This window comes from Dromiciops gliroides, chromosome 4 (genome assembly GCF_019393635.1).
Source record: "Dromiciops gliroides isolate mDroGli1 chromosome 4, mDroGli1.pri, whole genome shotgun sequence".
In the NCBI taxonomy this organism is placed as follows: Eukaryota; Metazoa; Chordata; class Mammalia; order Microbiotheria; family Microbiotheriidae; genus Dromiciops; species Dromiciops gliroides.
Window position 1 is genome coordinate 181,464,014 of NC_057864.1, and position 71,477 is coordinate 181,535,490.

The 71,477-nt window shown below is 41.4% G+C and overlaps 3 protein-coding genes across 3 annotated transcripts; all 3 read left to right on the plus strand.

Annotated features, from left to right (window-relative positions):
• Window positions 1-6,865: 6,865 nt before the first annotated feature.
• Window positions 6,866-16,021, plus strand: LOC122754389 (keratin, type I cuticular Ha2-like). The gene is made up of 7 exons (XM_044002781.1): window positions 6,866-7,369; window positions 9,329-9,411; window positions 9,577-9,733; window positions 12,083-12,244; window positions 12,327-12,452; window positions 13,833-14,053; window positions 15,901-16,021. The coding sequence occupies exons 1-7, from the start codon at window positions 6,866-6,868 to the stop codon at window positions 16,019-16,021; spliced, it is 1,374 nt and encodes a 457-aa protein (XP_043858716.1).
• Window positions 16,022-37,728: 21,707 nt separating this feature from the next.
• On the plus strand, window positions 37,729-50,153 carry LOC122754484 (keratin, type I cuticular Ha4-like). The gene is made up of 7 exons (XM_044002985.1): window positions 37,729-38,250; window positions 42,535-42,617; window positions 45,358-45,514; window positions 46,870-47,031; window positions 47,126-47,251; window positions 48,551-48,771; window positions 49,798-50,153. The coding sequence occupies exons 1-7, from the start codon at window positions 37,729-37,731 to the stop codon at window positions 49,934-49,936; spliced, it is 1,410 nt and encodes a 469-aa protein (XP_043858920.1). The 3' UTR covers window positions 49,937-50,153.
• A 12,894-nt stretch (window positions 50,154-63,047) lies between these two features.
• LOC122754452 (keratin, type I cuticular Ha8-like) lies at window positions 63,048-69,352 on the plus strand. The gene is made up of 7 exons (XM_044002886.1): window positions 63,048-63,542; window positions 64,224-64,306; window positions 65,448-65,604; window positions 66,071-66,232; window positions 66,326-66,451; window positions 67,383-67,603; window positions 68,914-69,352. The coding sequence occupies exons 1-7, from the start codon at window positions 63,048-63,050 to the stop codon at window positions 69,047-69,049; spliced, it is 1,380 nt and encodes a 459-aa protein (XP_043858821.1). The 3' UTR covers window positions 69,050-69,352.
• Window positions 69,353-71,477: the final 2,125 nt, after the last annotated feature.

The window sequence follows — 71,477 nt, forward strand, 5'->3', positions numbered from 1 at the left end:
TACCCATGGAGAATGACCTTCCTCAAACGAATTACTCCCTCCCTATAAGCATCCTCCTTTCATCCTGGTCAAGGGTGAATTAGAGTTGCAGTTCTTAAACTAGATGAAACAGAGACTTTTCCATTCCTAGTTCAGTCATCACAAACAAGAGAAAGTCTCTTAGCTTTATGGAATTCTTTTTGAACTTGATTGGTTTTGATTCAAGGAAATATATTAGATCTTTTTCATTCATGTAGACCAAGAATTTCAGACCAGGACTGTGACATAATGTTATTTTAAAAAATCATTTCCTATATAAAAAAGGTGCTCTGGTAGATGTGTTTCCATAATAGGTGTTGTGGGGGAAATAGGGTAGGAGATTTAGGGTTTGATATAGGGGTTTGGGTTTGGCTTCCTTAGGAATTCCTCTTTAAAGAATTATACATTCTTGCACACAAATCCAGCAGAATAAGATAATAGTTTACTTAGGGGCTGGGGAAGGGAAACCAAGAGAGAAATCCTTGGACTTCTCATGGGGAGAAGGCATGGCACAGAGCATAGCTCTGAGATACCAGTCTCCTTGAGCAGAAGACAGGCAGATACTTTTATAGAGGACTGATGGGGGTGATCATCTGACTGTGGAAAATTCCCTTATTGAGGGAGGACCATCCACCATTGGTGGTGGCTGTGGATCTCTCAAGCCATCTTTCTCCTCCTCCTGGCACAAAAGCAGCAGCCACACCCAAACTTATCTCCCCAGGGGTGAGGGAGACTGGAATGAAGGGTGATGGTCCCAGAGCTAGCTCAGTCCTGATCCAGTTCCACTTATTTCTTTAGGTGTGTCTGTCCTTTGGTTTAGTTTCTCAAGGAGAAGGTTCTTTGATGTACCCCAGAGAACTTCTGAGGTGACCTGAGACCATAACATAGGGAAAGACTGAAGAGAAGAGAAAGAGAGAGGATTACAGAGAGGGAAATCTATTGGAGAAGAAGGCAATGTGGAGATGATCAAGAGCACCTGTGGGGGAGTAGCCTTGATAGTCTTCATTGGAGACTACAGAGTGGAGGAAACAGCGGGGGATGAGAAATGATAATAGAAGATGGAAGTGAATGGCCTCAATTTTTTTGGGGGGGATATATGAGGCAAGGTCGTCAGTTGAGAGGGTGAGAGAAGGGAATAACACGTGAAACTGGAGTAGAGAAGATAATGTTTGGGGCAGTATCTGCTGTGGCCAGTGGGATAGAGAAGCAATTAGGAGAGTAGAATTGCCTTCCTCCTATAAGGGCCCAGTTGAGACTAGATAACATACATTAGCAGTGGATTGGCTCAACTCAGTTCCATTACTTCCTCCTTTTTAATTCAGCAGCACAGGAGTAGGAACAAAGGAGGTTAATGATGGGGATAATCTAAGCTGAGTTTGGCAAGGCTGATTGGTGATTATTGAGAGGAGAGGATGGAGAAGACATAAATTGGTTTAAGAGCTCAGTCTTCTCATTTGTAAAATGAAGGGGTGGGACTCAGTTCTTTAAGGTCCCTTCTGAGTTTAAATGAGAAGAAATGAAACAAATGGGAAGGGAGAAGAGTAGCTAGAGAAGGGGTCAAATTGTTGTTTATCCTTCCTTTTCCAAGAGGCTCATGACATTGGGGTGATGTCATGACTTGCACTGAATTGGATTTAAGTGAGGGAGGGCTGCACAAGGTCACCAAGCTCACTTACTCCTCCAGTGGCAAGATATACATCAAGACAACTGGAAATGGACCTGGATGGTTAAAGCAATGGGGGTTAAGTGACTTGCCCAGGGTCACACAGCTAGTAAGTGTCAAGTATCTGAGGCCGGATTTGAACTCAGGTCCTTCTGAATCCAGGGCCAGTGCTTTATCCACTTCACCACCTAGCTGCCCCTGAGGTGAGATTTGAACTCAGGTCCTTCTGAGCTCAGGGCCAGTATTCTATTCACTGCACCACCTAGCTGTCCCTAGGGGTCAAATGGTAGCCTTGGAGAGTTGCTTAGAGCAGTGAGTTGTTGGATGACTTACGCAGGGTTACACGGCAAGTGTCAGAGGGGAACTGGAATCTAGGTTTTCTTGGGTTCGAGGACATACCTTATTTTGTAGAAAACTTTCCCAAATCAAGAATAGGGCAATCAAAGGCTGTCCAATGATGTATAGATTGAACATTTGACAAGATGAATTGAATACAAGCAACATGTATAGAGATGATATGAAAACCGATGGAGGCGTTCTGTCTGGTAGACCACTTAGTTTCCTTCAAAGCTCAAATCATATGTGACTTCTTGCACAAGGCTCCCTGCCTCTTTCCCAGGTATTAATTACTACTCTCTCATTCTTGAAATTACTTTGCATCTAGGTGGCAGTGAATAGAGTGCCAGGCATGGAGTCAGAAGGACCTGAATTTAAACCCAGCCCCAAACACTTACTAGCTGTGTGACGCTGGGCAAGTCACTTAACCTTGTTTGCCCCAGTTTCCTCACCTGTAAAATGAGCTGGAGAAGGAAATAGCAAAACCACTCCAGTATCTTTTCCAAGAAAACCCCAAATGGGAACACAAAGAGTTGGTCACAATTAAAATGACTGAATAACAAATTTTGTATAAATTTTGTATTTACTTAACCTTTGTATGTGTTATATAGGCTCCCATTTATACTCCACCCCCTACCCCCTGATTATAAACTCCTAGAGGGGAGAATCTCTTTTATCTTTGTATCCCTACCACTTAATACAGTGCCTAGAACATAGTGGGCACTTGATAAATGTATATTGAAATAGCATAGTAGTTTACATAGTAGATGCTTAATAAATGGTCATTGATTGTTGATTGAATTAAAGATGGGTGAACACAAAGTGAATAAGTGGCCAAATCAGAGCCCTGGAGGAAAACTCAGACTTTGTTAGTTGCTAGGGTCTCTGAAAATCTTATCTCCTCTGAACCTAGGAGAGGATGGGGGAGGAATAGACAGAGACATGGACTGCAGAATTTACCCTAAGAGAGAAAACAGTGAATTAATCCCAAAAGGTGAGTCTGACAGTAACAGTAATAATGGCTCATTTCACAAGAAAGCCTCAGTATTTTTTCCCCCTCTCAGATCATTGACCCAGCTGGATGCCAGTTTCCAGATACTATCGACATTCTTATTCTTTAACCTTGTTGTTGTTTAGTCATTTTCCGTCATGTCCTCTTCTTTGTGACCCCATTTGGGGTTTTCTTGGCAAAGATACTGGAGTGGTTTGCCATTTCATTCTCCAGCTCATTTTACAGATGAAGAAATTGAGGCAAACAGGGTGAAGTCACTTGCCCAGGGTCATCCAGCTAGCAAGTGTCTAAGGCCAGATTTGAACTCAGATCTTCCTGACTCCAGTATTCTATCCACTATGCAACCTAACCACTGAGCTACTAGTTACTCATTCCTTAACCTAATGAGAACCAATATAGTACAGTGGTAAGAGTAGTGGTTCTGGAGATAGGAAAGCTGGTTTCAAATTGAACCAAATTATTACCTGTTTGGCTTTGGGCAAGTCATTCCCTGGGCTTTCATTTTATCAGCTAGAAAATGAGATGGGTCAGACGAAATGATATTTTCTATCATAGATGGGACCTCAAAAGCCCTGTTTCAACCCTATCATTTAACAGATGAAGAAACCGAGGCCCAGGAAAGTCATTCAAGGTCACACAGGTGGGATACAAAATTAGATTATCCAATTTGAAAATAAGTGCCTCTTCCATTGTGTTGTGTTGCCTTCCCAAACTAGAAGTCTCAGGCCCTTTCCAGCTACAGATCTATGATGGGGACCCATTTACCCATGTTCTCAGATTTTCGCCAGCGTTTCTTCCCAATGTGGTAAAAAGTTTTAACAGTTGGTTAGATAATGGAGAGATACCAGTTTTTTTTAGGACCACCCTTTTGGGGAGGAGACCAACGGCATGAGCTATGCACACCAGTCCGCCTGTGACGCACGCCAGATTGCCTGCGGAGCACTCGACTTCCGGGGTGCGAGCTTAAAAGGCAAGGAGAGAATGGAAGTGGGACCTTTTTCCTGCTGGTCTCCTGGCTGTGCTGCACAGACAGACACTGACTAGAGTTCAACTTGGCCCGGCTCGCGGTTAGCAGCAGCACGAGCTTGACACGGTCTCTCTCTCTCTCCCCAAAGGTGGCCTTGGGTTTTGGTGAGTTTTATACGGATTATAGACTAAGCTTAGATTTAAGACGATTTGTATTGTATTTCTACTTTCCTATCCTTCTAATCAACATCACCTTGTGACTACCATACAATAAAAGCTCTAACTAGAAAACCAGAAGCTTCTTCCATTTACTGGTCTGGGAGATAAATTAAGGGAAAGGTTAAGTAGGGGAGATTTATGATCTAATATCCAATTTTAAATCTCACACCAAGGTATTTTTTTTTAATAATCTGCATTCTTTGACTTCCTTTCCCTCACTCTACTTTCTCCAACAAATGAACTAAACTGGTATTTTGCTTCCAAAGAGTTGTTTCACATTCATTTGGGGTGAGGAATGTTCAGAGGGTGGCCCAACCATTTCCCATGAGTGCAATTTTCCCATCTCTCTCTATGTGGTCTTTGATCTACCTTGTATTTCCATTTTTTTTTTCTAAATCAGCTTGGTTTAGTCACAAAATGTTTTGAAACAAAGAGTAAATGGAACTTTTCTTTCTAGGAGTAGCCTCCCTTCTACCCTAATGAATCCAGACAGGTATCTCTGGCATTTGATTTCCTTCTCATTGTTCTCTGTTCCCCTCCCCTCTTCCCCCAAAGGCTCCTTCAGCACCCTCAGCAACTTTTGCTTATCTGGGTCTATTAGGAGTTCCTAGGTTGGACATATTGGCCATTAGATCAGACTTAGCTTTTCATGAATCTTCTTCTTCAGATAGTGACCCCACTGCTATTCCTGGTGTTAGGGCCAAATTAGCATTTTGATTGTCAATCCAGAATTCTTTCCATTTTTGTAATTAGAAACACCTATTCTCTGACAGCTAGGTCACTGTGGCTCAGTGGATAGGACACTGGGCCTGGAGTCAGGAAGACCTGGTTCAAGTCTGTTCTCAGACAGTTACTAGCTTTGTGACCCTGGGCAAGTCACTTAACTTCTGTTTGCCTTAATCCACTGGAGAAGGAAATGGCAAATCACTCTGGTATTTTTGCCAAGAAAGTTCTATGGACTGAACTGGTATGCTATGGTCCACAGGGCCATGAAGACTCAGACATGACCAAATAATAATAATTCTCTGACATCATTCCTTGAGTAACATTATATCACAGAAAGCTGTCTGCACTGAAGGTGTCTATTCACACTATTTGCATGTTAAAAGCTTGAACTCTGATCTGGAGGGAAACTTCCTGATAAATGGATTTCTCATATGATATCTCTATGTGTTTATCATGCTTCTGCTTGAGCACATTTAGTGATGGGGAACTCACTATCTTATGAGGCATCTCATTTCATTTTTATAGAGCTCTAATTGGTAGGAAATTCATCCTCAGATTGACCTGAAATTTAACTGCAATTTCTTCTTTTTTTTTTTTTTTTGCGGGGCAATGGGGATTAAGTGACTTGCCCAGGGTCACACAGCCAGTAAGTGTCAAGTGTCTGAGGCCGGATTTGAACTCAGGAACTCCTGAATCTAGGGCTGGTGCTTTATCCACTGAGCCACCTAGCTGCCCCCCTAACTGCAATTTCTACCTTGTTACTTCCATTCCAATTCTATCCTCTGGGGCCAAGGAGAGTAAGTCTAATCTCTTTTTCATGTGATAGATAGCTCTTCACATATTTGAAGATTGCTCTCTTAAGGTAGAAGGAGGTTCTTTTTGGATCTGTCTTTCTTTCTTCCTGAAGTGACCTCTATCCAGGGCTGTGTTGGAGTCAACTTGAACCAGTTAGCAAGAGCCAATTGTTAAATTATCAGTGTAATCAATTATACCTTAGAACTGGGCAAATGTTATAATCAAGATTTGATTTATTATTTTTTGATTGTCTAGACTTAAGAAAGTGATGGAAGAAATGTTAATTAATGCAGATCAAACCTGGGTCCATTCTTTCTTTCTAGAAAGGCACTTTTAAATGTTTGCCAGCACATCTTTGCCTTTATCTTCTTCATCACAGGAAAGCAAAGGCAGATGATCTGCCAACAAGTTCTTTCCCATAATATTCACCTGCTTCTCCAAGCCTGAAGCCTCAGCTCTTCCCATTCCCAATAGGATCCTACTGGACATGTTTCCCTACTATTCCCATAAATTTGTGTTTCTGTACTGCCTAATATAGTTCTTTATCTACAGAGAAGGAGGTTGTAAAGAGGCCCTTCCATCCTCAGCTGGTCCATTCTATTTTGTCTTCTGCCTCATTGTAAGTTTCCCATTCCCAGTATCATTGGAACTTCTTCCTCCCACATTGTTCTGTCTTAAAGAGGTCTTCAGCATGCCCTCATTATAGGCAGTGATCAGTGTGCCCCATAACTGCAAACTTTCCCAGGGCCCTGAGCAGTGGGGGCTAGGCCTGCTACTGCCAGGGGGCTGGGAAGGTGGGTGATGCTCCACCCCAGTAATGAGGGTCAAAGAAACCCATTTGGGCCTTTGAAGATGTGTCCTGAAGCTTTTCCTCTGACTATCAATAAAAGGAGCTCTGAGTCCTCTCTGCTTAAATGACAAGCCTGGGATGGTTTATGAGCAATGGAACCTCCTTATTGGAAATTAAATAACAAATTAATTACTAGCTTCCTTGGATGCTGAGTGTAAACACAAACAATATCATCCAGGACCTTTCTTGACTGATGCTCCCTCTCTGACATCCTCCACAGTATAAAAGGCTTTTAGAAGATTAAGTACCGAAGACACCAGCAGCACAAGCCCCTCACACCATGACATCCAACTGCTGCGTCACAACCACTGGCTCTCTGGGGACAGCCAAGGGCTGCACTAGGGCTGCCTCAGTCTGTTCCACCAGCATGAGCTGCCGACCTGAGGTCTGCATGTCCTACATCTGCCAGCCTGTGGGCTACGTGCCCAGCATCTGCCTGCCCACCACCTACCGGCCAACCAGCTGCCTCCCTAAGACCTACTTGTCATCCTCCTGTCGGCCAAGCAGCTGTCGTCCATCCTGCTCCTTACCGGGAAGCTGCGGCATCCCTTGCTCTGTGGGGGGCTGCAGCTGGTACTGTGATAGTGTCTTCAATGGCAATGAAAAAGAGACCATGCAGTTCCTCAATGACCGCCTGGCCAACTACCTGGAGAAGGTGCGGCAGCTGGAGCAAGAGAATGCTAACCTGGAGAACAAGATTCAGGAAGCCTGCCAGTCCCAAATGCCCACCATGTGTCCTGATTATCAGTCTTATTTCAGGATTATCGAGGAACTCCAACAGAAGGTAATGGCTGATTCTTGGTCAACCATCATCAACTAATTGCATAAAAGCATGTGTAATATCACCATAGAGGTACTATGGTACAGTAGAAAGGACATTTCATTTGGATTCAGACATGGGTTTAATTCACAGAGCTGACATACATTAACTGGGTGAGCTTGGGTAGTTTACTTTAGCTTGGAGGCAGCAGATAGAGTTCTATCCTTGGAACTAAGAAGATTTGAGTTAAAATCTGGCCTTAGATACTTACTAGCTGTGTGATCCTGGACAAGTCACTTAACCTCTGTCTGCCTCAATTTTTTCATAGTAGTGGTAGTGGTAGTAGTAGTAGTAGTAGTAGTAGTAGTAGTAGTGGCAACTAGATGTCTTACTGGATAGATTACTAGGCCTGGAATCAGGAAGACCTGAATTCAAATCTGACCTCATACTCTTACAAGCTATGTGACCTTGTGCAAGTCACTTAATTTCTGCCTTGGAGGCAGCTAGGTGGCTAAATGGATAGAGTACTGGGCCTGGAGTAAGGAAGACCTGAGTTCAAATCTGGTCTCAGACATTTACTAGTTTGTGACCCTGGGCAAGTCACTTAACTTCTATTTGCCTTAATCTACTGGAGAAGTCTTTACCAAGAAAACCCCATGGCCAGTATTGGTGTGCTGTGGTCCATGGGATCACAAAAAGTTGGACATGATTGAACCACAGCTATGAGTATTATTATTATCATTGTTATCATCTCTCTGGGCCCACATTTCTTATAAGTAAAATGAAGGGGTTGGACCAAATGACCTCTAAAATATCCTCCAACTCCAAAGTTAGGGTTCTATAATTTTGTGAACCAAAAGGACATCCTGGATGCTGTCTCCCAGTAGTTTAACATATGAAGAGGAAAGATGTGTGCCTAGAGAATGGTATTGTCTCCTATTCTGGGACATTTTCCTTATTTGTAGTACATTGTACTTGAACAGAAGTTTGGAGACCTTGATTCTTGTCCTGTCTTTGTTGCTGCATGGCTATATGACCCTGGGCAAACCACTTCTCCTTTCTGTGCCTCAGTTTCCTCCTTTGTAAAGTGAGGGGGTGGGGTTGGATGAGATAGAGTCCTAATCTTGTAGAAAGTTAAAGCTGGAAGGGATCCTGGGGATTATCTTTGGCAATGCCACACTCCCATTCAGTGAGAGGCACTGTTGTGTAGTGTAAAGACCATTAGGCTTTCAGAAAAGAGCATCAGCACAATTATTAGATGTGTGACCTTGAGCAAGTAACTTAACCTCTTTGAGACTCAGTTTCCTTATTTGTAAAATGTGGGTAGTAATATCTGAACTATCTACCACACAGGAGTATTGTGGAACGTAAAAGTATTATAGAAACATGAGTTACTGCTACTACCAGTAAGTCCCATTATAAATATGGAGATTGAGGTCCTAAGAGGTCATACAACATGTTAGGGACATTTCTACGACCTCTAAACTTTTCTCTAATTCTAAAATTCTATGAATTTCTCTTTTACTGACACTTGACCAACTGTGTTAAAAATGAGGAGCAGTCTTTTTTTTCTTTGTCTGCAGCTATGAAGTAAAAATTATGGGAAACTTCTAGTGTGGGAACTCCCTTCACTGGTATAGGGCAACTCTTCTGCCCAGGTCAATGTGAGGTTGGGACAGCCAATGTGTGTCAAGAGTCACAGCTCAAACCTAGGTCTTTCTGACTCTAAGGTTGGCCTTCTATAACCACATGGCTTCTTATAAAGTTATGAAATAGAAATCTGGCATTCTCCAGTAATCTGAGACTCATGAAGTGTCCTGAAGTTCTTCAAGGTGGTTTTCCTGCTCTTCCTCCCTTTGGGAAATTTTCTATCAGAGGGAATGAACTTTTGCTGAGTCTTGGCCTTTTTCTGATACTCAGTCTGATAACTTTTATTTTTATTCTCTTTCCAAGCCAATTATTATTTGTGCCCTTCCTCCTCAGGTTCTGTGCACCAAGGCAGAGAATGCCAGGATGGTTGTGCAGATTGACAATGCCAAGCTGGCTTCTGATGATTTCAGAACCAAGTGAGTAGGGATAGGTTAAGATCCAGACCGATGGCCACCTTTCCTGCCATGTTGGCTTGGCTTGCTATTCTACAGGGGCTGGGAAAATGCTGGGTGGTTCATTCCTTCTGGGGAGTGAAATTCAGCTTCATCTGTTCAGTCTCTGGGTCTGTTCTGTGCATGTAGGTATGAGACAGAAGTGTCCCTGCGCCAGTTGGTAGAGGCTGACATCAATGGCCTGCGTAGGATCCTCGATGAACTGACCCTGTGCAAGGCTGATCTGGAGGCCCAGGTGGAGTCCCTGAAGGAGGAGCTGCTCTGTCTCAAGAAGAATCATGAAGAGGTAAGACCTTTGGACAATCCCAGGTAAAGCAGGAAAGGTGCCTTTGGGCAGGCGTCCCATCTTTCCAACCCTTAAAGATAAGGGCATTGAGCTTGGTGATCTTTAATCAGAGTACCCTAGACTCAGAGCTATGGTGGTCATTCAGTTCAACCTTGTTATTTTACAGATGAAAAAACTTACACTCAGAGAGGGTTTGCCCATGATCATACAAGCAGTAAGAGATAATAATAAGGGGGCAGCTAGGTGGCACAGTGGATAGAGCACTGGTCCTGGAGTCAGGAGGAACTGAGTTCGAATCTGACCTCAGACACTTAGCACTTACTAGCTGTGTGACCTTGTGCAAGTCACTTAACCTCAATTACCCTGCAAAAAAAAAGATAATAATAATAATAATAGCTAACATTTATATAGTGTTTGCTATGGCCAAGCTGTGTGCTAAGCCCTGGGGGCTACAAAGAAAGGCAAAACCAGCAACCATTCTTTTTTTTTTTTTTTCCGGGGCAATGGGGGTTAAGTGACTTGCCCAGGGTCACACAGCTAGTAAGTGTCAAGTGTCTGAGGTCAGATGTGAATTCAGGTCCTCCTGAATCTAGGGCCGGTGCTTTATCCACTGCGCCACCTAGCCACCCCCAAACATTCTAATGATACCATGAGCAGATAGATTGTTCAGCATACACCAGATACCTGTCAGGTAGATAGAGGGTAATCTGAGGGCTCTATCAGCCTGAGCACCAAGAAAGCCCCAATGCCACTGAGATTTTTGTTTCCTTCATGAGGTTAAATGCCTTTCCATCCCCTGCTCAGGGCAGAAGAAATCAGGGCAAAAATCTAACAAGTCACTACTAATTCTGGCCAGTCTTTACTACAGGTTTGCTTGAGAAATAACAGTCAGTCATCAAGAGTTTATTGAGCCCTCCCAGGGAGCATAATATTAACATGAATCATTCTGGTCTAATAGGGGAGAGCAGGGAAACTCATCCTAAAGACCCATGTTAAGTACCTGGGCTTCCTCTGAAGACTCTATCAGAAGCAACTTTCTTTTGAAGCGAAGTCTGGGAGCAGGCTTGTATTTGGCCCACAGAATACTGAAATCTCAGGCTTGAAGTAGACCTCCCACCTAGTGTGGAAATCATCCTGAGACATGGTCATCTGGTCTCTGTTTGAGTATAGGTGGTACTCTCCAACCTCAGTCCTTGTGAAATAAGTATAACCTGGTGCCTCCCTTCTTTGAGTCATTTTTTTCAGTCATTCTGACTCTTTATGACCCCATTTGGGGTTTTCCCTCATTGCGAGGGGGAAAGGGTGTAATAAGGTCAGACCTCCACTTTAGCAGTTTTTTGGGGGGTGGGGCAATGAGGGTTAAGTGACTTGCCCAGGGTCACACAACTAGTAAGTGTCAAGGGTCTGAGGCTGGATTTGAACTCAGGTCCTCCTGAATCCAGGGCCGGTGCTTTCTCCACTGTGCCACCTAGCTGCCCCCCCACCCCAGGCTTTCACTTTAGAACAATCATCTTAGCAGCTGAATGGACATGGATTGGAATGGGGAGGGATGAGGTTATGAGACCAATTAGAAAGCCCTTACTATTTTGTTCAGGGGAGAGATAAGGGTCTGAACTAGGGTGGTGGCTATGAGAACAGAGAGAAGGGGGTGTGTATAAGCGATGCTGTGAAGGTAGATGTGACAATATCTGGACAAAGTGAGTGAGAATGAGGATTTGAGGGTGACATAATGGTTGTAGGCCTAGGTGACTGGGAAAGTTGTAGTGCCTTTGCCAGAAATATGAAACATTGGAAAAGAGAACAGTCTAGGGGAGTGGAAGGGAAGATAATGAGTTTTGTTCTGGACATGTTGAATTTTAGGTGTATATGGGACATCCAGTTCAAGATATACAAAAAGCATTTGGTGATTAAGAGCTTAGCATGGAGATGATGACTGAACCCATGGAAACTAATGAAATTGCATTATTGCTCCATAATGGGAATTCTCTATAAAATGAAATCACAGATGCAGGGGATATAAAAACAAAAGGAAACAGTCCCTGCCCCTCACAGAGTTTACATTATACTTCTTTGTTTTGGGCATAGAACACCTTCCCCTCCCCCCCTTTTTTTTGCAGGGCAATGAGGGTTAAGTGACTTGCCCAAGGTCACACAACTAGTAAGTGTCAAGTGTCTGAAGTCAAATTTGAACTCAGGTCCTCCTGAATTCAGGGCTGTTGCTTTATCCACTGTGCCACCTAGCTGCCCCTAGAGCACCTTTCCTTAAGCTTCTTTGTATCTCCTTGAGGGAGGAGAGGCAGTATTTTGTGGGATTGCATACTTGGCCTTGGAACTCTTGTGCCTTTGCAGGAAGTCAATGCCCTTCGCTGTCAGCTTGGGGACCGGCTCAACATTGCAGTGGATGCTGCTCCTCCGGTTGACCTGAACAGGATGCTGGAAGAGATGAGGTGCCAGTATGAGACCGTGGTGGAGAACAACCGCAGAGATGTGGAGGAGTGGTTCAATGCTCAGGTGGGTTTCTCCCAGGGATTCCAGTGTCCTTGAGAAGAGAATGATGGCATTTTCAAATATCTTGTGTCTACTTGGGTTTCAGATGGAGGAACTCAACCAGCAAGTGAACACAAGCTCAGAGCAGCTCCAAGGCTACCAGTCAGACATCATTGATCTGAGGCGTGCCATTAATGCTCTGGAGATTGAGCTGCAGGCCCAGCATAGCATGGTGAGTACAGCTGGGGCTCTCGCCTCTTGAGAAATGCAGAAAACAACATGTCACCAGGCAACAGACAAGTGTATGCACATCCCATTACCTATTTCAATTAAGTTCTCTGTTCTTACAGATGATATCCATCACTGAACAGTGGTTTAGTTCCCCATGTCAAAAAAAAAAGAGATAGAAATCAATCCTCAGCCTTTAAGGGGACCTTCAGACAACTGAGATGTTAATCTAGCCCAGGAGTTCTTAATTATTTGTGTGTGTGTGTGTGTGTGTGTGTGTGTGTGTGTGCGCGCGTGTGTATCATGTACCCCTTTGGCAGACTGATAAAGCCTCTGGACCTCTCCTCAGAATAAAATTTTTAAGTGCATAAAAATAAAATACACAGAATTAAAAAGAAAACCAATCATGTTGAAATATAGTCATCAAAATATATATTTTTAAAATAACTTCATGGACCTCAGGTTAAGAATCCCTAGTCTAGGAGGCAGCTAGGTGGCACAGTAGATAAAGCACTGGCCCTGGATTCAGGAGGACCTGAGTTCAAATCTGGCCTCAGACACTTGACACTTACTAACTGTGTGACCCTGGGCAAGTCACTTAACCCTCATTGCCCCCGCCAAAAAAAAAAAAAAGAATCCCTAATATAACAACTTTTAGCTTCTGGACACATTGTTTAGTCCTTTTCAGTTGCATCTGACTCTTTGTGACCCACTTTGGGGTTTTCTTGGCAAAGATACTAGAGTAGTTTGCTGTTTCCTTCTTCAGTTCATTTGATAGATGAGGAAACTGAAGCAAACAGGATTAAATAACTTGCCCAGGGTCACATGATTAGTGTCTGAGGCCAAATTTGAACTCAGGTCTTCCTATCTCTAGGCCTGGCATGCTATCCATTGTGCTACCTGCTCTGGACACATAGTAGGCACTTAATAAATGCTAGTTGACTGATTGTGTTCTCTAAAGATGCATCATAGGACATTAGAGTTGGAAGAGCTTTCAGAGACCATACATTCCTAAGTGACATTTATACACAACTGTGTATTCCACTCACATTAGCCTACTTGGATCTCACAGTGATCCTGAGAGGTCAGTATTGCACATAGTAGTAACTCAATTTTTCAGATGTGTTAGTTCATACAAGTTTTCCCAAGTTTCTCTGAATCCTTAGTTGTAATTTCCTGAACCACAGTGGTTCAGCCATCCCCCAGTTGATGGGCACCCACCCACTTGGTTTCCCATTTCTCATCACCACAAGTGTTGCTATTTTGCTATTTCTAGGGCCTTTGAGGGATCATTTTCCTTGATAGGAGATCTGGACTTCTGGGTTTGATTTACAATACGGAGATGGCCCTACCCCTCACAGTTATATCTCTTCTTTTTTTACAGAGAGATTCTCTGGAAAACACTCTAAATGAAACAGAAGCTCGCTACAGCTCCCAATTGACTCAGATGCAGTGCATGATCACTAATGTGGAGTCCCAGTTGGCTGACATTCGCTGTGACCTGGAGAGGCAGAACCAGGAGTATAAGGTCCTCTTGGATGTCAAGGCCCGTCTGGAGTGTGAGATTGCCACATACCACAGCCTTCTGGAGAGTGAAGACTGCAAGTAAGTGGGACAACCATCCTTAGTGGGCAGAGGGGAGGAAATAACCTGGAAAGCAATCAGGGTTTGAATACCTAGTGAACCAACAGCTTTAACTTCCTCAGAGAAGATATTTCATTGAGTCATAGGAATACAGGACTGAGCTGAAAAGGACATTAGAGGACATCTCTTTCAACCCTGCCATTTTATAATTGAGGAAACTGATACCTGGAAAAGTTTAAGTAACTTGTCCAGGTAGTAAGTGGCAGAGTCAGGATTTGAACCCAGTTCTTCTGACTCTAAATTCAGTGTACTTTCCAATTCTACACATAATGCTGGTATGCTCTGGGAGAGAAGAAACGTCATGTTTTTCATGTGGATGTTCCAAACCTAGAGTCCTAACTTCCTAACCATTGGCTGGCATGATGCCATTGAGTTAATGTAGTCCCTGAGAAGAACAGGCAAAAGATCTTGGTTTCAGTTCTGGCTCTACCATTCACTGGTTGTGTGACCTTGGGTGACTTTCTTTAAGCTCTGAGCCTCAGTTTCCTCACCTGTAAATGGCCTGGGGACTTCTCTTCTAGAAGTATCATGAGTCATAAATAAACTATGCAAAATCATCCTATGACATTGTAAAGTGCTAGATGAGGAAATAGAAAGTATTATTATTGGAGACCCTCGCTGAAAACACAACTGATTCCTCTGGCTTCTTTGATGTACTAGATGTGGTTCTGCTTCTCTGTAGTTCAGCATAAACTCTAGTTTTACTAGGTGCAATTTAATCCCCAGATATCTTGTGTAATGATTCCGTTTATTTTGCCCTCTCCATCTATACAGCTCAAGAACTATTGTATTGAAATATTTTACTCACCCCATAAGAAGTAGCATAGTACAGTAGATAGCAGACAGGGCAGCTAGATGGTCTAGTGGATAGAGCTCAGAGCCTGGAGTCAGGAAGACTAATTTTCCAGAGTTCAAATCCAGCTTCAGACCCTTACTAGCTGTGCGACCCTGGACAAGTCACTTCACCCTGTTTGCCTCAGTTTTCTGTTTCCTCACCTGTCAAGTGAGCTGGAGAAAGAAATGACAAACCACTCCAGGATCTCTGTCAAGAAAGCCCCAAATGGGGTCATGAAGAGTCAGACACGACTGAACAACAAAAACAGTAGATTAAACCTGGGCCTGGGGTCAGCAGGACCTATAATTGTCAGGGAAATTTCACATGCCAGTGGTGCAGAGTGATGAACAGTAAGGAGGAAGAGGGGATTCTATTAGAAACAATATTTCACTCCATACATTGTTCAGAGCCAGAAAAAAAACAGATTCTCTCACTGATTAAAGGAGCATAGGCTGTTTTTATAAGGAAACAGTTACAGCCATACGCAAGAGAAAACTAATAATTAAAAATAGATATGCATCATTAAATAATTGCCAGCTAGCTAAGAACACAGCTAACGAGGCTTCTTGGAATGTCTATGGTTTGCTCTGGATGTCCTGTTTAGTTTCAGTTATGCAGTCAAACATAGGGAAAAAAAATTAACTCAGTCAAGTTGAAAGTTTGCCTCCAGCACATATTGACTGTGTGACCCCGGGCAAGTCACGGAACTGCTCCTTGTCAGACCATTGTCTAAGACTCTAAAGTGGGAACTTCCTAATGAAATTACTGTCTCAAACCACCAACATTATCCAATCTCTCCTTTTAGTGGAACGTAAGCTCCCTAAAGACCAGGATTGTTTTTCATTTTGTCTCTGGATTAGAGGCATCGAGCAGAGACACTGGTGTGTAGTAAATACTTCATAAAAGCTTATTGAGTTGAAATCACTCTTACATACCATTCTAAATCTACTCCAAATGTTGTTTTCTCCTGCAGACTGCCCTGCAATCCATGTACTACTTCCTCTTCCTGTACGCCATGTGTATCCCGTGCTGTCTGTGTACCCCGCACTGTCTGTGTACCATGCACACCTTGTGCTCCCATGGGCCGGTACTGAAGTCTTTGTTTGGAATTGATGGGAATTCAAATGCAGATAAACTTTCTGGTGTCTCCTGAGACCTCTGGCCAATCAAGGTCAATAAAGTAGCCTGCAGATGACTGAAGCTTCCTCTGTACATGGCCATTACATACTAAGACTGTATTTTTCAAATTGTATATTTTGTCTTTTCATTGGTTGATGCATGCCTCTTTCCTGGTGGTTCCCATTTCTCTGCTATTTCAGAACCTCCAGAGAGAAATTAGTTTCAGCTTTTAACTGGCTAATAAACAATGCTATTTTCATGGACCCAGCAGACATCATTTTCTGTCTAAGTCATTTGTGTGACCATATTCCTTGGGTAGGTATGTACCTTTGGATTCACAGGGATGGGCCCCTATAATTCCTGGTTTCAATCAATTTACATGAATTTGTTAAGAATTTACAATGTGTGAGGCACTGTGCTAGGTACTGGGAGGGGGAGGGAGGACAGAACCAGTATGAGTTATGATTTTGGACAGTAATACATCATAATACAGTTGGGAGAATATGAGTACACATGTAAAAAGATCCCAGACAAACTGAAAACCAAAAGCCAATAACCAAAAATAAAACAAAACAAAAAAACCAAATCTTACAACATACAATCATAAATAGTAAGTCTCAAATATATGTGACGCAGTGGAAAAGAATAATCTGTCTCAAGTCAGATTTTCAGCCCTAGTGCTTACTACTTTATCTAAGGACCCCCTAAATCTGATCGAGATAGTAAGTGAGATAGGTGTAACAATTGGAATGACGCCACCTGCTGGAGACTTACTGTAGGAAAGCTCCCCCATGAGGAGAAGGCGCCTGAGGGCAAGGCCATGTGGCTTTTCTTTGGCGTCAGGAAGTGATATTTGCTTGTGGGAGGAAGAGGGAGCGAGGCTGGTGCTCTCACTCTCGACAGGAGGCTGGTGGAGAGTAGAGCTAGAAATGCTCTCTCCCTTTAATAGATAGATGAATCTAGGCCTTTCTCTTTCTCTTCACCAAATTCTTATTCTCCTTAATAAATGCTTAAAAGTCTAAACTCTTGCTAAAGCTTATAATTTATTGGCGACCACTCATTAGATATTTTAGACAGACTAGCTAGAATTTTAGCCCCTTACATAGGAGGGCTGAAGAAGAAGCTAGCACCTCCTATGGGGTATCCAGAAAAGACTTTGGGGCAGCTAAGATCTGAGGAGGGTTGCAAACATGGAAGGTTTGGATTTTGACTTGAAATAGGAGCTGAGTATTCCAGGTAGGCCAATGGTCAGGAAAAAAGGTATGATGGGGGTGCTTGGTGAGTAAATTAGTATTGGTGGAGGAGAGATCTTCTGTAGGCAAATAATCAGACATAAGCCTCGAAAGGTAGATTGGGTCCAGGCTGTTTGAGAGCCTTGAATACTTCCTTGTAGATCTTGGATTTTATCTTATGGGTAATGGAGACCTTTTAAGGGTTTTGAGCTGGGAAGTGATACTATAAAAACAATACTTTTCTAGTGTCACTTAGGGGATATATTGAAGAAGGAAGGGATCAGTTAGGAGGTATCTGCAGTAGTTCTGATGTGAGGTGATGAGGGTGTGGAGTAGGGTGGTGACAGGGAGAAGAGAAAATAAAGAAGGACTTAAGGGACTTGGTGAAAGATGAACCAACACAGCTTTGCACTAATTGATAGGTGGGGTAATGAAAGGAAGAGAAGAATTAACGGACCTCTGGGAGAGGTAGACATCACTAATGCTACTTTGGAACAAGCTATTAAAATATACCACATAATAATCAGGGATCATGTTTCTATTCAGAGTTGCCTTCCGGCCTTTCCAATTAATTGTGAAAAATGGATAATATCTTATGCTGCTTGAGGTGTTCCAAGAGAGAATTTACACGCAATGGTTGGCAGTCCAAGGCATGCACCTAAAAGATGGGAACGGGGGCGTGCTTTGCTTGGCAAATCTACATATATTCATTAGCTTTATGGTAGGGTGAAACTGATTACTTGGAGTAGAGGTTGGGAGTAGCTGTGGTTATAGAAGAGAAGAGCAGCAAGTCTGGATTTAAGAGACATTGGTGTAATGGAAAGAGTCCTAGAGCGGTAGTCAGAGGTTGTTCTTGTTCAGTTGTTTCAGTCATGTCCAACTCTTTGTGACCCTATTTGGGGTATTCTTGGCAAAGATACTGGAGTGGTTTGACACTTCCTTCTCCAGTTCATTTTACAGATGAGAAAACTGAGGCACACAGGGTTAAGTGACTTATCCAGGGTCACACAGCTAGTAAGTGTCTGAGGCCAGATTTTAACTCAGATCTTCCTGACTCTAGGCCTGGGACTATCCACTGTTCCAACTGTCTAGACAGAGAACCTGAGTTCAAATCCCTCTATGGGCTTTACTATCTCTATAACCTTAGGCAAGTTACTTAACCTCTCTTAGCCTCAGTTTCCTCATGTGTAAAATAAGGGAGTTGAATGAGATGGCCTTTGAGGTCCTTTCCAGATTTAGGCTGATGATTCAGTGACCCGTGTGTGAATCCAAGAATGAACACCACTAACTTAGAGACATTGGATAAGTCATCTAACCTCTAAGGACTTTGTTTTCACCATTAGTAAAGTGAAGGGATTAAAAAAGGATGAGCTCTGAGATCTCTGGCAGCTCTGAATCTTTGTTCTAATGATCCTGGTTAACTGAGCATGAACTTTTTTGTTCCCTCGTTGAAAAGGCTTTCTAAAATGCCTTCTGCTTAAGTGAGTAGATCTTTTTCCTAAGAGTGAAGTAGTGCAAATTTGAGTCCTATGCTCATTGGCATACCTTTCAGGTTAGCTGAAGTTTTCTTGTATCTGGAAGGTGACAAATGGAAGCTGGCAAGGCTGAGAATCTGAAGCCCAGGGGCTGGATAGATTCCATGTCAGGCCAGGGAGCCTGACAGGAGATGAGAGGCAGGACATGGGTGGGCCCCTTCTCTTGGATCTCATCCCCTGGCCCTCTGGCGCACGCTTCTCACACTTTCCTTACCTCCATTCTCCACCCAGTGCTCATGCCTCTCAGGTCTTCTACATTGCTTAGAGATTACCTAAGTGATCTGTCTCATAGATTCATAGCATCCTGCTGTTGTAAGGGGCCTCAAAGGTCATGTAGTTCAAGCTGTATCCAAGCAAGAATATTCTCTTCATTATCCCCTGTATCCAGCATTGACTTGAAGATGTCTAGTGAGTGGGAAGTTTGCTACTCCTTCACATGATGGATAGTTCTAATTGTTAAGAAGCTATTCCTTTGGTCAAACCTAAATCTTCCTCTTGACAACTTCCTCTCATTATTACCTTGTTCTGCCCACTGGGGCCAAGATGAACTAGTCAAATTCTCTTTCATAGCATAGTCCTTTAAATGCGTTAATATAATTATCACGCCACTCCTGAATTTCCAGGTTAAGTATTCTCAGTTCCTTCAACCCATTCTCATGCAGCTTATCTCAAGGTCCTCCAGCTTCACTTTGGATGTTCCTCAACTTTCCTAAAATGTGACACTCAGAACTGAAAATGATACTCCAAATGTGGTCTGATCAGGGCGCAATGCGCTATTACCTTCCATTTTTAGAAATTGCACTTCTCTAGCAGCCACTAGGTGGTGCAGTAGACAGAATACTAGGCCTGGAGTCAAAATTCTCGAGTCTTCAGTCCAATAACCCTGTCAAAGAGGAAAATGAGCTTTTATGACACAAATATGGTGTTGATACCAAAACAGAGAAAGAAAATCATAGACTAATTTCCCTAATGAATATTGATGCAAAAATCTTAAATAAGATATTAGCAAGGAGATTACAGCAAGTGACCACCAGGATAATATACTATGACCAGGTGGCATTTATACCAGGAATGCAGGGCTGGTTCAACATTAGGAAAACTATTAACGTAATCAACCACATCAATAAGAAAACTAACCAAAATCATATGATTATCTCAATAAATGCAGAGAAAGCTTCTGACAAAATACAGCACCCATTCCTAATAGAAACACTAGAGAGCTTAGGAATAGGTGGAGCTTTCCTTAAAATAATAAGCAGTATCTATCTAAAACCATCAGCAAGCATTATATGTAATGGAGAAAAGTTAGAGGCCTTCCCAATAAGATCAGGGGTGAAACAGGGATGTCCATTATCACCTCTATTACTTAATATTGTACTAGAAATGTTATCTATAGCAATAAGAGAAGAAAAAGGAATTAAAGGAATTAGAATAGGCAAGGAGGAAATAAAACTATTATTCTTTGTAGATGATATGATGGTATACTTAGAGAATCCAAGAGAATCAACTAAAAATTACTTGAAACAATTAACAACTTTAGCAAAGTAGCAGGATATAAAATAAATCCACATAAATCATCAGCATTTCTATACATGACCAACATAGTCCAGCAGCAAGAGATAGAAAGAGAAATTCCATTTAAAGTAACAGAAGACAATATAAAATACTTGGGAGTCTACTTGCCAAGACAAACCCAGGAACTCTATGAACACGATTACAAAGTACTTTTTACACAAAGCAAATTGGATCTAAATAATTGGAAAAACATAAATTGGTCATGGATAAGCCAAGCTAATATAATAAAAATGACAATTCTACCTAAATTAATTTACATATTCAGTGCCATACCAATCAGACTACCTAAAAATTATTTTATAGAGCTAGAAAAAATAATAACAATTCACCTGGAAAAACAAAAGGTCAAGAATATCAAGGGAACTAATGAAAAAAATGCACAGGAAGGTGGGCTAGCTGTACCAAATCTGAAGCTTTACTATAAAGCGGCAGTCATCAGAACTATTTGGTACTGGCTAAGAAATAGAGTGGAGGATCAATGGAATAGGTTAGGCACAGGAGACACAGTAGTAAATGACTTTAGTAATGTACTGTTTGATAAACCCAAAGACTCCAGCTTCTGGGATAGGAACTCAGTATTTGACAAAAACTGCTGGGAAAACTGGAAGATAGTATGGCAGAAACTAGGCATAGACCAACATCTTACACCTTATACTAAAATAAGGTCAAAATGGGTACATGATTTAGACATAAAAGGTGATACCATAGGTAAATTAGGAGAGGAAAGAATAGTTTACCTCTCAGATCTTTGGAAAGGAGAACAGTTTATGACCAAACAAGAAGAGATAGAGAATATTATGAGATGCAAAATGAATGATTTTGATTACATTAAATTAAAAAGTTTTTGTACAAACAGAAGCAATGCACCTAAAATTAGAAGGGAGACAGAAAGCTAGGAAACAATTTTTATAGCTAGTATTTCTGATAAAGGCCTCATTTCTAAAATATATCGGGAACTAAATCAAATTTATAAGAATCCAAGTCATTCCCCAATTGAGAAATGGTCAAAGGATAAGAACAGGCAGTTTTCTGATGAAGAAATCAAAGCTATCTATTGCCATATGAAAAAAATGCTCTAAATCACTATTGATTAGAGAAATGCAAATTAAAACCACTCTGAGGTACCACCTGACACCTATCAGATTGGCTAATATGACAAAAAAGGAAAATAATAAATGTTGGAGAAGTTGTGGAAAAATTGAAACACTAATGCATTGTCGGTGGAGCTGTGAACTGATTCAACTATTCTGGAGAGCAGTTTGGAACTATGCCCAAAGGACTATAAAGCTGTGCATGCCCTTTGACCCAGCAATACCATTATTAGGTCTTTTTCCCAAAGAGATCATAAAAAGGGGAAAAGAACCCACATGTACAAAAATATTTATAGCTGCTCTTTTTGTGGTGGAAAGGAATTGGAAATTGAGGGGTTTCCCATCAAATGGGGAATGGCTGAATAAGTTGTGGTATATGAATGTAATGGAATACTATTGTGCTGTAAGAAATGATGAGTAGGTGGATTTCAGAGAAACCTGGAAGGACTTGCATGAACTGATGATGAGTGAGATGAGCAGAACCAGGAGAACATAGTACACAGTATCAACAACATTATGTGTTGATCAATTGTGATAGACTTGATTCCTCTCTGGTCCAAGATAGTTCCAAAGGACTCATGATGGAAAATGCTTTCCAAATCCAGAAAAAAAAAAAAGAACTGTGGAATCTAGATGCAGAATGAACCCATACTACTTCTATTGTTTTTTGTTGTTGTTTTTCTTTTTTGAGGTTTTTCCTTTTTTCTCTGATTCTTTTCTCATAACATGACTAATGCAGAAATATGTTTAATGTGATTGTACATATATAAACTATATCAGATTATCTGCTGTGTTGGGGAGGAGGTAGGGAGGGGAGGGAGGGAGAAAAATTTTAAACTAGAAATCTTATAAAAACAAATGTTGAAAACTATCTCTAAATGTAACTGGAAAATAATAAAATATTTATATGGAAAAAATAAAGACAAAGGGAAGAAAAAAATTAAAAAAAAAAAGGAAAATGAGGTCAGCGTGGCATAGCTTGTGCTTGCTGCCCTTCTGGGATCTCCATTTCATTTTTGATTGTTCACCATTTGTTCCTTTCATAATACATTGTAACCTTCTTCTGAGAATCAAAATTGAGCTCAGTAGCCTATAGCTTAAAGAGTCCATTCTCTCCCCACTTTTTAAAATATTGGGGCAATATTTTCCCTTCTCTGGATAATGCAGCTTTCCTGTTCACCATGATGCTATAGAGATCACTGATGGGCTCAGCAACCACACTAGCCAGTTCTTTTAGGACCCTTTTAGGGCCTGGTGACTTGAACTCATTGAGGGCAGATAAATTCTTTCTTCCTGTAATGATTGGAATGATGCCACCTACTGGAGACTTACTATAGGAAAGCTCCACCATGAGGAGAATGCCTCAGAGGGCAAGGCCATGTGGCTTTTCCTTGGCATCAGGAAGTGACTTTTGCTCATGGGTGCTGTCTATCAAGGCTACCAGCCAATCAACTTGAGGAGCCTCCTATTTTCTGGGAGGGGACAGGAAGGAGGAAAGAGGGCCTGCGCAGGGAGCTCTGTCTCTTTTTGGTTTATGACTTGATGGTGGTGGTGGCGGCAGAGGACTTCACAGGAAAATTGAGGAAAGATAGGAATGCCAGGCTGTTGGAATTCTGTTCTCAATCTTTCTCTTTATATCTTTCAATAAGCTCTTAAAAACTCAAACTTGTTTTATCAGTGATTTTAGTCAGTTTCCCCCAAAACTGGGGGAACAGATTAGAACCCACATTTAGAATCTTAAATGACACATTCCCGACTCCCTATTAATTTTGGCTTTATTTCCCCATTTGTCATATTTGCTCTGTTCTTTCTAGTGTGAAGGGTATTTGGCAAAAGCTAAAGCTTCCTGTCCACTGTCCATTATCATCCTCTCATCTATCCTGAGTAAAAATTAGTTATTTCTTCAATGCTCCTCTTTCCTTCAATATAGCTAAAAACCTCTATAATCCTTCTCATTCTAGTGCCTTCCCTCTGTTGATTATCTCCAATTTATCCTGTTTTGTACATAGCTATTTGCATGTTGTCTCTCCCATTAGACTGTGATGTCAAATCTTTTGCCTTTCTTTATATCACCAGCTTTTAGCATGATGCCTGACATACAGTAGTAGATGCATAATAAATGCTAATTGATTAACTATCTTTGGTGTTATTTTTTCTCACTAGCCTTCACTGGTCCTTCCCCCACATCCATTACTCTCACACATCTATTGTTTGACAGCCCTACCTTCAGGACCTACCTTCTGTCCAAGGTAATAAGTGTCCCCTTCACCCACAAAATGATCTCTGCTTCCTAAAATGTCACATGCCACTTTGCTCTGGACCTTTCTCTTTTGGACTTAGGCTCTTAGCATCATGGTCAGAGCTAGAAGGGACTTTAGAAGTCACTGGGTACAAACTCTTCATTTAAAGAGGTGACTGACCCATTTAAGATCAAAAGGTAGTGTGAGAAATGATTATTTGTAACCAATGTCTTTGAGATTCAGCCCTGACTTCTCCCACATTCTTTCATAGTCCTGACTTCCCCCCTCCCCAAATTCTTCTTGATAAGATTCAATTGACTCTCTTTTATTCTGGTGGGGCTGTAAACCTCTCAGAATTTGGTCTGGGGTGGAGATTCCCATTGTGTTCTGCTAAGGTGACAGATCTTTTGTTTAGAAAAGAAGGCCTCTCCTCCAGGAAGAGTTCATTAAGAATCACTTACTGAAGAAGCTATGTATTCTTTTTTTTTTAAAGCTATATATTCTTTGAATAGTTAGCCCAAAGTTGGGAGTGGTCTGGTGTAGCCCTTCATTTTAATAGAGCCTACCTCCAAATTAAGTTGACCAATCAGATTTGATTGCTGATCAATGGACCACCTCTTATCCCAAACAGCATAAAAACCTGAAGAAACAGCCGTGTGGTCTCTTTTTTTCTTTTTGAACTATGAGAAGTTAAAAAGCCATCTTTGTTCATCTCTTACTGGTCATGATTCATAAACATGATTATAATAATATACTCAGAATTTTGTCTTTTGTAATTATTTTATTTGTCACCATAGTAGTAAGTGGCAGAGGTGGGATTTGAACCCAGGACCCCTGAGTCCAACTCTAGCAGTCTTTACATTGCACAACATTATCCCATTCTTTCTTGCATCATAGTTATTTAACAGAGTAAAGACAGGAAGGAACTTATAAGTCATTCTGTCCATCCTCCTCCTATTACAGATGAGGCAACTGAGTTTCAGAGAAGTTAAATGGCTTGCTTATTGTCCCTCAGGGAGCTAGTTAGCAAACCTGGGATTTGAACCCAGTGCTCTTTCTTCTATAACATCTATTACAAGTGACTTGTATGATCACCCTTTAGAGTACCTTTAGAGCAGAGCCTACTCTCATAACTTTGTATCCTATGCCTTACAAAGAGCTCTGCAAACAGTAGGTGCTTAATAAATGTTTGAATTGTCAAGATGATGTGGCTTGAACAACAACAATTTATTTCTCTGACCTTTTCAATTTTCTTAACTATTTCATACTTCACTTTCTCTCATCCACCTTCCAGGACTCTCAAGTTTTATTTTTTGTTTTGTTTTGTTTTGAAATTTCATGGTAACAAGAATTACCAGTTTCTTTTATCTTTCATTCCCCAAAGCCAGGACACACTACCCAGTTTCTTCCTTTCCCCCCAGATCTCACTGCCTCCCAGGGGCTTCCAATTTAGATCTCAGATGTGAGGGAAAAATCCGTCCTCTTCTCAATAATTCTCAGGAATTTAGCAGCGAAGTGACTAAGGCCTTATTTTCTTCTCATGAGAAGGAGGAATCCTGGTGTGCAGCTAGTGGTGCCCAGAAAGGGGGCTCACAGGCCCTGTTTTATACTCTAGTCCCTAACGTGAATGGACCCTCCCCTTTTTCATTACTGGTGGGATTACAATCTACGTGCAAAAACTAGCTAATCGGAACGCAGTATTCTCACCCCTCTTACTTGTATGGGCATAACTCAGGAGTAGACCTTATACTTCCTTATATGGACAGAACTCTGGAGAGGACCTTATTGAGACCAGGGCTCCTTGAACCATGTGACCTTGCTAACCTGAGGGGCAAGGAAGGGATCTGAGACCTTTGTCCTACAAACAGGTCAGGGGGAGTATGACTGACTGTTATATCCACACTGAAAGGAGACAACTAACCATTTCTCACATCAGAATAAAATGCCTTGTTCTTAAGATACACAACTTCTTTTCTGGGGAACTGTCCAGCTAAATTGAACATTAATTAAATGTGCACTATGTGCCAGGCATAAAGCAAACCTTCGGGGATACAAATGCAGGCAAGACAGTCCCTACCCTCAAGGAGCTTATATTCTAATAGTGAAGACAGCACATAAAGGGGATCTAGAAGATGGAGAGAGGCAGGGGAAGGGTACTCAAGTTGGGGCCTGTTAGCAAGGAGGAGAGGAAAGAAAAGAAGGCTGGACAATTGAGTTGTGAGTGAGGCAGAGCAGGGAATCCTAGTTTGGCAAGCAAGGTGGGAGGTCTTAGAGCATTCAAAAAAATGTACTGAAAACCTTAGTTGCCTTAATTATCTCCCCTTCCTCCAGGCAATGGAGGGAGTTTCTAGGCTTTTCTGAGGTAATTAACAAGTTGAGAAGTAGCTCGTCCACTCATAGCAGGAAGTTGGCCAGAGGCTGAATGCACAGCACAGCAGAGCAGTGTTTTAGTCCAAGACTTCTCCCCTACCTCTGGGCAGCAGGGCTTTCACATTTCTTCCTGGTCTGCAGGCTCTTAAAGTTCAGGCTGTATCACCACTTTGTGGCCTGCTGACTTGCTGAGACTTGCCTAATGGCTAAAACACCAGTAATATCTTACAAGAAAATCAAGCAAGGTCATCCTAGGGATGTGGTGCCTCCTGCCCTCTGCTGGAAGGCAGTGGTGACCTGGGCAGTGAAAGTCAGATAAGGTTGAAGACTATTAGAGGTTGGGAGGGTCTTTGGGCACCATCCAGTCCCATTAGCTCATTTTACAGCTGAGGAAACCAAGGCATATTAACTTGCTAATGGTCACATATTGAATTACTCAGAGAGGTGGTTTTAACAGGACACTAAGTCCAGAGGCAGCTTGATGTGGCAGAAGTAGCACTGACTCTGGAATCAGAGGTCAGTAAGTATTTACTAAGTACAGAAACTCTGAGGGTCTTCCCCTCCCATATTGATATTTTTTTGTGATGGTGCAATCACACCAAACATATTTCTGCATTAGTCATATTGTGACAGAAGAGTCAGAGCAGAAGGGAAAAACCTAAAAAAAAAAAAAGAAAAGAAAAGAAAAGAAAAGAAAAGAAAAGAAAAACAACCCCAAATTAGAAACAGTATGGCTCAATCTGCATTCATAAACCACAGTTCTTTTTTTCTGGATGTTGAGAACATTTTCTATTATGAAGTTCTTTGAAATTGTTTCAAACCATTACCTTGCTAAAAAGAGCCAAGTCTATCACCATTGTTCATCACACCATATTGCTGTTACTGTATACAGTGTTCTCCTGGTTCTGCTCCTCTCAGTCAGCATCAGTTCATGTAAGTCCTTCCTTGCTTCAATTCTTACCTAGTCCTCAGTCACCAAATGGCTTATGTCTCCAACAAACTGAGACCTGGGGAAGATGTTAATTTAGAAAGGCCAAAGTCACCTATTGCATCTCGGACCATCACCAGTCTTCTTGACTTTTGTCTTGCCACTGGACTTTGATGACTCTGGAGGAGAGAGTGAGACTGATGACTTTGTAAAACTCTACCTCAGTTAAATCCAGGTCAGGACATCACCCTCCTGATGTCATCAGTCCTCTTTGAGAAGAAGGACTAACAAAAACTGTGTGTCAGGCACCATACTAAATTCTGTTGATTCAGAAAAAGGTAAAAAAAAAAAAGGACACTGCCAGCCCTCAAGAAGCTCACAATCTAATCACCAGGGTTCAAATTGCAGCTGGCTTAGTGGTTGGAGTTCTGTGTTGTTTGTTGTTGGTCCTTCCTTCTTGAGGACAACCATTGACCTCAGGAGGGTGATGTCTTGACTTGCAAGGGATTTGGATTTAAGTGAGACAGAATTGTGCAAAGTCAGCAGCCTCACTCTCTCTTCTACAGTTATCAGCTCCAGGGGTAAGATAGTTCAGGATGACTTGGAGTCAGGAAGATCTGAGTTCAAACCCTGGCTCAGGTGCTTCTTAGATGTGTGTCTCTGAACAAGTCATTTATTCTCTTTCTCAGTCTTAGTTTTCTTATTTGAAAAATGAGGGGGTTGGACTAGTTGGTTTCTGATGTCCTATCCAGCTCTAAATCCATGATCCATTTCTTCTAGACAGAAGTTGAGAGCGTCAGTGCACCTTTAGGGATGATCTAGCCCAACTTTGGTTTTTTCCAGATGAAGAAACAGAGTCCTCCAAGATGGGAAGTGACTTGTTCGAGGTTAACTGTCTAGCCAGCAGCTCAAAGTTTTGACACCGGGGCATTGACAAATAAGTTTGACTGCCCAGCAACACTGGGTGTGTAGACCAAGAGCCTCCTTGAAGACAGCCAGCCAGCCCTTACTACAGCTATAGTTCTGGAGAAATCCTTTCCTCATGTGACCAATAATATGGCAGACTAGACATTAGCTCTAACTCTCAGAATGTCTCCAAAGTGGAATTGTGCTCCAGCAATTACAGCTATCTTCCTGGGCCAAATAACTAAAAAGTCTAACAAGGTACTTTTGTTGTTGTTCAGTTATATCTGATTCTCTGTGACCCCATTCCGGGTTTTCTTGGCAGAGATACTTGAGTGGTTTGCCATTTCCTTCTCCAGCCCATGTTACAGATGAGGAAACTGAGGCCAATAGGATTAAGTGACTTGCCCAGGGTCACACAGCTTGTAAAGTGTCTGAGGCCAAAATAGTGGAGAGTGCTAATCCTAGTGCCTACTCAATACCCTCCTAAACCAGCCTCCACACTCTAGCAGAGCACATGACCTGATGGACCAGCCCCCTTGTATTTCCTCTGGGACCCACTCAGGAATTTCTCTACTCTTGCTGCCACATAGGACATTTGCCCTTACTGGAGCATTGTGTTGGAATAAGTGAAAGAAGGAAGGGATAAGTGCTCTGTTCAGTGTCACCCTTAAATTAGGAAACACCAAGGAGGCAGAAACTCATCCTCAATCATCTATTCCACCCTTCTCAAAAAACCCCCCCAAAAAACAAAACAAAATTGTAGATACTGACTGAGCTCAGCCAGAGAATTAAAGAATGAAGGAAATTAGGGAAGGGAATCTAGCATGTGGGGATGCAATTGGCCGGAAGCAAAGGGGACTAGAATCTAGGTGGGGCCAATCCTATTACCCTAGAAGATACTTGGGGTTGAGACTAAAGCTGGTGAAAAATGAATTCCCCAAGGAGACTGAGATTGTTTTGAGGTTCTTTCCCAGGGATAAATCTGTCATCAAAAAAGAAGTAGGGTATTGAGTGACAGGGGAATATAAGAAATAAAAACAAAACTACCAAAGACCTTGGGAAGAAGAAAATTCACTTAAAAATCTATAGTACAAGCAGAAAAATCAACAGGGAATATATTAAAATTTGAAGTAAAGATGACTACTGAGACATCTAAAATATTACAAATATGTCTAGGTAAATATTGCAAGACAAATGAAAGAAAGCCAGCACTTGATGAAACATAAAAATCTGTGAATTCCCAAGAGAGAATGGACCTGGGGGCAGCTAGATGGCACAGTGGTTAAAGTGTTGACCCTGGATTCAGGAGTACCTGAGTTCAAATCTGGCCTCAGACACTTGACACTTACTAGCTGTGTGACCCTGGGCAAGTCACTCAACCCTCATCACCCCGCAAAAAAAAAAAAAAAAAGAGAGAGAGAGAGAGAATGGACCTGTATCAAGATATTCCAGAATGGTCCAAGAGACAAACTGGAACCTTACAAAAAGCATCAAACACTTAGCACAGTTCTTGGCACATAGTAGGTACTTTAAATATTGCTTGATGGATCAATTGAATCCAGATGAGAACAAATGGCAAAAAAATATGGCTTGCATAGCAGAAAAATTAGCAGAATAGAATCCCTTGAATCCATGGTGGCAAGCCACTGCAAAGAAGTAAAAGAGAGAACAGATGAATAGGGATACAAATATTGTGAAATGACAATTTTGGAATGACAAATAAGTGAAGGACAATCTAGAAAAAGAGAAGCAAAAAACAATAATGTTATAAAACATGTGATCTCAATAGAAGAAAAACAGATTAATATTAAAGATTAAAAGCAAGTCATGTAGCAACAACTTAAGGATCATAGACTTCCCAGAGGAACTTGACAGATCACATAACCTGAATATTATAATGTAAGAAATGATACAAGAAAACTGCCCAGAACTTCTGAATACATGTTGTTGTTCAATTGTTTCAGTTGTGTTCAGCTCTTCATGACTCCATTTTTTCTTGGTAAAGATACTGGAGTAGTTTGTCATTTCTTTCTTCATTTCATTTTTTCAGATGAAGAAGCTAACGCAAACAGGGTAAAATGATTTGCCCAGGGTCACACAGCTTGTAAGTGTCTGAGACCAGATTTGAACTCATGAAGAGAAATCCTGGCCTGGCATTTTATCCACTGTGACACCTCACTGCCCTCCTGTATACAGAAAACAACATAAAAATAAAAAAAAAACCCCTACAAATGAATCTCCCCCAGAAAAAAAAACCCCAAACCAAACTATACTTAAAACTCATAGTCTTGGGATGTAACAATTTTAATGTCAAACAAAAAATTCTGTAAGCAGTCAGGAGAAAGAACTTTAAGTTTAAAGAAAAGGAAACTCAAATAACACAAGACTACTCTGCATACATCAGAAACCTTAGAAGAAGGTGGAATAACATTCTAAAAAGCAAAGGAGATTAAGATGAGACCTCAAAAGACATACCCTGCAAACCTAAGCCTAGCCATCAATGAAAAAGAAAATCACTCCTTTCAATCTCCCGCATCTCTTCTCAGCAAAATTTATTATATATTTTTTCATTTCCATTTAGATATATTCCCCTCTACCTTACATTTCTTCTCTGTGTGGTGCTTATTTCAATACTTCTTAGATTGGAAAACTTCCCTAATAGTCACAGTTCATTGCAACCCTTCACTGATCTGGGAGACTGCCTTTGAGAGTTGCTGCAGCCAGATGTTTGACACCCTGTAGCTACCTTAGGTTGAGCCTCTCTGTACGTTGCTGGGCTGGTCCCCAGTTGACAGATGCACAGGCCATCTCAGGGCCCATTCCCAAAGCCTCTCTAGCTTGGGAGGACATGCTGGAGCCTGCATTCCTCTGGCATTGCTCAGGGTCACCTCCACCCTATGATGAGGCATGATTAGAGGGCTTTATTTCTGTGTAGTACAATCTAGAAAGACTCTCCAATTGCCAGGCTTAGGGTGATCAGGATCGGCTCAAATTGCTTGAATTAATTTATAGCTCGTATTTTACGCTAGATAAAATATTTGTGGTAAAGACAAGAGAAGCAGTTTTTTTCTTCACCAAAAGCTGGCTATAGGAGGTACATGGGGAAGAAAAAGAAGTTTGGATAGGATCCTAGAAGACATGGATTCAAATTCTATTTCATATGCTTACTAGCTATGTGACCTTGGGCAAGTCATTTAACCTAACTAAGCCTCAGTTTGTTCATCAGTAAAGTAATGACCTCTAAGTTCTTCTTTTTTTTATTTTTAAAAACTTTTTGGTGGGGCAATTGGGATTAAGTGACTTACCCAGGGTCACACAGCTAGTAATTGTTAAATTTGTTAGTAATTGTCTGAGGTCGTATTTGAACTCAGGTCCTCCTGAATCCAGGGCTGGTGCCTTATCCACTGTGCCACCTAGCTGCCCCCTCTAAGTTCTTCTTTAACTATAATCATAATCTTAGGATCCCACATTCTCCAAGACTGCTGAGATCTTCTTGACAGGGCCCTTGGCTCTAAAACTCCTGAGATCTTAAATAATCGGGTCACGACCTGGGGACTATCTTGCCCTTATTCCTATCACACTTTTAGCGACCCTTAAAAGGACTTCTTCTCTCCAGGGGAAAGAAGGTGATTACTGAATTGACCATCTCCCCTAAAGAGCAGGCACATGGGCTTATTTAATGATTAGAGGGGACACACAGGTAGGGGAGCTCACAAGTATTTATAAAACACCTACTGTAAGCCAGGCATTGCTCCTTGGTGCTAGAGATAAAAATAAAAAGTTCCCAACATAGCCTCTGCCCTTGCGGAGCTAATATTTTACTGGAGTGTCCTGGAATGCCCTGAGAAAAGTTTATCAGCACTCCTCTGACCATCATGCCCTCTCAGACTCCTGAAGGCAGTCCAGATCTCTGTACCTAAGCATCCCATACATAGGCTGACTTCTTCAAAATTAAGCAAGTCTGTCTTGGAACAAGGCTAGGTGATAAAGCCTAGATAGAGAACCGAACCTGGAGTCATGAAGACAAAAGTTCAAAATACCTCCCTCAGACATTTGCTAGCTGTGTGACCTTGGACAAGTCACTTAATCTCAATTTCATGAGGCCTTTCAGGGTTGTTGTGAGGATTAAATGGGAAAATATTTGTAAAGCGCTTAGCACACTGCCTAGTAGTATTATAGAAATAGTAGTAGTGTTATATAAATGCTTATTTTCTAATAATCTTTTTCTTTCCTCATACCTATGGTTCTGCTTTGAGTCTGACCCCTTCAATAGTCAAAAAACATTTCTTCATCCCTTATCATGTGTCATTATATATCTCAGCCATTATTAAGGGAAATAGTCCTCGTGATGACTTGATAACTGACTCTGTAGGTTCTAGGGTTCTTACCTCCTTAGGAGCTACAGCTACTGACAACCCCCAAAGCCCTTGACACCAAAATTCTTGGCCCTGTCAGATGGTTCAACAGTGGAAACAGATCTGGTTTTGTCAGTGAAAATAATACCAAAAAAAGATGCATCACCATTTATTTGACCTTGCTCTGCAAGGATTGTGGCGATTTTCCATCTGATTAATTGCTAAAATCTCCTATATATGCTGTCCCCCACCTCTTCCCCCCACAATTTGAATGTGAGTTCACTGAGAGCTAGAGCTGGCTTAGATTTTCTATTTGAGCACATAGTCAACATTTAATAAATAGCCATTCATTCATTCATTCATTCATTCATTCACTCATTCATTCATTCATTCATTTACTCATTCATTTCTAAAGACCCAGCCAGCAATTTGCCAAACTCTTTCCAACTATTTTCCTGAGTTCAAGCTTGGCCTAACAAAGGCAGTGCCCTGGAAGCACTGACACCTAAGGATGACTCCCCAGCAACATAGGGTGTGAAGTCCAGGAGCTTTCTTGAGCCAGCCCCAACTCCAGCAGGTGTTGCGGAGCAATCCTTTCACCATATGAAAAGGCACAGATGTAATTGCTCAGGATTTATAAGAAAACTTACTCTCTAGGGCTGGGTCATGTTGGGTAATAAATCTCCTAGGGTGTTTGAAGTTTGAGGGAACACCCTCAGTTAAGAAGGACCCTCCCTGAGTGGGAGATTAGGAAAGGACATACATTTCAAAGGCAGAACTTTCTCCCAAGGAGATCAAAGTCTGGGGCATTTATTCCTCTCACCCAAAGGGAGGAAGGCTAGGGTTCTTTCTGATAGGTGAGACCAACAGGGCTTGTCTGCCTTCTGAGGAAACTCAGACCCAGAGACATGGCTTCTAAGGTAGGAAACTGCTGACCACCAGTCACTGTGGCTGTGGAAGTGGTTTTTTAGGTGTATCAGAGGATGATAGGATTTGAGCCACAGGGAACCTGAGAGATCATCTATTTACATTGGAATCTCTTCTAGCTCACCTGGATTGATGAAGTTCTGGATACTAGAATTGACGATTCCCCCATGTTGGCTATTTCTGTTTTTAGTCCATTTAGATCTAAGATTTCCAACTTGGGGTCCATGAAAATTCCCAGGCATCCAGAACTTGGATAGGGGGAAATATATATATATATGTATATGTATATATATATGTATGTATGTATATATTCACACATACATACATATATATATACACATACATATATATACATACATACATACATACACACACACATATATATATATATATATTTCAATAACATCTAACTGAAATTTGACATTTACTTCAATTATTTAAAAACATTATTTTAAAAAAGAGGTGCCCAGATATTCCCAGATTGTTAAAGGACTCCAAGACACTATAAAGGTTCATAACTTTATTGGTTCTGAATTCTTAAACCACAGTGGTATACAGTTCCAGAGCTGGAATTGTGCTACATCAATCCTTTACTCTTCTTTGGATGGGAATTCCTTCCTTCCTTCCTTCCTTCCTTCCTTCCTTCCTTCCTTCCTTCCTTCCTTCCTTCCTTCCTTCCTTCCTTCCCTCCCTCCTTCTTTCCTTTCTTCTTTCATTATTTATTTATCTACCTATTTATTTATACATTCATTTATTTATTTTACAAAGTATACAGAAAGAAGCACACTCATTTCAGTTTAATAAACATTTATTAAGTGGGTAGGAACAGGTCGCTATGTAACATATAATCAATGAAGAACATAGAAGAATGGGAGTAAAATGTCATCAGGAAAGTGAACAATAGGAAGATGGGATAGGCTGGCCGTATTTTGAGGGTGAGAGATGATAGCTGGGTTTCTGGTACCCCAAGATGTCAGTGGAAAGTGAGGAAAGCCTCCTCATTGCACATTGAGGGTATGTCCCTTCCTCTTCTTCCCTTAGGCCAACTTGATGAGAGAAAGGAAGGAAACAAACATTTTAAAATGCCTACTTTGTGCTCAACACTTTACAATTATTATCTCATTTGATCCTCACAACAACCCTGGGAGGTAGGTGGTATTATTATCCCCATTTTACAGATCAGGAAACTGAGACAAACAGGGGTTAAGTGACTTGCCCGAGATCACATAACTGGTAAGTCTAAGATTGAATTTGACCTCAGGTCTTCCTGGTTCCAGTCCTGGGTGTTCTATTCACTGATTCACCTAGCTACAGACCTCTCTAGAGGTGGGGATACAAAGACAAAAATAAATAGTGGTCCCTGTTAAGGAGTTTACTGGGGCTGCAGTATTCAAATGAATTGAATTGAATAGAATAATTCAATTATTGTGTCCTCCACTGTGTTAGGTGCCAGGGATACAAAACCAAAATGAAACAGTCAGCCCTCAAAGAGCTCACATTCTCCCTCTTTGGATGAAGGTTGCAGTGGGAATCTTGCTCTGGTTATTGTAAGGATCACTACTTTACTAAATACTATGATTCTCTGACTGTATATTTCTTAGCCATTTGGCGAAGATGTGTACCACTTCTGGGTAGCAATCTTCTTGATCTATTTTTTGGACCCAGATAATTTTGGCAGTCTGTGCTCCTCACTGTTCTCCTGCTTTTCCTTTATAAAAATGTCACAGAGAAAGAAAAGTGGATTTTTATGGGCATGGTGGGAGATATTTAAATTTAGCATCTTCTCTGCAGGCAGAAAAGCACCTTTAAGAAGAAAGCACATAGCAATCTGTAATTCCTGGGGTTTTGTGCTTATAGAAGAAGCATGGTAGAGTGGAAAGAGGATTCCAAATCCACCTTTCCGACTTATTGGATGTGTGACCCTATGCAAGTCACTTAACTGTCTCCATGTTCTAGGCAGGTCTTTAAAATGATAAGATGCTGTGATCTGCATTTTTGGGAGTTTCCTCATCTGGCAGTTCCCTAGATCAACAAAATCACAGCTCTAGTAGCTTTTCAGACTCCAAAGAGCTAGGAGGAGAGCCCATACCCACCACAGCTCTTGATGGAGCTGAAGGCTTGAAGGGCTAATTAATGGTGATGGCCTGGGCTGTGCCTGGGTTCATCAGCTAAGCTTCTCCTCAAGCTTTTGGAATTCTGAGTAAAGGTGCTTCCTAGGATCATATATGTAAAACCTATCAGCCACAGGCAGACACACTGTACCAAGGTACTCCGCATAGTGATATCGTTTTGTCCTCTTCAAGAATGAAGGACAACAACCAACCAATATTTAAGTCTACAGTTATCCCTTCCCCTTTGAGACTTTCCCCATCACGATTTTGATATATCACGGGTAAGCATGAGAAATTACATGGGCATTTGGGGGGAGTTTAGTGGAGGCTGCAATGACAAAGCCTATGACCAAATACTTCACCCAAATTTTTACAATAAGGTACTGTAAACACCCCAAAAAAGAAAAAGAGAAAAAGAAAAAATTCAGCCAAGAAATTTTATGAAGATTTTCCAGATTGCAGGGGTGTTGTACCCTTAACCCTAATGGAGGGGTTAACTCTATAAGGGATCTTCATGGGCATGGGGTGGGGACAGGAGGAATCACCTAGCCCACCTCTCATTTTACAGATAAAGAAACTGAGGCCTCGAGAAGTCTGATGACTTGTCTGAAATCACATAGTGGTAGAGGTGAGATTCAAACCCAGGTCCTCTGAATTCAATTTCAGCAATCTTTCTACTTACTGCACCATCTTGTCTCTTTGTTCTTTGAATTCAGTTTTCAGTCGTTAGGTTTTTTATGTGATGTGGAGGAAGATGGGTAGGACTGTGAGTCATTCAATCAATGAGCATTTATTAAACACTTACTATGTGTTAAGTATTGTTGCTAAGCACTGTGCTGCAGTTCCAGACTCTGTGACACTTGTTTACCACTTGGACAAATTGCTTCACTTCTCTGAGAGGCAATTTCTTCATCTATCAGATGAGGTAGGTAGGCTGTTCTTTATGTGATCTCCAAAGTCCCTTTCAGCTCTGGTAGCTTATGATTCAGCCAGGATAACTCACTACATAAAAGGAGAGTTTGTCTGTTCCCAGGTTTTGTGTATGGTTGACTTATGTTATATGTGGGCTCATTGGTTCCTATCTGCTTATTTATTTGCAGTGTTTGATTTATTTCTCCTTTTGTATCTTTCCCAATCTTCATTTCTCCAATCTGACATAGTCAATCATTTTCCTCATTGTCCCTCTGTGCAGAAACCTTCCACATCATATAATTGAGTTTTATTTGAATTTCATCTTTATGCATCTCCCAGTTGGATTTCATTGATGCCTTGTAAGACTGAATTTCTCTATAGATCTGTGTGACCACAAGTGATACCTACACCTTTTTCTTTGTCCTATGCCTGGTACACTGCTATTCTATTCTATTCTATTCTATTCTATTCTATTCTATTCTATTCTATTCTATTCTATTCTATTCTATTCTATTCTATTCTATTCCATTCTATTCTTCCTTCTCTCCTCCCTTCCTCCCTTCCTTCTTTCTTCCTTCCTTCCTTCCTTCCTTCCTTCCTTCCTTCCTTCCTTCCTTCCTTCCTTCCTTCCTTCCTTCCTTCCTTCCTTCCTTCCTTCCTTCCTTCCTTCCTTCCTTCCTTCCTTCCTTTCTTTCTTTCTTTCTTTCTTTCTTTCTTTCTTTCTTTCTTTCTTTCTTTCTTTCTTTCTTTCTTTCTTTCTTTCTTTCTTTCTTTCTTTCTTTCTCCAATGGGTCTTGGAGCTCTATGTAAATTCAGCCCTGCAGGGGATAGATTCATTCCTAGGGCGTGTCTCTTTTGAGACTAAGTTAGGAACCTTTGTTTCTAACCTCTTTAGATCTTTCCTTGACCAGTAGGTTGCACAGGATGCTGGAGAACTGAGAATGAAGTTCAGATTTTGGGGGGGGGGCTTCCAACTCCTCTTTGGAGCCCCCTTTCCTTCCTGTTTCTCTTTTTTTCATTGCCCAGCTTTTTTCTTCCCAAGGATCCCAATGCAAGAAGAACAGATCATCATCCCATGGGAATACATGCCACCTTCTCTGGGAGTCTAGAAAGACAGGTGAGTGGGTTGTTTAATCTGAAGGCAATGCCACACCCAGATAGACACTGGACAGTCATGCAGGGAAGCGGAGCTCATCTTTGGGCTTGGGTGATAGGTCTTTGAAGAGATAACATGAAACATTTCTTTCAGCAACAAATGCCAGTAATAGGGAGTCCCCAGACAGTTAAATGGCCCTTTTATGATATAGGGAACTGCTCATGGGAAATTAAAAACTGACTAATAGGATGTTCTAATGATAATAGAAATGAGGATTAATAAGGGGAAACCTATTGTATTGCATCGACACCCACAGTGTATAAAAAGGTCTGAGAGGGAAGTCCACACTTCACACTTGGGTAGCTTGACCTTGGCCTCCAATAGAACTACCACTCTCTAGGATCATGACTTCTAGCAGCCGTGGAAACAGCTCCTCTTCTCGGGCTTCTCTGAAGAGCTGTTTGAAGCCTTCTAGCCAAAAGGCTGTTTCTCTAGCTGGTCATCCTGGGAACTCTGTGTCTAAAAGCTACCGCCCTTCACCTAGCACTAGATCCAGTCCCCGCCTCTCAAATAGCTATCGATCCAGTGACAGTCTACCCCAGACAGTTGGGTCACCTTCAGACCAGCCAAATCTCCGAACCCTGCCTAGATGCCACTCGATGAGTTCTCTTCCGGGAGCCTATAACGTCCCTGCCAATGTTGGCACCTGTAGCTGGTTTGGTGATGTCGCTCTCAACGGCAGTGAGAAGGAGACCATGCGGTACTTGAATGATCGTCTGGCCAACTACCTGGAGAAGGTGCGGCGGCTGGAGCGGGAGAATGCTGAGCTACAGGGCAAAATCCAGGAATGGAGCCACTGCCAAGTCCCCAACATGTGCTCCAACTATACCTCCTATTTCAAGACCATTGAAGAGCTTCAACGCAAGGTAAGGAAGGTGAGGCCTTTGGGCTTCAGAATCAAGTGGGAGAAAGAAAAGGTGTTGCTGACAGCAGAATTTGAGGATGGGCCCGGGGCCCTCTGGTCTGCTAGAGAAAGGAGAAAGCCGCATTATCTATGATGCTAAAGTAATGTTTCTTTACCCTTTCTTACCTCAGGCTGGTGAAGTCTACGGACTCCTCAGAATCATGTTTTTAAATTTATAGAATAAAATATAGAGGACTGCAAAGGAAACCAATTATACAGGGTATCCCCAAAGTTTGAGTACAGTCCTTTGCACTAAGGAAGACCTTTGGGACATCTGATATTGACAAGATGACAGCTATGTATACTTAGATGTATATATGTGTATATACACATATGGCCTCTGTTGTTTGGTCATTTCAGTTGTGTCTGACTCTTAATGGCCCGATTTGGGGTTTTCTTGGCAGGGATACTAGAGAGGTATGCCATTTTCTTCTCCAGCTCATTTTACAAATGAGGGGACTGAGGCAAACAGGGTTAAGTGACTTATCCAGGGTCACACAACTAGTAAGTGTCTAAAGCTGGATTTGAACTCATAAATATGGGTCTTCCTGACTTCAGGGCCAGCATTCTATCCACTGTGCCACCTAGCTGTTTTATGTATACCTATGTGAATATATATATACATGTAAATATATGTTTATATATGTACATATAAACATATACATTTATACAATACACACATACATATGCATGAATTTATACACAAACATACACATATTTGTACACACACAATCTACCCATAAACAAACATGCAACACACATGCATACAGCATGCACACATATGTGTAATACACACATGTACAATACATACATACATATCCCCAAAGTTCATGATCTTCAAATTAAGAATCCATGCTCTAGAGTGATAACCACCCTTGGATACAATTCAAAATTCAACTCCATCAAACAAGCTTTTCACTGTTCCTTTCTTAACTTCCGACCACAGGATCATTGTTACAGTTAGAAGAGACCTTTGAGATCATCTGGTCAAACACTCTGCCTCTCTTCTCAATTTAGTCATTGCCTCTCTAGTTACTGCTGTGCCTTTTTAATGAGAAGAAATCACTCTGATGCACATATTTATTTGGTTAATTGGAATCTCACATTATTTAAGGCTACCACATCCATTCAATCAACAGATAATTCCTGGGCACTTACTAGATGCAAGCCATTTTGGGGAATCCAAAGACAAGTTCTCTCCATCCTCAAATTTTCCTTGTGTATGCTATCTGGATCTTTGCTTTTCTGTACCACAGCTTACAATCTTGTAGTGTATTTATTTGTATGCATACTGTATTTTGTTTTCCCATCTACATTAGAAAATAAGTTCCTCTAGGATTAAAAAACAGGTAACTTTTTATCTTTACATCCACAGTGGCTAGAGTGGTGCTTGGTATGGAGAAGGTACAACTAGGGGGTGCCATAGTGCACAGATTACTGGGCTTGGAAACATCTTTCTGGGTTCAAATCCAGCCTCAGACACTTACTAGCTGTGTGACCCTGGATAAGTCACTTAACCTTGTTTGCCTCAGTTCCCTCATCTGTAAAATGAGCTGGAGAAGGAAATGACAAAACATTCCAGTATCTCTGCCAAGAAAACCCCAAAATGATATCACTAAAATTAGGACACAACTGAAATGATTGAGTTAAGGTATTTAATAAATGCTATTGTATTGGGGGAAAAAATGACACTTGCTTCTTCAAAGCAAGTAATGTAATGATTATTTGTAATGATTAACTTTTTTTTCTTTATCTATTTGGCCAGGATATATACACACACACACACACACACACACACACACACACACACACACATATACACACACACATATATATACATACACACATATATATACATACACATATACACACACATATACATACATGCATGCATGCACACATACATACATATATATGGAAGGGAGGAAGGAAGAATATTCTGAATAATAATAAATATTGACATTGATATCACTTTTGGGGGGGCAGGGCAATAAGGGTTAAGTGACTTGCCCAGGGTCACACAGCTAGTGGCAAGTGTCTGAGGCCGGATTTGAACTCAGGTCCTCCAGAATCTAGGGCCGGAGCTTTATCCACTGTACCACCTAGCTGCCCCATTGATATCATTTAAAAAAGATTTCCATCTCATCTCAGCCTCATATCGACCCTATAAAGTAGGTATGTGTATACACATATACATATATATACATATATACATATATATATATACATATATATATATATACATATATATATATATGTACACACACACACACCATATCAATGCCTCCATTTTACAGATGAGGAAGTCGAAGTATAAAAGAATTAAGTGAATTGTACAGGGTTGCAAAGCTAGTAAGTTTATGAATTGAAATTTGAACTTTTGACTCTATATTGAGCACTCTATCCACTATATAACTGTGCACCTAATGAAATAATCTCCTCCACTTAAAAGCCAGAATGAGACATGCATCTATGGACATGCCCAATGGGGAAATTTGCTTTGCTGGATTCTGCATATTTGCTGTGAGGGTTTTGTTTTTTGTTTTGTTTTTGTTCAATTTAGGGGGTGGTAGTGGGAAAGAGAGATATATAATTTCTTTTTAAAAAGCAGTCTTGTCTTTTTTTGCATGGAAACTATATTGGAATAATTGTTTTTAATCCAAGAATCTTTTTATTATGTTTTGTAGTCATTTATACCATTTGTTTCAACAGCTCAGGTGCTTTGCCATTGGTCCTCACAAAGTGTGCTTCTCTGGGTGGAGCAGGCTGATGTTTCAGTTGAACCCAGGTGCCTTTTTCTTTGGCTTCCTTCTTCTGGTCATTTTCTTTGACCCTCTTCAGGAAGCTATCTCTGCTCTTAGAATGCTCAATATGCTCAATACTCACATTAATTCTCTTGGCTAGAATCTTGCCCTTAACCTGTTTGTTTACAACAATGCCTACAGCATATTGAGTAACATTATAGACCTGTCCAGTCTTGCCATGGTAACATTTGTGGGGCATTCCTTGCTGACCTGTGCCCACACCCTTGATATCTACACTATCACCTTTCTTGTATATTCACATATACGTAGCCAAAGGGACAACACCATGTTTTCTAAAGGGCCTAAAAAACATGTATCATGTCCCTCTCCTTTTTCCTTTTGTGTTCGTCATTTTGGCAACTCACTCAAACACTCTTTCCTGAACTTGTCTTGAAAGGAAATAACAGGCTTTGAAGCTGAGGAGAAGGAGAAAAGTGCAGAGCCGCAGGAGCCCCACGTACCTGGAATCTATGTTGGGATAATTAAAAACAAACAAACAAAACAAAACCTCCATCCATTAACTTATACTTTAATTTTGTCATTTTATTGGGCAGCTCAGTGGCTTAGTAGATAGAGCACTGAACTTGGAATCTGGAAGGCCTGAGTTAAAAGCCTGCCACAGACACTTACTAGCTATGTGATGGGGGCAGCCAGGTGGAGCAGCGCATAGAGTGCTGGAGTTAGGAAGACTCACCTTCCTGAGTTAAATATGGCCTCAGATACTTCCTAGCTATGTGACCCTGGGCAAGTCACCTCTATCTCTGTTTCCCCATCCATAAAATGGGGATAATAATGGCATTTACTTTCCAGGGTTGTTGTGAGGATCACAAGAGATGATATTTGTAAAATACTTTGCAAACCTTAAAACACTATATAAATGGTAGCTATTATTATTATATGATTCCTTTCCTCCTCTCTCAGCATTTCATAATACAGATGTAGGGAGAATCTTTGGGCCTGATTCATGATTAATTTTATTCATTTATTTATTTATCTATCTATCTATCTATCTATCTATCTATCTATCTATCTATCTATCTATCTATCCATTCATTCATTTATCTATCTATCTATCTATCTATCTATCTGTCTATCTATCTATCTATCTATCTATCTATCTATCTATCTATCTATCTATCTATCTATCTATTTATTTATTTTGGGTGAGGCAATTGGGGTTGAGTGACTTGCCCAGGGTAACACAGCTAGTAAATGTTAAGTGCCTGAGGCCGGATTTGAACTCAGGTCCTCCTGACTCCAGGGCCAGTACTCTATCCACTGTGCCACCTAGCTGCCCCCTGATTCATGATTAAAAGGAGAAAAGCAAGGAACTATAAAATAATGGGACTGTCTAATTGTACAAGAGATTTTCCTTCATTATGAGGATTGAGATATATTCCCCCAAAAGCTTTATCTTCAGGCGTGAAACCTCTCATTTCTAGATCCTGTGTTCAAAAGCAGAGAACTCCAAGTTGGCTGTGGAGGTCGACAATGCTAAACTGGCTACGGATGACTTCAAGACTAAGTAAGTCCATCTGGAACAAGGCTGAGAATGAATCCCTGGTTGTTGACTTTCCTAGAGGTAGTACAGTGTGGTTGAAAGAATACCGGACATGGGATCAGAAGACATTGGTTCAAGACCTTGCTTTGCCACTTATTAGCCACGTGAATGTGGTAGTCATTATATCTCTCTTAGCCTCAGTTTCCTCATATGTAAAATGGAAATAATAATATTGGCACTACATGTGTAGGAAAGTGCTTTGTAAAGTCCTATATAAATGTGAATTATTATTATTCCCTCAAAACTAAATATGCATAAAAGGGAAGAGGGGAAGAAGGAAAGAAGGAAGGGAGGAATAGAGGGAAGGAGAGAGAGAGGAAGAGAGGAACAGAATTGCAAAAGCTCATGTACATAATATCCTCAGTTGATATATTTTTCTTGTCTAGGAAGTAACAAATTATACTCAAGAAATTTTCTTCAGTAGGGATATTTAAAAGATTTGTTGTTAATTGATGCAATCATTTATGTTTGACTCTTCATGACTCTGTAGACCAACTGTCCATGGGGTTATCTTGGCAAAGATACTGGACTGGTTTGCCATTTTCTTCTCCAACATATCCTTTTTTCAGGCAACCAGAGGTTAAATAACTTGCCTAGGGTCACACAGCTAGAAAGTGTATGAGGCTGTATTTGAACTTAGGTCTTCCTGACTCTAGGCCCGTGCTCTATTCACTGAGCCATCAGCTGCCTCAATTAAAAAATAACAATTGATAAACTGAACGGATCATATATTTAGAACAAGAAGGGAACGTAGAACCTATCAAAACCAAACCTTTCATTTTATAGGAAGCAAAGAAGGAAACATTTATTAAGCACCCATTATATGCCAGACACTATGCCTAGTGCTTTACAAATATTTTATTTGATCCTCACAATTACCCAGGAAGTTGGTGCCATTATTATCTCATTTTCCAGTTGAGAAAACTGAAGCTATGGGACTTGTTCAGTGTCAAACAGCTAGTGTATATGTTTAAGGCAGGATATGAACCCTGACTCTAAGTCAAGTTCAATATCTGCTACATCATGATACCTCTTTAGAGACTTCAGAGATCATTAAATTCAACACCTTATGGAAGCAGGAAATTCTTTCTAGCCATCATCAAGAAGACACTCCAGTGATGGGAGACTCATGAACTGCTTCTCAAGGCATCCTGTTCTATATTTGGATAGCTCTGAATTTTCTTATATCAAATTGAAGTATGTCTTTCTGCAATTGTCCCCAGATACTTCTGATTCTGACCTCTGGTGTCAAGCAGAATAAATTGTGCCCTATTTTCTTATTATAGCTATTTGAACACTTAAAGACAGATCAGCTAGGTGGCGCTGCAGTGGATAGAGCGCTGGGCTTGAAATCAGGAAGACTCATCTTCATGAGTTCAAATCTGACTTCAGGCACTTACTGGCAAGTCACTTAACCCTTTTTGCCTCAGTTTCCTCGTCTGTAAAATGAGCTAGAAAAGGAAATGGCAAACCACCCCAATATCTTTGCCAAGAAAACTTCAAATGCGCTCACAAAGAGTTGGACATGACTGAAAAATGACAGACTACAACATTAGTAGTTAAAGATTGCTCTCTTGCCTATCCTATTTATTTCTTCTATTCTCTAGACTAAACACTCCCAGTCCTTTCAGCCAATCCTGAGTCTGGTTAATCATCAAGTAGTCAGTTAAAAGTATTTATTAAGTACTTATTATGTTTTCAGGCTGTGCTAAGCACTGGGGCTACAAAGAAAGGAAGAAGACAATCCCTGTTCTCAAAGAGCTCCTATTTTATTTTTTTTTAAATTAAATTAAAATTTTTTTGCAGGGCAATGAGGGTTAAGTGACTTGCCCAGGGTCACACAGCTAGTAAGTGTCAAGTGCCCCCAAGAGCTCCTATTTTAATGAGACAGGTGACCAAAAGAAAAGAAACTAGGTACTTACAAGATACATGCATAGGAGATGGAAGACGATCTGTGATGATAAGGCAGTTGGGGGATGTGTGGGTTTGGGAGGGACTTCATGTAGGAGTTAAGATTTGGGCTTAGTCTTGAAAGGATCCAAGGAAACTAGGAAGTGGAGGGGAGGGTGCAGACCATTGGAAACATTGGGGGACTTTCAAATGCAAAGGCATTGATCCTGGAGATGGAATGTTATATGCACAGAATAGTAAATACTATAAACGAGTATAGCTGGAGCATTGAACACATAGAAAGAAATAAAGTATAAGAAGACTGGGAAGGTACGAAGGAGCTGGGTTATCAAGAACTTTCAGTGCCAAACAGGAATTTATTATAGATCCTGGTGGTAATAGGAGTCCCTGTACTTTATAAAGGAAGTGTGGGGGGGTGTCATTGTAAGTTCCTTGGAAGTGAGGGCCATACTTCATCCTTCTTGGTATGTTCCATGATTCTTGGACCAGAGTAGGAGCTCAGTAAATATTTGTTGATTATTATTTTTCCCCCTTTTTTCAGGGCAATGAGGGTTAAGTGACTTGCCTAGGGTCACACAGCTAGTAAGTGTCAAGTGTATGAGGCGAGGTTTAAACTCAGGTCCTCCTGAATCCAGGGCCAGTGTTTTTATCTACTCTGCCACCTAGCTACCCTTGATTATTTTTTAAATAAAGAAAACATTCTCCCACACAAATAATATTTGAGAATAAACCAAGCAGTTATTTGGAGTGAGTGGTTATAGTTTTGAACTCTGACCCACCTTTGTATATACAGGTACAAGAGCGAGCTCTACCTTCGCCAGCTGATTGAAACTGACATGAACAGACTTCACAGAAGCTTGGATGAATTTACTCTAGCTCAGTGTGACCTAGAATCCCAGGTGGAGTCCCTGAAAGAGGAGATGCTGCGTTTAAAGAAGAACCATGAGCAGGTATGAGATATTTAGGAATGATAAAAATTGAGAATGAATTAGACTGCCAAAGCCAGTCTAACTCAGTCTAGCCCAGTGTAGCCTAGCCCAACTCAACCCAACCCAATCCAATCCAATCCAATCCAATCCAAATGCAGTCTAGTCCAGTCCATTCCAATCCAGCCTATTCCAGCCCAATCCAGTCCAATCCAATGAAGTTCAGTCCTGTCCAACCCAATCTAATCTAGTCCAATGGACAAACATTAATAGACTACTCACTATGTACAAAACATTGTAGATAGGTGCTGAGGATAGAAAGATAAGATGAAGAAAGTCTCTGTCCTAATGGAGTTTACAGTCTACTGGGGGTGATGCAACATGTAAACACAGAAGTACCTACATGATAATTTGAGGAGGTGGGACTGCTATCCAATATAATAAGGGAAGGCTTCCTATAGGAGATGACACATAAGCTGAACCTTGAAGGAGGGTAGGGATGTTAAGAAGTGGAGGCGAGGAGGGAGTGTATTTCAGATTGGGGGGCAGGGGGAATGGGCTGGACTACCAGAAAGGGCAAGCTCTGTTTATCTGCTGTGGATGCAGGGACTGGTCTCCACAATGGGGAGGGCACAAGTATGTACACTTGTCCTTCTTAGGTGTAAAACGTGTTAACTCAGCATCCTATTGTGCATGATTCCTGCCCAAAGGGAGCTGTGTAGATGTCTGGGGGCAGGGGGAAAGGAAAGGGCAGGTTATGAGTCAAGAAACACACACACACACACACACACACACACACACACAATAGAATTTCATTACCATAAACTCAAAACTGGAGAAAACTTATCACCTACCAACTCCAACATCTTATAGAGGAAGAAACCAAGGTTGTCTAGGGAAGAAAAAATAAACTGTCCAAGATGCCACAGCTGGTAAATGGCAGCTGGATTTGGATTCAGATCCTCTGATTTCAGACAGGTGCTTTTTCCATTGCACCATGCCATCTCCTGTGTTAGGACCGGAAGGTAACCTTAAGAACCATCTAGGCTGACCCTTACATTTTATAGATGATGAAACTGAGGTTCAGAGAGTAAAAGTGATTGTCCAAGGTAACATAATGACCAATTAGTGGCCAAGACAGGACTCTGATCTCTTTTTGCCTTCAAGTTCAGTGGTCAGTGAAGAATAGGGAAATAAATGAATGGTGCAGTATTCACATCATACAAGGAGGAGGGTGATGCAGAAGAGAGGCTAGCCTTCTTTATGTGTTTGGGGAGTAAGTTCTAGCTTACCTGATAGGGAAATCGAACGCTTCCTCATGAAGCAGGGAATCTGTGAAATGCTAGATGAACCAGTTCCTGACCCTTCTGCCTCTCCAGGAAGTTCACAACCTGCAGTGCCAGCTGGGAGACAATCTCCGCATTGAGCTAGATGCCACTCCACCTGTGGACCTCAACCGGGTGCTGGGTGAGATGAGGTGCCAGTATGAGGCCATGGTGGAGACCAACCAGAATGATGTGGAGCAGTGGTTCATGGCTCAGGTGAGGGCAGTGGAGCTCAAGATGGGGAGGTGGCTGCTAGCTTCCTGAGGGTACCTGTAACTGACTCTGTCCTTGTGACTCCACTGTGTTTCAGTGTGAGTGCATCAGTCTACAGGAGAAGTCCTGCTCAGAAGAGCTACAGTGCTGCCAGTCGGAGATCCTGGAGCTAAAGCGCTCGGTTGATGCTCTGGAGGTTGAGTTGCAGGCTCAGCACAAAATGGTAGGTCAACCTTTAGCAAGGGTTTATTTTAATTTCTTAGAAATGTACAAAGATGGTAGAAGGAAGCTCCCTGGAAGAGAGAGGTCTTTGGTTATCTGGGTGATTCAGTGCTTAAACATCTCACCCACACAGCCTTTCTCTCTCCCTCCCTCAGGGTTGTTTTAATTTGCTTTTCTCTTTAGTGAAAATTAGTGATTTGGAACATTCTTTCTTTTGGTTGTTAATAGTTTGTAATTCTTTTGAGAACTGTTTGTATTTATCTATTGGGAAATGGCTTCTGGTGTTATCTATCTCTTTATCTCTATCTCTGTTTCATCTGTTAATTGTTTATATAGCTTTGAAGAGAAATTTGATACAAAGATTTTTTTCCCCATTAGACTGCTTTCCTTTTGTCCTAGGTGCATTCCTTTTGTCTGTACAGAAAGTTTTTCATTTTATGTAATCAATGTTATCTATTTTATCTTTTTTGATGATCTCTATCCTTTGGTTAAGAAAACATCTACTTATGGCTGTATACCTTTCTATTTTTTTTTGAGGGGGGCAGGGCAATGAGGGTTAAGTGATTTGCCCAGGGTCACACAGCTAGTAAGTGTCAAGCATCTGAGGTCAGATTTGAACTGAGGTACTCCTGAATCCAGGGCTGGTGCTTCATCTACTGCACCACCTAGCTGCCCCCTACCTTTCTATTTTTAAAGCAATATCAGATGGTTTTGACAACTGCTGCATTATAATACAGTTTAAGGCATGGAAGTATCATTCCTCATTTGCCCCTACCTCTTTTCATAATTTCCTTTGATATTCTAGATCTTTTGTTTTACCAAATGAATTTTGTTATTATTTTGTCAGGTTCTATAAGGTATCACTTTGATAGTTTGATATAATTATTACAATTATAAATTAATTTGCTACTATTATCATTTTAGTTTTATTGGTGCCATACTCTTTCTTCCATTTCTTGTCATCACAGAAGGACTACCTGGAATCCTCATTGGACCAGCCAGAGACTTTTCTAGACTACCTGCTTATTTTTTATTTTGTTCTTACTTCTCATACATTTAGAGCTAGAAGGGGATGTAAAACCTATGTAGAATGCTGGTTTGAAGTCAAGTTTCTCACCTTTTACACTTAGTAGTTGTGTGACTCTGGACAAATCTCTATGGACATTAAGCAAATTCCTAGGACTTAGCAATTGTTATAGGTGAACTATGCTCTGTGTGTGGGAAGGCATTCTCTTTCTGAGACTCCCCCATTCTGGTGAAATCATAGATCCTTCTCATAGTTGCATACTTTGCATTTCAGAAAGATTGTTTGGAAAATTCATTGACTGAATCTGAGACTCGCTACAGTACTGAGCTGGCCCAGATGCAGTATCTGATCAGCAACGTGGAGGAGCAGTTGGCCGAGATCCGGGCTGACCTGGAACGGCAGAACAATGAGTACCAGGTGCTTCTAGATGTCAAAGCTCGGCTGGTGTGTGAGATCTCTACCTACAGAAATCTGCTGGAGAAGGAGGACAGCAAGTAAGCACTTTTTGTTGGGGATTTCTGGCAAAACCCTAGATGTGCACATGAATAGATGTTAATGGCTCATGCTTCCTAGGCACAAGTGAGGTTTGTGTGAAATCTTTATCATAGGATGATGGATTATAGATCAGGGCTGCTGCATGAAGGAGCTCAGGGGCCATCTGTTCCAATCCTCTCATTTTACAAACGAGGGAAAGTAGGCCCAGGGAAGTTGGGTGACAAGGTCATATAGATAGGAAAGTGCCAATGATGGGAACTGAAACAGTGTCTTCTGACAACAGAATAAATACTCATCCACTGTACCACACTGTCTTCTAGGAATCAGTCAGGTCACAGATACCAGATGAGTTTAGGGAAATGTTGTTCAGTCATGTCTTACTCTTCATGACCCCATTTGGGGAAGACATGGATTCAAGCTTTGCCTGTGATGTAAACTGGCTGAGTGACTCTAGTCAAGTCACTTAACCTCTGTCTGTTTAATTTTCTTCAACTGTAAAAATGTGAACAATAATAGCATCTACTTCCCAGGGAGGTTGTGAGGATCAAGTAAGATAATATTTCTAATGTACTTAGTATCTGGCACACAGAAGGTGTTTAATAAATGCTTGTTTCATTCCTTCCTAAATACCTATACTGTTCAAAGTAGGTAACCCCAGTCTTGGCCCTCCTCTGTGCCTCAATTCCTCCCCTTTTTGAAATGGAGGGGGACAATTTATTCCTGCCTTTATCCAGGGAGAAGACTTCCACAGAAGGCAATGTGGTATGTGCCAGGGCAATTTATCTCCTTCATTTCTTTCTTGAGAAGGGCATATTGAGAGTAGAAGGTATGAATTGAGCTTGTGGATACTGTGCCTGGACTCATAGTGTCATGGCTTTACAATCAGAAGGGACCAGGGAAATCACAGATCTAATCTTCCTGTACATCGCATACAAGTTTAATCCCTGGGATGATTCTTAGTTTCTCCTTTAAGCATTTGGGATTTCCATGCCAACAACTAAAAAATGCCTTTATCTCTCACACAGGCTTCCATGCAACCCGTGTGCAACTTCCTCATGCCATGCCCCAAGAGATCCCTCTTCCAGCTGTACTCCCTCTACTCTCCCAAAGAGCCGAGGAGCTGGAAAGACCAGCAATAGAGGCTTCACTCAGGGGCAGCTCTGATACCGCTGCCATCTCTGAAGAGGAAGAGCAAGAGGAGGGAAGAGGAAGATCCCTGCTGGGCTTGCCGTGTTAGAGCATCACCTACCAGTGTGTGTGCTCCTTTCAAATGCTCCACAGTGAATCTGTGCTCCCTTCATGTTACCCAGCCTATAAGTCAGCTTGCATTTTGGCTTTCAAGGAGTTTTCTTTATGATGTTACCTTTCATATTTCTTGCTTCTGAGGTGAGATATCTCTCCTGCCTTTGACCAATAAACAACCCCTGTTGCATATACATTGTGTTACTGATGTCTATATACTTCAGTGTGCTAGCCTGTGCCTGGATCATCTAAAACTCTTCCAGAACATGTTTGGTAGTTACACCTATTAGAACAGTAATTTCAGGCCAATCCAGTCTAATCCAATCCAACAAACCTTGATTAAATGTTTATTAAATACAGGGTGAGGGGCAGCTAGGTGGCACAGTGGATAGAGCACTGGCCCTGGAGTCAGGAGTACCTGAGTTCAAATCCAGCCTCAGACACTTAACATTTACTATCTGTGTGACCCTGGGCAAGTCACTTAACCCCAATTGCCTCACTAAAAAAATAATAATAAACAAACAAATAAGTAAATAAATAAATAAATAAATACAGGGTGAGAAGAATCATAGCATGGAGGATAGAGAAGACTGGACTTTTGGTCAGGAGGACCTGACTTCAAGTCTTGCCTTTGACATATACCAGTTGACAAATACTGCCTGACACCTAATCTCTCTATGCCCCAGGAGAATCAGCAAAATTATAAAATTATAGATGAGTTACCTACCTATGTCACTGGAGGATTTTTTGTACCAGGAAGTCACCTATCCTGATAAAATGACAGTTTCTTGCCCAAATAAAGAATAAATTGCTCATGGCAGGCACTGTGCCTGATATTGGGGTTAAAAAGAGAGAACAGAGATCAGTCTCTGTCCTCAAAAGATTACTGTGAGTATGTGACATGTGAACTAACAATAAGTAGTAGTAGTAGTAGGCCTCCACCAGTCATGGACAACCATGGATCAGCACCTTGAAGAGCCACAGGCCACAGTGTGGCTGCGCAGTCAGATACGGGAGCTGCAGCTCCTGAGTGACTTATAACCAGTAACTGCTGCATCCCGTGTTGTATCTACCCCATGAGGAGTAGCTGGAGTGTCCTCTCCAGGGTGCTGGCCTGGGCGGATCAATATGGAAAATAAGCTGTTGCCCATGCAGCAGGTTTTCCCTCTCCAAGACATTGGTGGATCCAAAGGAGAGGCAGAGCCTATACAGTTTGGCACCAGTGCCACCGCAGGAGTTGCCAGAGGGATGTGATGTCCAATATCCAACTACCTAAGGGACTCCGACTCCTGATTTTTTTCTCGGAGTACTCCTGAAACCTTTCCCACATATGGGTATAGCCGCAAGGCATCGGAGGTTTAAAATCAGGGTTTCCTCCCCCTAGGCGGGTTGTTTGCCAAGGCTAATGAGCCCCACCTGCTCAAAGTGACTGGTTTTAAGGTGCCAGTAACTCAGCTTAACAATATGTACATACATGATAATTTAAGAAGGGAGAGAATGCTAACAATTAGGGGGATAAAGAAGGCTTCCTAGGAGCTGAGGGGTAAAAAGTGCAGGTGAGGAGGGCGGGAGTGCCTTCCAAGTGTGAGATTAGCCTGTACACAGAGCCTTGACCACTTCCATTAAGTACTGGTAGGCCTAACTAATTGTTTTCTATTCAATATAATAAACATTTGTTAAACGTCTATCATGTGTCAAGCACCATGTTAAATGCCACAGGGGGGTATTTCACTTGGGGCTGAAGGCTTCTGGTTATGGTGTTAGGGATGCATAAGTTGTTTCTTTGCTCAGCTGGGCTGGCTCTCCACTGGACTCCACTCTTGTGACTAACTACAGTGGTCTCTGCTACCAACTCTGGTGACCTAGGGGACTTCTGAAGGCTCTTCATAGCTTTTGAAGTTCTCATTATTTTACCCTGGTTATTTGTCTCTGGGTACTTATTCACCCAAGGTCAAGAAAGAACTAATACAAAAGAAATAGACATCATGTGCCTGGGGAGATGTGGAAGCTGGAGAGGGACAAAAATGACCAGTTACCTTTTCCTCCATCCAAAGGTTCACAGTAGGTATTCCCTTACTCATAGCTAGAAAGTAAAATCTCAAAAGGGCTGAGGGATGGGCCCATTTATCTCTTTATATGAAAACTTGGTTCTGACTCTGTGTTTCCTGAATCATCAGTCCTTTTGACTTTTTTATCAACCAGAAAACTTAATTGGCAAAATATTGAATGATATTTTATTTCCCCCCAATTACATGTAAAAACAATTTATAACATTCATTAAATTTTTTTTGAGTTCTAAATTCTGTGCCTTCCTCTCCTCCCCTTGACTTAGACGCTGAGCGTTTTGATATAGGTTATATACATGCAACCACACAAAACATATTTCCATATTAGTTATGTTGTGAAAGAAAACCCAGATCCCTCCCTTCCCCCCAAAAAACCATGAAAAGATAAAATGGAAAATAATATGCTTCAATCTGCATTCAAAGTCCATCATTTTTTTCCCCTCTGGATGTGTATAGCATTTTTTAGCCTGAGTCCTTTGGAATTGTCTTAGATTGTTGTATTGCTGAGAACAGCTAAGTCATTCACAGTTGATCATCATAAAATGTTGCTATTATTACGTACAATTTTGTCCTGGTTCTGTTCACTTCATGATGTATCAGTAAATGTAACTCTTTCTAGGTTTTTCTGAAATCATCCTGCTCTTCATTTCTTATAGCACAATAGTAGTCCATTACAATCACATATTACAACTTGTTCAGCCATTCCCAGATTGATGGGCGTCCCCTCGATTTTCATTAATTTGCTACCACAAAAAGAGCTGCTATAAATATTTTTGTACAAATAGGTCCTTTCTTTCCTCGCCCCGCTCTCTTTTAAAAAATCTCTTTGAGATACAGATCCATTAGCAGTATTGCTGGATCAAAGGGTATGCACAGTTTTATAGCCCTTTGGGCATAATTCTAAATTGCTCTTCAGAATGGTTAGATCGGTTCACAATTCCATCAACAATGAATTAGTGTCCCAATTTTTCCACATCCCCTCCAACATATATAGTTTTCCTTTCCTGTCATATTAGCCAATCTGTTAGGTGTGAAGTGGTACCTCAGAGTTGTTTTAATTTGCATTTCTCTAATCAACAGTAATTTAAAGCATTTTAATTTTTTTATCATATTGTTTGACCATTTATCATATGGGGAATGACTTGTATTCTTTTAAATTTGACCCAGTTCTCTATATATTTAAGAAATGAGGTCTTTACCAGAGACACTATACCTCCCTCCCCCACCTTTCTGCTTTCCTTCTAATCTTGATGGCAATCAGAAAATTTCTAATCCACATAGCATGACCCCCATCACTAATGGCCAGACAATTGACTCGCCAAGCCATTATGTATTAAATTGGAACCAGGCAAGGAAAATTACATATCCTATGTCTAACTCACTAGGAAAGGTAAATTGAAACATGCTTTAAGTAGTATTGGGCCCTCATTGACCAGTATTCCCATTACATTACTTTTATTTTTGGAGACTCAGTTTGTTGCAGACCACTTCTTCAAAGAGGAGTCTACATGTACTATCTTTACTTTTCAACACTTGATCCTCTATCTTTTGTGGCTGTAGCCCTACTAAAACTTCTCTCTCTGAGATTATTTATCTATCTATGTATCTATGTATCTATGTTTTGTGCAGGGCAATGAGGTTAAATGACTTGCCCAAGGTCACACAGTTAGTAAGTGTCAAGTGTCTGAGGTTGGATTTGAACTCAGCTCCTCCTGAATCCAGGGCCAGTGCTTTTATCCACTGCACCACCAGCTGTACCTCTCTCTGAGATTATTAATGGTTTCTTGATCACCAAATCCAGCAGCCTTTTCTGTAATCCTCATCCTGTTTATAGCACTGAACCCTTGGCCATCCCTTTTTCTGGACAGTCTCTCTTCCCTTGGGTTCTATGACATTCATCTCTCCATGTTCTCTTCCTATTTATCTAACTGTTCCTTATCTGCCTCTTTAATTAACTACTCTTCCACCTGCCCCCACACCTATATGTAGGCAACCCCCAAGGTTCTGTCCTTGGCCCTCTTTCCTTCTCTTTCTTCACTCTGTTCTTTTGTTATCTCATTTACTCCTACAGCTTCAACAATCATTCTCAGTCATTTGTCAAGTGCTGTTTATTCTTATTTTCCAATATCTCTTACATCTTCCTTCTTCTTTCCATTCCCACTCCTGCCATCTGACTCCAGGGCCTCATTATCTCTTTCCTATTCTTTGAAATAGATTTCAAAATAGTCTCTCTGATTTCAGTCACTCCAGTTCAGATAATCGTAGAGCTGGAAGGCACATTAGAGACTTGCTAGCCCACTCTACAGTAGAATAAGGTTCTCTTCCCAACGTCCCCAACATGTGATCACCCAGCCTTCCTTTGGAGACCTCCAGTGAAGGGAAACCCGCTAGCACCCAAGGCAGCTGGTTTTGCTTTTGACTTGTTCTAATTATTAGGAAATATTTCCTTATAGCTAGTTGAAGTCTGCCTCTCTGTACCTTTCTCCCCCTGCTTCTAGTTCTGTTCTCTGGGGGCCAAGCAGAGAAAGTCTAATTCTATGTGGTGGCCCTTTAAAAACTTGAATTTGGAATCAGAGGACCTGGGTTCAAATCCTAGTTTTCTTATTTATTACATGTGTTATTTTGGGAAACTTATCTAACCTTTTTCAGCCTCAGTTTCCTTATCTATAGCAGAAAAAAGAGCATTGGATTGGATGACCTTTCAGGTTTCCTTCATTTCTTTTTCTTTTCTTTTCTTTTTTTTTTGTGGGGCAATTGGGGTTAAGTGACTTGCCCAGGGTCACACATTTAGTAAGTGTTAAGTGTCTGAGGCTGGATTTGAACTCATGTACTACTGAATCCAGGGCCGGTGCTCTATCCACTGTGCCACCTAGCTGCCCTTTCCTTCATTTCTTAATCTATGATGCTATGATCCTACAAATTTCCTTTTGGTGTCTATTCCGAATGCCTTAAGCTACTTGACCAAGAAGGATGGCAAAATATAAGACTTAATCAGGGGAACACAGCTACATCTACACATGTACATAGTATGGTTTTGTGGTTCCCAAGGGTTCTCTGGAGCCATCCTTGGTGGGGACAATCCTTATGGAGAAGGGGTTTTACATTTCTGCCATGAACACCAAATGCCAATTGCGCAGGCATCAATGGGACAAGCAAGGCAGTCTGGCTAAAAGTGTAAGGCATCCTGCCATGGAGATTGGGGGTGGCTTGTACTGTATGGGTCAGGCCATGCCACCACCTTGATCACTACCTTTCCTTTGATCTAGGTAAAAACAACCAGGGACCCCAAAAACTGTATTACTTTTCTATTTGTATCTCTAGCACTTAGTACAATGTTTTTTTCTTTTGGGCGGGACAATGAGGGTTAAGTGACTTGCCAAAGGTCACACAGCTAGTATGTGTCAAGTATCTGAGGCCAGATTTGAACTCAGGTCCTCCTGAATCCAGTGCTGGTGCTTTATCTACTGCACCACCTAGCTGCCCCCTAGTACAATGTTTTATGTATAGAATATGTTAATGGTTTTTCTTTTTCTTTTTCTTCTTTTTGGTGAGGCAGTTGGGGTTAAGTGACTTGCCCAGGGTCACACAGCTAGTAAGTGTCAAGTGTCTGAGGTTGGATTTGAACTCAGGTCCTCCTGAATTCAGGGCTTGTGTTCTATCCACTGTGCCACCTAGCGGCCCCCACATTAATGTTTTTTAATCAACTAGTTAATTAAGTCCAAGCCTTAATTAACTGTTGTGTCCTGTTGGGCAGGACACAACATATGTTGGGTAACACATTTATTAAGCACTTTCTATTTGCAATAGGAAAAGAACCTGGATATATCAAATTGACATGATATAGGGATCCAGTTATATCAGGGTCTTTCCCAGCTTACTGTGTACAATTATGCCAGAATTGCTGGTGTTATTGGGTTGTGGTTAGTCTTAAGAGCAAAGATTTAGCATGGAACTACTTTATGGTGCATAAATAGGCAGCTAGGTGGCACAGTGCCTAGAGTGTCCCATCTAGAGTCAGGAAGACCTAAGTTCAAAGCCAGCTTCATACCAGCTAGGTGACCTTGTGTGAGTCTCTTGACTTCTGCCTACCTCAGTTTCCCCATTTTAAAAATGGAGATAATATTAGCAACTACCTTTTGGGATTGTTATGAGGATCAAATGAAATATTTGTAAAAGGCTTTGCAAACTGTAAAGTGCTATATAAATATGAATGATGATGATAATGATGATTGACTGGTTGTATACAAGAAGAAGCACCAGGCAAAACTATTTGTACTCCCTTCTCTCTGAACTAATGGTCTAGTTGTGCTGCTTTCCTCTCTGTACAAATATCCCAGTGTCCAGGCCACTATTTTATCTCCTGTAGTTGGCTACAACTGTTTGAGACAGCTCTGTGTGAAACTGATAGCATCATTTTCTCAGTCAGAACAGGGAAAGTTTCCTTCTTATCTGTCTCTGCAGAATTTTGGGGGACAAAAACTTACACTAATGTGGATGCTATGTTGATAGATGCATCACCCTCCCTTTCCTCTACAATTTCATTTTCCTTTGGAAAATTCCATCTATTTAATAATATTACATGTTTCTTTGAATATCTCGTATTTGTCATTTCTTATGGTCCAATAACATTCATATATCACAATTTGTTCAGCCATTCTCAAATTAATGGGCATTCATTCTCCCCAGATTTTTGCTAGTATAAAAAGTAGAGAAATGATTATTTTGGTTTATAAGGGACCCTTTGATTTGCTTTTTGTCTTCCTTGGGGGTACATGACCAGATGTAGGATTCCCTGAGTAAAGGGGTATGAGTAATTAGTATCTTTTCTCTCATAATTTCAAATTGTTTTCCAGGATTATCAGACCAATTTGCAACTCTACCAACAATGTATTAGTGTTCTTGAATTCCCAAAGCACCTCTATTATTTGGGTAGATTTATTCAAATAATCTGGGTGTGTTTCCTGAAATCTCTTTGGTGAAGTGTGGCAGCAATGTTCTCATCTATGATTACCATATAGAGGGGAGAGAAAGATTGACAGTCCTCCTCTATACTGAGAAAGTATGGAATATGACCCTCTGATGTGGAGGATGAACCATTAATCCTAAAGAAATCAGAAGATTATGGTCTCAGAGATTGGTAGGACCTCAGATTGTCTAGGTGGCCTATTGTCAGGGGATTCTTCATCAGGACTAGGTGAATCCCCTGACAATAGGCCACCTAGGGGTGATGAAACGCTAATTAACAACTTAGTTTTTGGTTTTCATTCTCCAAGGATTTTCAGGCTTTTCCTTATTTATGGAACCAGGGTGAGGCCTCAGGGACTGGACAACTTTACAAGTGAATAATAGACATTTTGAGAGGCAGTGCAGTACAGTGTAGAAAGCACTGTACTTGAAGTCAGAAAAGACCTGGGTTCAAAACCTTACTCTGAAGCTTACTAGTGTTTTTTAATGGCTGACAAGTCACTAATGCTGAGTTTCAGTTTCCTCATTTGTAAAATGGATATAATAATGCCTGTAATAGTAGCCACGCAGGATTATTATAAGGATCAAGTAAATCATGTAGTAAAAGCATAATGTAAATGCATGCTATCATCATCATCATCATTAAAATGAGGCTTAGTTTTCTGTCTTATCTTTTTTTTCTTTTCTTTTCTTTTCCTTTTTTTTTTTTTTGGCAGGGCAATGAGGGTTAAGTGACTTGCCCAGGGTCACACTACTAGTAAGTGTCAAGTGTCTGAGGCCAAATTTGAACTCAGGTCCTCCTGAATCCAGGGCCGGTGCTTCATCCACTGTGCCACCTAGCTCCTCCTTATTATCATTATTTTTTAACAATCTCTGAACAAGTCAACACTTATTTCTATGAAGATTGAATAAGAATTGCTATATCTTTCCAATGTCCCCAAAGACTCTAGAATCATAGATTTAGACTTAGAAATGACCTTAACGATCATTGAATTCAACTCTTTCATTTTACAGATGAGGAAACTGAGGCTTAGAGAGGTAAGAGTCAGAAGCAGCATTTGAACCCAGGTTTTTATTTTCTCCAATTACATTAAAAACAAATTTTAACATTCTTTTTTTCTTTTTTTTTGCAGGGCAAAATGTTAAAATTTGTTAAAATAAAACATTAAAAAAATAATTTTTAAAACATTGCTTATGCTCAGAGATCTCCTCTTGAGGTTTGAATCTCCAGAGCTCAAATAGAGTTAGCCATTTGGTGGTAAAGCAGTCAGAGTGCCCAAGAAGGAAAGCAATTTGATATAGGTTAGACATGTGAGCACAAACAATGTGGCGAAGGGCATAGCTTATTGGCACAGTGGTCCAGGGTTCCGATCCCTGGAAGGCAATGAAGAAACCAGCAGGTTTCTCTGATTTCTGAGCCCACTGGTTTGGGCATTCAATTGTTCTGCTTAGTAAACAATAGTCAGTGAGTTCCTAAAGTACCAAACACTCACAGCTTGCTAGAGAAAGCAAGTGGTTATTTTGGGCTTAGAACATGGCACCTGAAAAAACAAACAACAAGCCTATTTTTTTAAGGACATAATCAAAATTCCAGAATATTCTTCTTGGTCCCCAGAGGAAATTTGTTTACATTTTTATTACCTGGGGGACAAAAGGGCCAGAAACAGTCTAAGTAACTAACAAAAGTCTGAGTCAGCTCAGGTCATCCATCCATCTTGGTGATGGCTGGAACCATCAGTTCAATTCAATTCAGTCCATTTCATTTCAGTTTGATTGGATTGGATTCAACTCAAGTTAAATCAAATCAAGTCAAGTCAAGAAGTGTTGATTAAGTGCCCATTCTATTCCTGGCACCTAGGCACTGAAGATACAAAGACCAAAATGAAAAGTCTTGTCCTGAAGGAACTTACATGCAAAGTGAGCATCTTGGGCATAGACCTCTTTAGGATCCTGATTTGCTGTTGTTGTTCTTGTTGTTCAGTTGTTTCAGCTGTGTTCCACTCTTTGGGACCCCATTTGGGGTTTCCTTGTCATAGATACTGGAGTGGTTTGCCCTTTCCTTCTCCAGCTCATTTTACAGATGAAGAAACTGAGCCAAACAGAGTTAAGTGACTTGCCCAGGTCACACACCTAGTAAGTCTCTGAGACCAGATTTGAATTCAGGTCTTCCTGACTCCAGGACTGGCACACTATCCACTGTAGTACCTAGATTCCTTAGGACCCTGATCTTCATCTTCATTTTTGGATGTTTCTTAGAGCAAAGCCATGTGTAGTATTTTTAACCATTTCTTGATGAACCCCAGGTTTCCTTTCCTTCATCTAGTTTCTGATCTGGATTAATGAAAGAACATGCCTCAGCACATAGAGGGTGTAGATCTTGAAGGAGTAGTACAAGAGATGAAGAAACAATGTTATAGTAAAGCCAGTAGGTTTCCATATAACTTGAGGCTAAACTCCCATTTGGCTTGAAAGGAAATGGCTTCTCTTCTTCCTCACAAAATTCTCTGAGCTGAACTGCAGGAATGACTAACTTTATTTCTCCATAAGACATTCCTTCCACAATTCTACCTCATTTTTTTGCTTTATTGCAATTTTCTATTGCATCAGCTTCCTTATCTTTTAAAGAGGCATTTGGACTAGATGACATCTAGGATCCCTTTTGGCTGTAAATCCATGAGCCTACTATCATTGAGTACTTTGGACATGGGGATGAACTAGGTCCTCACCGCCTTTCTGGAGACACAATTCTTGCCTTTAGGAACTAACTAATAAGAGACACAGAGACATGCTGTTATCCATCAGGCTATGCTCCTCTCTCTCACTGATGCTATTCTGCAACTTTCTGCCATTCCCTCCTAGCTCATGCCTTTCTCCTCTGGTCCCAGTGATCCTTTTAAAGGGTTGCTGTGGGGGAGTCAGCAAAGCAGAGCTCTTGGGCGTGGTCTTTCCTTGACTCCTCCCTGCACATGTGGCTGGGATTCTCATAGCCCATCACTACCTGACCATTCCTTTGAGAAAGAGACTAATCAGATGAGTATCAACACTTTACAAAGGAGCCAGCAGCTGCTGTATTATTATGCAAAGCAGTCTTAGAGTTCAAACCTCATCAAATCCATAGATCCAGCGTCAGGTCAGCCACCAGGTTGAGGAGTCACCTACAGACATAAAGGGCTGTGATGTTTATAAAGTAAGATATGCTGTTTGGTCAAAGATGGGAGGAAGCATGGTCTTCAGCCAGTGAAATGATTCTGACCAGTCAATGAGGTCCACAGAAGGATTCTATTTAGCAAATCAAAGGAAGCACTTTTAATTGTCCATTCCCAAGTTTTATAGAGAAATGCACTATGGGGCAGGATAAACCAACAAAGGCATGTTTGAAGATGGAACAAATTCAGATTATATACAGAGACCTCTAAGGATGGTGCTTCTGAAGTGAGCTACCTTAAAGAGTTACTCACAGCCAAATGACCCCATGGCCTGATACAGAGCCATTGTTGGTTAAGAATGGGCTTCTCAAGCAATCCATATTTGGGCAGAACTCTTAATCCCCTTAGTGTAAGCATTCTTAACTTGGGGGGTCCATGAACTTAAAAAAAATGATAACTAAATTTCAATATAGTTGGCCTCTTTTATAATCTCATGTATTTTATTTATGCTACTAAAACATTTTTCTGAGAAGGAACCTATAATTTTCACCAGATGGCCAAAGGGGTCCATGATCCAAAAAAGTATAGAACCCCTGTTTAAGTGCCTATTAATTCAGCCCTAAAACTCTGCACTTCAGAAAAACAAACCTAAAATTGATTTGTGTTTGGCTCTTGCAGGACAGTGGTTCACATGTTTCATTCTCAATATTCATACTTTTATGCCTTTTGAAGTCATTTTGTTTAAGCCCTGAGGTACCTTCAACATTCCTCTTCATAACTTTGGGAAGAGAACTTCTATATCACATCCTTCCCTACAGCAGAGGACAGCTCTGAATGGTACTGGTGATTTCTCCAGACCTTCTATTTTGGACAAATGGTTTTCTTCTTACTTGCTCTGTGACAAAGGTTCTTTGGGCAATAGTGTCCTTATTTCCAAAACAGTCAGATCTTTCCATAACCTGGAATACCCATAAAGCATAATAAATGATTTTACTTAAAGGATTTATTATGCACTTATGTACTGTGCTAAATACAAACACAAGTAAACAGAAAGACAGTCCTTGTCCTCAGGGAGCTTACATTTCAAGGAAGACAAAGCATTCAAGGGAGCTAAAAAGAAGAATGGAGTGGGACTTAGGATCCTGAATTGGGGAAAGGTGGAAAAACCCTTCATTTCAATTTCCTGTTGATGTTTGGGCCATTCTAATCTTTTCATTACTGGGATCTGTTAATCTCAACTCTTTCCAAGGTCCTCTGTTATCTTCTTTCTATGTATCCCAAAGGGTTTTTTTTTTTTTTTGATGAACATTGCTTATAATGAACAGCTCTAGTAAGCAAGCTTTCCAGAGGCTTCCAGAGCCTCTTCCAGATGTTCCCCTGCCTTGGTTAAGGTTTTTCTTCCCCTTTCTTGCAGTTACTTTTGTGGGAGCAATGTCTCCAAGAAACCATTTAAAAAGCTCCCAGTTTTCCTTTTATTCTCCCCACAACTCCTTCCTTCCCCTCTGGCTTGATACTTCCAACTACCGATTTCCCTGGCAATGTGTATGCTTTATCTCCCTAAATGGGGGAATTCCCCTTAATGGGAAACTTAAGTAACTTATGGCAGAAGGATCAATGGTAGGCTTTTTTTATCCTCCTTTCCCCCCCTTTAATTATAAAAGCATTTTATTATTTTCCAGTTATATGTAAAAATAGCTTTCAACATTTGTTTTCATAAGATAAAATTTAGTTCCAAAATTTTCTTCTACCCTCCCTTCCCTCTACCCTCCCCAAGACATAAGCAATCTGATATAGGCTATATATGTACAATCTCATTAAATACATTTCTGCATTAGTCATGTTGTGAAAGAATCAGAACAAAAGAGAAAAACCTTGAAAAAGAGAAAAAAAACCAAAAAGTAGAAACAGTGTGGTTTAAACTGCATTAGGAATCCACAGTTCTTTTTTTCTGTATGTGGAGAACATTTTCCATCATGGGTCCTTTGGAATTGTTTTGGATCACTGAGTTGCTGAGAAAAGCCAAGTCTATCACAGCTGATCATCATGCAATGTTGCTGTTACTGTGTACAATGTTCTTCTGGTTCTGCTCACTTCACTCAGCATCAGTTCACTTAAGTCTTTCCAGGTTTTTCTGAAATCTGGCTGCTCATCATTTCTTACAGCACAATAGTATTTCACTACATTCATATGCCACAACTTGTTCAGCCATTCCCCAATTGATGGGCATTCCCTCGATTTCCAATTCTTTGCCACAATGGTAGATTTTTAATAGTCAAATGCTCTGGCATTTTCTAGTCCTACTGTCGAACTAAGGTCATGCTACTCAACTTTCCCCATTGACAAACTCTTGGATTCTACCAGGCCATCACAGTCTGGCTATCCCAAGACATGGGGAGATCCAGGCATTTCAGAAATAAGAAAAGTATTAGAAAACTCTTGTCACAAAGCATATAACAGAAAACTTGTGAGTCCCAAATGGGGGACTTTGTGCAAATCACTAGCATCAATGATAGCTATTCAGCACACATGGGATCTGGAAGGATTTTGTTCTTGTGTGAATCTTATTTTTTTTAAATTATGATTTCACCACCTCCTGCCCCCTAACACAGCTTCAGGTCAGTAAAATTTCCTTTAATGAGGTGAAGAACTCTTTAATAAACAGTAAACTCAATAACTGACTAATGGGATGATTGTTTGACAATAGACAAATCACCAGAGGAGAGAAGTCTGCCGGTGGAGCCAACACCCACCTGGAGCAGGTATAAAAGGCCTAGGAAGGAAGGAGTTCTTCAGACTGTGGCAGCTTGGCCTATCCACCTCACCTGAAACACTTCTCCAACTTCAGCACCTGAAACCATGACTTCCAACATTATCCGTACATCATCTTCCTACCCTCTGGGCAGCAAGCTTCCTGGAGCAACGAACATCTCCATCTCTTCCATCGATGTTGGTGGCAAACCTGGGGCACAACTCAAGGCCGCCTCCATGTGCTTCTCTGCAGCTGTAGCCCACAACAACCGAGTCCGTGTTGGAACCACCTCTCTGGGCCGACCCAGCCTCTGTCTGCCCAACAGCTGCCGCTCAGCCTGCCCCTTACCCGGCACCCTCAACATTCCTGCCAACATTGGGAACTGCGGGAACTATGGCGAAGGCTTCTTGAATGGTCACGAGAAGGAGACCATGCAGTTCCTGAATGACCGTCTGGCTAACTACCTGGAGAAGGTGCGTCAGCTGGAGCAGGAGAATGCGGAGCTGGAGACCAAGATTCAAGAGTGGAGCAAGTGCCACCCTTCCTATGTATGCCCAGATTACCAGTCCTACTTCAGGACAATTGAGGAACTACAGCAAAAGGTAATGTTTTATAGGAAGGAAGGAATAAGCATTTATTAAGTGCCTAATATGTACAAGGCACTGTGCTAAGTGAGTACTTGGCAAATATTATCTTTTGATCCTCTCAACACCCTTGTGAGGTAGATGTTATTGTTATCCTCACTTTATAGTTGAGGAACTGTGGCAGAGAGAGGTTAAGTGACTTGCCCAGGGTCACACAACCAATAAGTGTGAACTCAGACCCAGTTTTCTATCTACTGTGCCATCTACATGCCTCTAGGGCATCCAATGTCCAAAATCTTGCCTAAAGGGAAGGAGTTAGGGAATATAGGAAAGGCAGAGAGTCTCAAAAGACAAAGACAAAAACTCAGAGGACTTTGAGTTCAAATAAAAGGAGAATGGACATTTTCCTTTTGGGGAACCATATTTCCACAAGCCTGTGTGATTGTTCCACAGTATGGTGGTACCCTAGCCTCCACACTGCAGCAAAATGGTATCCAGAATAGAGACTGATAAAAAGCAGAGAGATTTTGAAAAGAGCACAGGAGGGTTACATATTCTTATGGAAAATGTCATTCCTGAGTGGAACACATCTATCTCCCCTTGTACTTACATCATGCTTTGGGACATTATGGGATCAGCCAAAGGGAACAGGTGGTCTCCAAAGGATGCTAATTGAAATATCTCATTGTGTCCCCTCAGATTCTCTGTACCAAGGCTGAGAATAACCGGCTGGTTATACAAGTGGACAATGCCAAATTGGCTGCTGATGACTTCAGAATCAAGTAAGTCTGGTAAAGCTGGGACTTCAAACTACCCCCTCCTCCATATCCTTTTCTCTCTTCAGCACACCCTTTACCTCCTTCCATAGTCTAGGGTCAGAAATAGGGATTGCAATAGGGATTAGAATTGGACCTGCAATTTCATTTCTATAGGAAACCCTCAGGTGAGCAAGGTCCCTCTACCACTGCAGATTGCAGGTTGGTAGACTTAGAGAGTTTTCTGGGCCATTGAGAGGTTAAGTGACTTGCCCAGGATTGTGCAGCCAGAATGTGTAAGAGATGGGACTTAAACCTAGGGCTTTCTGGTTTTGAGGCCAGCTCTCCATCGCCTTTACCAGGCTGATTCTGATATTGGAGATTGAGTTTTGAAAGGATGGGCAAGAAGAGAGCCTTGAATCAAGCAGATGTGTGATCTAAGTTGCATACATGCTGATTAATTTTTCTGAGTTAAAAGGCACATGCATGTTTGTGTGTATTTTGTTTAGAGTGGTTATGTCATAAGGTTAGGGTACTCTTGGTGTGGAAATTCTCTCCACTGATACAAGTTGGTGACTCATTTGAAACTTATAGGATTAGAGAGTTAGCTGGGAGTTAAATGAGCTTTCCATGGTCACACTATGACCAGGTGCTAATGGCAGAACTGACTGCCAGGTCTTCCTGACTCTAAGGCCAGTACTTCCATCCATGATAACACACTCTTCTGGGTATGTGCTTACCAGAGAGGCAGAATTAGATCATTTTAGGAATAAATGGAGAAGTATTAGTTTCTGAATTTAAAAAAGGAACCCAAGGTCCTCAGAAGAAACAAGTAGGGTGAGAAAGAATTCACCCCTAGAGTCCAAAGGTGTCATGAGTTAACAAATCAATAGGAAAGAAAAAACATGAAAAAAAGCTATTTCTAAACCTTAGAAAAATGAAGCAGACCAAAGATCCAGTTAAATTTAACAAACATTTATTAACTACCAACAAAGGGCATAGTTGTGCAGGAAAGTATGATGAGGAGAATTCAAAAACATTTTTCTTGTCCTCAAGAAACTTCCAATCTAATAGGTTAAGGAACTTCATTTCCAGTGGGTCCAAGTTTGGTTGGGCCTTGGTTTATCCTCTGCTTGCTCTATTGTGACTTTCCCCCAACTCTTTCAAGGCATGAAAGTGAACTGTCCCTGCGCAAGCTGGTGGAGGCTGACATGTGCGGGATGCACAAGCTCATGGATGGCTTAACCCTGGCCAAGTGTGACCTAGAAGCCCAGGTTGAGTCCCTGAAGGAAGAGCAGCTGTCTCTCAAGAGCAACCATGAGCAGGTTTGGCTATACTAACAAACAATGATGGAACAAAGGGATCGGGCCACACATAGTCTTGAGAGTAGGGAGGAAGGTGTGTGGAGGAGAATCCTAGATGCAGAGAACTCTAGTTCTTATGATGGAAGCTCACTGAAAGACTCAGCAGTACTGAAAGTCTTGCTTGGTTCTTTGGAGCTCTGCTTTTAGCAAAACTCCTTAAAGCATTTTTCATCTAAAAAAGTTGGATACTGGGCTAGAAGAGGTTTCACCAATTTGTGCCAAGCTTGATTGTAACTGATCCTAAAGGTTCCAACTCAGATCTTAGAACATATCTGAGTAGGTTCTTCCTGTTTTAGATGTTGGGCTAGGATTCTTCAGTCCCAGGGAGATTTTCTCTCTTCCATGTTGCCCTCAGGAGGCAGGGGGAGGCTGTTATAAAGAGAATGACCTTTATTTCACTGGACATTTTGTTCTTCTATCTCTCCAGGAAGTCCACAACCTGCAGTGCCAGCTGGGAGACAAGCTCCACATTGAGCTGGACACCGCTCCACCTGTGGACCTCAACCGGGTGCTGGGTGAGATGAGGTGCCAGTATGAGGCCATGGTGGAGACCAACCGGAATGATGTGGAGCAATGGTTCATGGCTCAGGTGAGGGTGGTGGGGCTCAAGGTGGGGAAGTGGCTGTTGGCTTCCTGAGGTACTTGTAACTGACCCTGTCCTTGTGACTCCACTGTGTTTCAGTGCGAGTGCATCAGTCTCCAGGAGATGTCCTGTTCAGAGGAGCTACAGTGCTGCCAGTCAGAGCTCCTGGAACTAAGATGCTCGGTGAACGCTCTGGAAATTGAACGCCAGGCTCAGCACAAACTGGTGAGTCTCCTCCTCCATTCTCAGCACTCTTCCAATTTGAGTTTCTTTTAGTTCCAGTTCTAAATTCTCTCTCTTTCCCCTCTTCCTTTCCTATGCATTGAGAAGGCAAGAAACAAACAAAAAAACCACACCCTATTACAAACATGTATAGCCATACAAAACAATCTAGCACCTTTCCAATACATCTGATGCTCCAATAACCCTCTGATGGCTTTATGGATGAAGAAGGCCTTTTTTCTCCCATTGAGACAGAAATGTTGAACATGTACTTCTGAAGACTCATAGGACTATGGGTTTATGGAAGGGAATTCATCCACCCTCCTTACTTTATAGATGAAGGAATTAAGGTCCAGCGAGATAAAGGTACTTGTCTGAAGTCCCACATAAGTGGTGCAGCTCAGATTAGAACCAGGCCCTCTGGCTCCAAAGTCATTGCTCCCTCCACTGCACCACACTACCTTTCTCCTCAGACCCCATTCTTTCCATTGCCCCATATTTCCTCCAGTCCCAATACAGTGGGCTCTGGTGGATTTGTTGTCATGTTTGTCCCAATCCAGACATAGATCTCCTCTGAACCTTAGTCACTGTTTCTTTATGGCAAGAAGTGAAGCTCATTCACATTAGGAGGATTTTTGGTAGTGTGGGGAGAGTCCATACCTCTTTGGAGAGGGTCTAGTTTATCCTAAATTTTCTAGATTTAAATTAAATCCTTTATCAAGCTGGAGGAATTTCTGCATGTGTTAGGTCATGGACAATTCAATTCAATTCAGTTTCATTCCATTCAATTGAATATTCCATAACTACTTAAGTACCATCTATATGCCAAGGCCCATGTGTTACCAGAATGTTGCCCATATGGGCCGGCTCTGGGCACTGTCTCTGCTTCTCTAGAGTCATTGTTCCATGATTGTCTTGGTGCTTCTCATTTCAGAAAGAGTGTTTGGAAAACTCCTTGTGTGAATCTGAGGCCCGCTATAGCACCGAGCTGGCCCAGATGCAGTATCTGATCGGCAACGTGGAGGAACAGCTGGCTGAGATCCGGGCTGACCTGGAGCGGCAGAACCACGAGTACCAGGTGCTCTTGGACGTCAAAGCCCGGCTGGAGTGTGAGATCTCCACCTACCGAAACCTGCTGGAGAGTGAAGACTGCAAGTAAGTGGGATGCTGGCACTTTCTAGCAAGGGCACTTAGACCAAGTTCATGGATGGGTATCCCTTAGTTAAAAACAGAAGGACTTAAGCATGATCTGCTTGTATATGTCTGTTCCATGAATCTAATGAGGGGAGACTGGATTATGGATTAAATTGTTAAAATGGCCATTTCAACTCAGATAAGGGCATCTGTTTGCCAGATCCTGACAGAAAATGGGTGGATGTAGATTCAAGTGGGAAAAGCAATGTATCTATTTTATTTGGAGTTTTCTAGACATAATGAGATTGTCTTATGTCTTCTGCAGACTTGGGGGACTTTCTTTTCACCCCTTTACAGTTCTCCTTGTCAATGTGCCTCTGATTTGGGAAGGAAAGCATAGCTAGCAAAGGAGCAGATTCCCTGAAAGCCAGCCCTTGTTTGAATGCTTTAGCCCTTACTTCTTGACCTTTATGTGATGGCTAATTCTTAGTATCATAGATTTAGAGTTAGAGGGGCCTACAGAGACTTGTTTTATAGATGAATATAGATTAGATCCCTTATTTTATAGATGAAGAAAGTGAGGCCCAGAAGGATTAAGTAACTTGCCCATACAGCTAGGAAGTATCTGAGGCAGGATTTGAACCCAGGCCCCATACAACTCATTTCAAATCAACAAACATTTATTAAACACTGACTATATGATAGATAACAAGTAATTGAGAGGCAGCACGGTACAATGGTTAGAGTCATGTCCCATTTTTCCCACTTGTGAACTATGTGACCCTGGGTGAGTCACTTAATCCATCTCAGCCTCAGTTTCCTTTCTTGTAAAATGAGTGGGTTGAATGAGAAGGCATTTAATGTCTCTTCCAGCTCCAAATTGATGATCCTACAAAATGCAGAGTAATTTGTGGAGGATAGAGCATTAACAGCTGAGGAGAATCAGGGAAGGCCCTCAGGAGGTGTCATCTGAAATAAGCCTTGGAGGGAATTAGGGATTCCACATCAAGTCAAGTCAACACATATTTATTAAGCACTTGTTATGTGACAGGCACTGAGCCAAACTCTGGGAATTCAGAGAAAACCTTCCAGGCATGGGCAACAGCCTGTACAAAGGTTTGGAGGCAGGAGATGAGGGAACAACAAATAGGCCACTTGGGTTGGATGAGAGAATGTGTAAGTATGTGGGGAGTAAGGTGAAATCAGGCTAGGAAGAGGTTGGAAGCAGATTGGGAAGGGCTTTAAATGCCAAGAGACTCTTCATATGAATTCCTGGGATATAATTTCCTCTCCTCAACTTAACCTTGCTTGGATGGACTTTTCTCCTTCAGACTTCCTTGCAACCCATGTGCGACACCCGCATCCTGTGTCCCCCCACCCTGTGGTCCTCGGCCCAGCTGTCCTCCCCGAACCACCTGCGGCCCTCCTCGCCCAGCCTGTGGCACCAACCTGTCTGGTCGATTCTGATATCTATGCCCCCAGCTTAGAGGGCGGAAGCCTCCTTCCTGCTCAGGGCTGCCTTCATCTTGCCTGCCTGGATTTACTTTAAGAATACCCAGACTCTTCTGCATCTCATAAAGAAGACTGAGTTGGCAGCCAAGAAGGGGCATGAATGCTTCATCTGCTGGAAAAAGCTACGATTTATTACCGTTTCAGCTACTGCTTCTGTGGGGATGTCTCTTGTGGGATCTTGACTCTGCTTTGCTGCTTTGATATCTTTTGAGATGCACTCATTGCCTTGCAAATAAACTTAATTCCTGCAGCATAAAATGTCTTCCTGTGTGTCTTTTGCTATGTTTACCTCTTGGGCTTGGTAGTTGGGTCCAGGCCAAGCACCCTATAGGTACTGAAGTGCCTAGGTGACATCAAATGCTCCAGATGCAAATAATCAATGTGCTGTAGAAGAAAGAACTTGGGATTCAGAGTCTGGATAGACCTGAGTTCAATTCCCAGGCTCAGCACTTTCAGACAAATTAATTAACTGCTCCGCGCCTCAGTTTTCCATAGCTGTAAACTGGGGATAAAGTGATATTTTTCTTCCCTCCATCTCAGAGTTATTGTGGATATAATATCTGTAAAGGGACAGGGATTGGGCCTGTGATTTTATTGGTGTAGGAAGTCCATTGTGGCTGAGAAAACTCCCTCTAGCAATTCTCTGCAATTGAACAGTCTTTCTTAGAGGATTCCCTAGAAAAGTAACTGACCTAGGGTGAGGTGGTAGCATGTGTCAGAGGCAGGCCTCAATTCCAGATTTTCCTGGCTCTGGGACCAGCTTCACCAAGCCATCACACATCAAATGCCCCTAAATGCAAAATTCTCAGTGTTTGTAAAACTTAGTGACAACATAGGCTATTATACTCTATAGTAATATAGTTTGGCATAAGTGGAATCAGGAAGACCTGTGTTCAAATGCTCCCTCTGATACCTGGCTGTGTGAACCTGGGCAAATCACTTATTCTCTTAGAGTCCCAGATAACTTTCTTTTTTTTATTCCTTTTTTTTTTTTGAGAGGCAATTAGGGTTAAGTGACTTGCCCAGGGTCACACAGCTAGTAAGTGTCAAGTGTCCGAGGCTGAATTTGAACTCAGGTCCTCCTGAATCCAGGGCTGGTGTTTTATGCACTGAGCCACCTAGTTGCTCCCAGATAACTTTCTAAGTGAGAAGTTATAGATAGGTTGCCTGCCTATATTTGAGGACAGAATTTCCATGCTGGGGGGTGGGGGTGGGGATTTTCTATGTGGAAGAAATTATATATCTAGCTCAAAATAAATGATGATTTCATATTCTATCCTACCAGCAGGTACCCCTGCTAAAATATGGAATATAGAAATAATAAATATGGAAAAATGCGATGACAGGTGGAGAAATCAGTGTCTGCATGTTGTTTTTTTTTTTGAAGAGGGCTCTTCCCTGACAAAGTCTGTTTAATGAACATAAAACAATAATAAATATTCTTTAAGGTGTTTAGAGTGCTTTTTATATCCTGTCTCTATTCAGGAACTACTAGAGGTATCATGAGCCCTGTTTCACTTGTGAAATTTGTCCACAGTCATCCAATTAGCAAGTATCAGAGGTAGCATTTGAACCAGGTCTTCCTGAGTCCAAGTTTGCCATGCTGATCTCTATACCAAGTTCCCTCTCTTCTTATGAAGATCCCTCAACCTTCCTCTCCCTCACCACTGCTTGTAGACCCAAGGGAAAGAAACAACAGTATCAGGAAGATTGAATTCTTTCACATGCCTACACAGGGTTTTCTGGCATGGGCTATGACATTTTATCCAACGGCAAAATAAGGTCACGTAGCCTAAGCAAAGACAAGATCTTGTTGGGAGTTGCCTTTCCTGGGTTTACCTTCCGAGTTAACTCTCTTTCTGAAGGCTGAACCTTTCATAGAGACTTCAAGATGAAATCACCTCCCTTGGAAGTGGGAGGCCCTAATCACAGAGCGGGAGAAACTCCCCAGGGCCTTGGCCCATTTCCCTCTCAGTCAGATTCCTTTGTCTAAAGAGGATCATTTCCAGTGACTCCTGTGTTTGCATCTCTGGCACTGACCTAGAAGTGCTGGTGCATGCATTAAGAGCTGCAGATGTTATCGTGGGGCTGGCAGATCCCTGCTTGTCTTTTAGGCAGGGGTCCGACTTGCTCCCAAGTAGGCCTGCTGCCAGAAGGAGGGAACAAGGTGTGTTGGATCTTAGACTCCTGTGTTACAGGGAGGCTGCCATTTCAGCTCAGGAATGCAGTTTTGATGAAGTGTTGATGCTAAAAAAGGCACAGTTCCTTTTAGACCAATTGGTCACTCCCTCTACCAAGTGCCTGTTTGTTGGGTTATTGTGGGCCCTTGTCTCTGAGGACAAAAACAACCCTTCAGCAAAGGATAGCAGAGACATGACAGGAT

What these genes read in the sequence shown, in the direction of transcription:
- LOC122754389 (XM_044002781.1), top strand. Translation starts at nt 6,866, where the DNA reads ATGACATCCAACTGCTGCGTCACAACCACTGGCTCTCTGGGGACAGCC. An exon ending in TCGAGGAACTCCAACAGAAG is followed by an intron (nt 7,370 to 9,328) that starts GTAATGGCTGAT and finishes CTTCCTCCTCAG; the next exon opens with GTTCTGTGCACCAAGGCAGA. An exon ending in TGCAGGCCCAGCATAGCATG is followed by an intron (nt 12,453 to 13,832) that starts GTGAGTACAGCT and finishes CTTTTTTTACAG; the next exon opens with AGAGATTCTCTGGAAAACAC.
- LOC122754484 (XM_044002985.1), top strand. Translation starts at nt 37,729, where the DNA reads ATGACTTCTAGCAGCCGTGGAAACAGCTCCTCTTCTCGGGCTTCTCTG. An exon ending in TAAAGAAGAACCATGAGCAG is followed by an intron (nt 45,515 to 46,869) that starts GTATGAGATATT and finishes CTGCCTCTCCAG; the next exon opens with GAAGTTCACAACCTGCAGTG. An exon ending in AGCAGTGGTTCATGGCTCAG is followed by an intron (nt 47,032 to 47,125) that starts GTGAGGGCAGTG and finishes ACTGTGTTTCAG; the next exon opens with TGTGAGTGCATCAGTCTACA.
- LOC122754452 (XM_044002886.1), top strand. Translation starts at nt 63,048, where the DNA reads ATGACTTCCAACATTATCCGTACATCATCTTCCTACCCTCTGGGCAGC. An exon ending in TTGAGGAACTACAGCAAAAG is followed by an intron (nt 63,543 to 64,223) that starts GTAATGTTTTAT and finishes GTGTCCCCTCAG; the next exon opens with ATTCTCTGTACCAAGGCTGA. An exon ending in GCTGATGACTTCAGAATCAA is followed by an intron (nt 64,307 to 65,447) that starts GTAAGTCTGGTA and finishes AACTCTTTCAAG; the next exon opens with GCATGAAAGTGAACTGTCCC.